Source organism: Lynx rufus, unplaced genomic scaffold (genome assembly GCF_022079265.1).
Source record: "Lynx rufus isolate CCGP_SWC_20201006 ecotype Redwood Valley unplaced genomic scaffold, mLynRuf1.p SCAF_14, whole genome shotgun sequence".
Classification (NCBI taxonomy): Eukaryota; Metazoa; Chordata; class Mammalia; order Carnivora; family Felidae; genus Lynx; species Lynx rufus.
In genome coordinates, this window is record NW_025814828.1 from 41,234,608 (window position 1) to 41,306,696 (window position 72,089).

Here is a 72,089-nt window from a genome sequence, read left to right on the forward strand (position 1 = left end):
ACAGTTCATGAGTTCGAGCCCTGCATCGGACTTGCTGCTGTCAGCGCAGAGCCTGCTTCGGATTCTCTGTTGTCCTCACTCTCTGCACCTCCCCTGTTCTCTCTCTCAAAGAAATAAACATTAAACAAAGAAAAAAAAATCCATAGGGCTATGCCCTGCATGGGCATCCCTTTAACAGGCCACGTTTCAGTAAAAACTCAAACACACAAGCTTTTTACCGCTGTTCAATTCTTCCATCACTGCTAGCAAAAGAGCCTGCGGTTGCGACCACTGAGGTGATTTGTTTTTATCTTAATCAGAACGCTGGCCTTCCAAATAGGATGCTGTCCACTCATAGTGGGACTACCGTCCATAAACCAAGCAGCTCTTTTTTGGTCAGTTGAGAGCTGTGCCTAGGGCGTTGTCCAAAGTGCCGATAGGATCCGGAAGTTCCTCACCCAGTTTCAGAGTCAATCCTAGGAAAAAGGGACTCCCTGCTCTTGAGTATCTTCTCCTTGCATTGTGTAGGCAACATGATCCTGTATAACCCATTTGCATTTTATTATGGAATTCTTCTGGGCAGTCCCATACCCTTAGGGTATTTCTCCAACATCATCCTAGACACTGTGGGTATTCATGTTTTTTTAAAATTATTATTTAATAAAGATTTCTTTTTTAAAACATACAGTTGGTAGGCTCTGTTCATACATCTTCACCAGCATCTGGGGCATCTCCACCCTTGGTGTTTCTGGTGTAAATTATTTGAGCTCCGTGTCTTGTTTTGTTTTGTTTAACTCCGGTATAGTTAACATACAGTGTCATGTCAGTTTCAGGTGATTCAACACTTCCATACATCACTCGGTGCTCATCACAAGCGCCCTCTCTAATCCCCATCACCTACTTCACCTATCCCCCACCCACCTCCCCTCTGATAACCATTAGTTTCTTCTCTATAGTTAAGAGTCTGTTTCTTGGTTTGTCTCTCTCTCTCTCTCTTTTTTATCTTTGCTCATTAGTTTTGTTTGTTAAATTCCACATAGGAGTGAAATCATACAGTATTTGTCTTTCTCTGATTTATTTCACTTAGCATTATACCCTCTGCCTCTATCCATATCGTTGCAAATGGCAAGATGTCATTCTTTTTGTGGCTGAATAATATCCCATTGTAGATATACACCACTTCTTTTCTAAAAATAATTTATTTTTAGTTTTTTTAATGTTTATTTTTTGAGAGAGAGAGAGAGAGATAGCGAGCATGAGTGGGGGAGGGGCAGAGAGAGAGGGAGAGGGAGAATCCCAAGCAGGCTCCATGCTCAGTGTGGAGCCCAACACAGGCCAACCATGAGATCATGACCTGAACCAAATTCAAAGTCAGATGCTTAAACGACTGAGCCATCCAGGTGCCCCTATATCATCTCTTTCAGTTCATTTATCTACCAATAGACACTTGGGCTGCTTCCATAATTTAGCTACTACAAATAATGCTGCTAGAAACATATGGGTGCATGTATCCCTTCAATTAGTTTTGCATTTTTTGGGGTAAATACCCAGTAGTGTGGTTGCTGGATCATACAGTAGTTTTCTTTTTAACTTCTTGAGGAACCTCCATATTGTTTTCCAGAGTGGCTGTGCCAGTTTGCATTCCCACCAACAGCGCACGAGGGTTCCTTTTTCTCCACATCCTTGCCAACACCTATTGTTCCTTGTGTTTTTTATTTTAGCCGTTCTGACAGGTGTGAAATGATATCTCTTGGTAGTTTTGATTTGCATTTCCCTGAAGAAGGATGACGAGCATCTTTTCATGTGTCTGTTGGCCATCTGTATGTCTTCTTTGGAGAAATATCTGTTCATTTCTTCTGCCCATTTTTTAAAATAATTTTTTTAATGTTTATTTATTTTTGAGAGTGACAGAGAGAGAATGCGAGTGGGTTGGGGCAGAGAGAGGGAGGCACAGAATCTGAAGCAGGCTCCAGGCTCCAAGCTGTCAGCACAGAGCCTGACGCAGGGCTCAGTCTCACGAGCTGTGAGATCATGACCTGAGCCGAAGTCGGACGCTCAACTGACTGAGCCACCAAGGCGCCCCTCTTCTGCCCATTTTTAAGTTGGATTATTTGTGTTTTGGGGGGTGTTGATTTGTATATGTTCTTTATATATTTGGAGACTAACCCTTTATCAGATATCTCATTTGCAAATATCTTCTCCCATTCTGTAGGATGCCTTTTAGTTTTGTTCATTGTCTCCATCACTGTGCAGAAGCTTCTTGTTTTGATGTAGTCCCAATAGTTCATTTTTCCTTTATTTCCCTTGCCTCAGGAGTCTGTCTAGAAATATGTTGCTATGGCCGATGTCAGAGACATTACTGCCTGAGCTCTCTTCTAGGTTTCACAGGGTTTTATGATTTTAGGTCTTTAATCTATTTTGAATTTGTTTTTGTGTATGGTGTAAGAAAGTGGTCCAGTTTCATCCTTTTGCATGTAGCTGTCCAGTTTTCCCAACACCATTTGTTGAAAAGACTGTCTTTTCCCCATTGGATATTCTTTCTTGGCTTGTCGAAGATTAATTGACATATCATTGTGGGTCTATTTTTGGGTTTTCTCTTCTGTTCATTGATCTGTGTGTCTATTTTTGTGCCAGTACCATACCGTTTTGATTACTACAGCTTTGTAATATAACTTGAAGCCTGGAATTATGATTCTTCCAGCTTTGCTTTTCTTTTTCTAACTTGCTTTGTATCTTTGGGGTCTTTTGTGGTTCCATACAAATGTTATAAGTTTTGGTTTCTAGTTTGTGAAAAATGCTGGTGGTATTTTAAGAAGCATTGCATTAAATGTGTAGCTTGCTTTGGGTAGTGTAGACATTTTAACAATATTTTTTCTTCTAATCCATGAACATAGAATGTCTTTCCATTTGTGCTGTCTTTCATCAGTGTTTTATAGTTTTTAGAGCAATGGGGCTTTCACCTTTTTGGTCAGGTTTATTCCTAGGTATCTTGTTATTTTTGGTGCTATTGTAAGTGGGATTATTTTCTTAATTTCTCTTTCTGCTGCTTCATTATTAGTGTATAGAAATGCAGCAGATTTCTGGACATTGCTTTTGTATCCTGTGACTTTACTGAATTCATTTGTCAGTTCTAGTGTTTTTGGATGGAATCTTTTGGGTTTTCTCTATATAGTACCATGCCATCTGCAAATAGTGAAAGTTTTACTTCTTCCTTACCAATTTGGATACATTTTATTTCTTTTTCTTGTCTAAATTCTGAGGCTAAGACTTTCAGTACGATGTTGAATAAAAGTGGTGAGAATGGACATCTTTGTCTTATTCCTGACCTTAGGGGAAAGCTCTCAGGTTTTCCCTATTGATTATGATATTTGTTGTGAATTTTTCATATATGGCCCTTACTATGTTGAGGTATGTTCCCTCTAAACCTACTTTGTTGAGAGCTTTCATCATGAATAGATGTTGTCCTCTGTCAAATGATTTTCTGCATCTATTGAAATGATCATGTGGTTTTTTAATCTTTCTCTTATTGATGAGATGCATCACATTGATTGATTTGCAAATATTGAACCATACCTGCATTCTGGGAATAAATCCCACTGGATTGTGGTGAATGATTTTTTAAAAACATATTGTTGGACTTGGTTTGCTAGTATTCACTGAGGATTTTTTGCATCCGTGTTCATCTGAGATATTGTCCTATAGTTCTCTCTTTTTGTGCCGTTTTTATCCAGTTTTGGGATCAGGGTGGTATTAGCCTCATAAAATGAATTGGCAAGTTTTCCATCTTTTTTGATTTTTTGGAATAGTTTGAGAAGAATAGGCATTAACTTTTCTTTAAATGTTTGGTAGAATTTGGGGTGCCTGGGTGGCTCAGTCGGTTAAGCATCCAATTTCTGCTCAGGGCATGATCTTGCCGTTCCTGAGTTCGAGCCCCACGTCCGGCTCTGTGCTGACAGCTGAGAGCCTGGAGCCTGCTTCGGATTCTGTCTCCCTCTCTCTCTGCCCTTCCCCGGCTCACGTTCTGTTTCTCTGTGTCTCTCAAAAATAGATAAACATTAAAGAAATTCCAAATGTTTGGTAGAATTTGCCTCTGATCTGTCTGCTTCTGGATTAAAAAATTTTTTTTAATGTTTTTATTTATTTTTGAGACAGACAGAGACAGAGCATGAGCAAGGGAGGGGAAGAGAGAGAGGGAGACACAGAATCTGAAGCAGGCTCCAGGCTCTGAGCTCGAACTCACGGACTGTGAGATCATGACCTGAGCTGAAGTCAGACGCCCAACTGACTGAACCACCCAGGTGCTCCTGTCTGCTTCTGGATTTTTGGTTGCTGCAATTTTTTTTTTTTTTTTGGATTACAGATTCAATCTCCTTGCTAGTAATTGGTCTGTTCAATTTTCTCTGTCTTCCTGCTTCCGTATTTTAAAAATGTATATTTATTTATTTTGAGAGAGAGAGAGGGCATGCAAGCAGGGGAGGGGCAGAGAGACAGGGAAGGGGAGAATCCCAAGTAGGCTCTGTACTGTCATTGCAGAACCCCATGTGGGGCTCCATCCCACAAACCATGAGATCATGTCCTGAGCCAAAATCAAGAACCAGACACTCAACTGACTGAGCCACCCAGGTGCCTCCCTGCTTCAGTTTTGATAGGGTGTATGTTTCTAGGAATTTATCCATTTCTTCTGGGTTGTCCATTTGTTGGCATAGTATTCTTTTACAATTGTATTTTGTGGTGTTCATCGCTCTTCTTTCCTTTGTGGTTTTGTATATTCTTTTTTTTTTCTTTGATGAGTCTTGGCTAGAAGTTTATCAGTTTTGCTGATCTTTTCAAGGAACCAGATCCTGGTTTCATTGATCTCTTCTATTGTTTTTTTTTTTTTTTCATTTTCTGCTGATAATTTTCTGCTGATAATAAAATACCATTTATTTCTGCTCTAATCTTTATTATTTCCTTCCTTTTGCTGGTTTGGGGTTTTGTTTGTCATTCTTTTTCTAGCTTCTTTAGGTGAAAGGTTAGGTTGTTTATTTGAGATTTTTCTTGCTTCTTGAGGAAGGCCTTTGTTGCTGTAAACTTCCCTCTTAAACTGCTTTTGCTGCATCCCAAAGGTTTTAGAACGTTGTGTTTTCATTTTTGTCTGTTTCTGTGTACTTTTTGATTTCTTCTTTGATTTCTTGGTTGACCCATTCATTGTTTAGTAGCATGTTATTTAACCTTAATGTATTTGTGGTCTTTCCAGATTTTGTCTTGTTGATTTCTAGTTTCATAGCAAGTGGTCAGAAAGATGCAGGGTATGACTCTGATCTTTTTGAATTTGTTGAGACTTGTTTTGTGACCTAATATGTGATCTGTTCTGGAGAACGTTCCATGTGCACTTGAAAAGAATGTGTATGCTACTGTTTTAGGATGGAATGCTTTGACTATATCTGTGAAATCCATCTGGTCCAGTGTGTTATTCAAAGCCAATGTTTCCTTGTTGATTTTCTGTTTGGATGATTTATCCATCTATGTAAGTGGTGTGTTAAAGCCCTGTACTATTGTATTACTATAGATTAATATCTTTATGTTTGTTATGAACTATTTTATATATATGGGTGGTCTCGTGCTGGGTGCATAAATATTTACAATTGTCATATCTTCTCATTTGATTTTCCCCTTTATTGTTATATAGTGTCCTTCTTTGTCTCTTGTTACAGTCTTTGTTTAAAAGTCTATTTTGTCCAAAATAAGTAATGCTACTCTGGCTTTCTTCTGACATCCATTTGTACGATAGATGTTTTTCCATCTCATCACTCTCCATCTGTAGGTGTCTTTAGGTCTAAAATCAGTCTCTTGTAAGCAGCATATAGATAGGTCTTGTTTTTTTTTTTTTTAACCCATTCTGATACCCTACGTTTTTTGATTGGAGCATTTAGTCCATTTACATTCAGAGTAATTATTGATAGATATGTATTTATTATATTTTGTACTTGTTTTGTGGTTGTTTTTCTCTGATCCTTTCTTCTCATTCTCTTTTTCATGGTTTGCTAGTTTTCTTTAGCGACACACTTGGATGCCTTTCTTTTCATTCTTTGTATATCTATTAGTGATTTTTGATTTGTGGTTACCATTAGGTTTATATATAACCTCTGTCTATAGCAGTCTATATTAAGTTGATGGTTGCTTACATTTGAGCTCTATGTGTTGAAATCAGTTTAATAAGTCCTTTAATAAGGAGCCCCTGAAAGCCTGCCCTGGCCTAGGAATCTTGAATCTTCAGTCTCTCAGAGACAGTAGCTGGGGTTATAACCTTATAGTTGGGAACTGTTTTTTTTTTATAGATTTCATTTTATTTTATTTTTGTTTAATGTTTATTTATTTATTTTGAGAGAGAATAAGAGCAGGAGAGGGGCATAGAGAGGGGGAGAGAGAGAATCCAAAGCAGGCTTCTGTGCTGTCAACATGGAGCCCGACGTGGGACTCAATCTCAGATCATGACTTGAGCCAAAATCAAGAGTTAGATGCTTAACCAACTGAGCCACCCAGGCATCTAAAGATTTTATTTGAAGTGATCTCTACACCCAATGTGAGGCCCAGACTCATAACCCTGAGGTCAAGAATCACACACCCCACCAACTGAGCCAGCCAGGCATCCTCTAGTTGTGAACTATTTTATGGAGTTTGTCATATGTCGTTTGCCAAACAAGACTAGGTTATGAGCTTATTCCGAACTTTGCCTTTGGACTACTTTTTGGCTCAGATTTTTTCACTGGGTCTTTGTCTTGGCCGACTTTTTCCACAGGAAGATCACTTTACATCCTTTGGTCATAGAGGTAGCTTCAATTAATAATGTCTAATAGCAAAGCATTAAGTGCCCTTCAAATGGAAATTCTCTAGTTCACAGTCCTTGTAGTAGTCCCTGGGAGGCATTCACAAGTTTTTGCCATAAGGCTCAATCTAAGCTCCATGTGGGCTATTGCATAATTTGTCCCTATCAACACTTGTTGACTAAGAAAGAATTCACTGAAAGGTTGCCTGGGTGGTTCAGTCCGTGTTGACTTCGGCTCAGGTCATGATCTCATGGTTCGTGAGTTCAAGCCCCGTGTCGGGCTGTGTGCTGACAGCTCAGAGCCTGGAGCCTACTTCGGATTCTGTGTCTCCCTCTCTCTGCCCCCTCCTGCTTGCACTCTGTGTCTCTCTCTCCCTCTCAAAAATAAATAAACATTAAAAAAAAGAATTCACTGAACATTTAAACAAAGAGGCATTGACTTGGGCAATTTGAATTGCAATTTATGAGATCCAAATTCAGGTGGAAACCTAAATTATTGATGGGGTTTTGGAGTGATGGGGGTTTAGAACTGATGGCCAAGAAAGAATTCTCGAGATGTCTTTGGTGCAAAAAGGTGATTTTATTAAGGTATACAGACAGGATCTGTGGGCAGGAAGAGCTGCGTTAATAGTGTGAAGGATGACTGATTGTATACTATGGAGTTGGCGGAGGTAAAGGTAAAAAGGAAAATTTCCAAAAGGATTTCCATATGCTAAAGAGGACTCTTAAAATACTGGAGGCCTGGCTATTGTCAAGTTAAGGTTGTTTTACTTCTAGTAAGGCATTAACATTATGACAGGAGGGGATTTCCGGAGAAATGTTATATTCTGTATTTGCCTCAAGTAGTTCTCAATGGGCTGCAGGTTATAAAGAAATTTAATTTTACTTGCTATTTCCTTCTTGCCTTTGTTCCCTACATCACTATGGAGGGGAGGGTGATATGAAGGGCTCCAGAAAACTGAGTCTATAGGCTTCTGGAGATTAGGCTATTGATAAGATTGCCTTCTTCTTGTAATTTACTAAGATACTTATAAACTGATGGAGACTCCTGATCTCTATCAGTTAACCATTTGTTTTCTTTCCTTTCCTTTGTTTTTGGGCAGCCAGGAATATCCCGCATATCCCACGGAGGGGGCAGGAGGCGGGGGTGGGGGGAGTGGGGGAGTGGGGGAGTGGGGAATGGGGGGTTGGGGGGGTAGGGTTTTCGTAGTGTCAGCTTGCCTTATGCTTCCTTATCATTATGTTCTGAGGAAAACAAAGACAGGGCAGATTTATATAGGCGTTTATATAGACAAAAGCCTATAGTGTCCTTCTCATTCAGGTCCTCTACACAAAACAGGGATTGAAACTAGGTTAACTGGGATTGGTTGCGTTAATATGCAAATAAGGGATTGAAACTTGTCAAATCGCCTTGTCTCCTTTCAAAGTGAAATTGGGAATGGTTTGGGTGTCCTGGTGAGGAGAAGCTAAGTCCAGGTGGAGGGCTTGGAGCTGCCTGAAATCTTTCACAGGCTCAAGCAACTGTTCTGCACTGAGGGCTCAGGCACTCTTACTGATTCCCATTTAGCGTGTCCAATTAAGATTGCTTTGAAGGGTGGATTTACATGCCTTCTGGGTTACAGTGTTGGGCAGGGAAAACATTCCCCGGTCACATACAATGTCCATCCCCATCATACAATTAGATTAATGTTTATTTATTTTTGGGAGAGACAGAGACAGAGCTTGAGCGGGGGAGGGGCAGAGAGACAGGGAGACACAGAATCCATCCGAAGCAGGTTCCAGGCTCTGAGCTGTCAGCACAGAGCCTGACGCGGGGCTCAAACTCACGGACCGTGAGATCATGACCTGAGCCGAAGTCGGAAGCCCAACCGACTGAGCCACCCAGGTGCCCCCACAATTAGATTAAAAAGTTGCAATCACTTCACATGAAGCCTGTTCAGACATACCAATTCTTCTACAAACTTTTACCTTAATTTTATCAGCCCTTATGTAGGGGAAGAAAAGTTTTCTTTTCTTCCCTTCTAGCTTCTTCGGCTGGTCTAATATTTAAATTAATATAAGACAGATCAAGAGGAGAAAAACACAATTTAATCACATGTATACCTCCTGTGTACATGGGAGACACCCAGGAAAACTGTAATTCTCCCAAAAAGGTCAAAGCCATCCCTTAAATGCCACCTTCAGCTAAAGACAAAAGAAGTAAAGTACAGTAAACAGGGGTAGGGTTCCTATGCAGACTTAAGTCACTGTCTTCTCCATGGATAAGAGTTTCTAGAGATTGAGTCACCCTGGTACAACAAGGAAGACACTTTTATAAGTGGAGATTTCCTTTATGCATGTAAATGTCTCTTACCAAATGGTAACTTCTACTCAATTTTCAGAGTTTCACCTGTGTCTGCTCTTTCTTGAAAATAAGCGGCTTAAATAATTCCCCTGCCAAAGAAGAACCTTTTGGGGTGGTAAAGTGTGCTCCCCTTAACTTACATTTCTAACTGTAGCCTCCATTAAGATTTCATCAACAGGTTTTGGTACCACAGTTCATGGGGCTCCTATATCAAGGAGTCCTGGAAACTTCTCCACCCCCTGACCATTTTACCTACTCTGCTACAATAAGCTTTTGGGTCTTCAGTGAGGGATCAAGCCAAGGGACTATGATCCTTTTGTCAATTTTTAAAAAATATTTTATTTTTAAATGCTTATTTATTTTTGAGAGAGAGAGAGAACGCGTGCGTGAGAGAGAGTGGGGGAGGAACAGAGCTAGAGGGAGACACAGAATTGGAAGCAGACTCCAGGCTCTGAACTGTCAGCACAGAGCCAGACTCAGGGCTTCAACTCACGAACCGTGAGATCACGATTTCAGCCCAAGTTGGACACTTAACCGACGGAGCCACCCAGGCGCCTCTCTAAGATGTTAAGTCATCTCTACACCCAACGTAGGGCTCAAACTCACAGATCAAGAATTGTACGCTCCACTGAATCGGCCAGGGGCCCCCTTTTGTCAACTTTTGACTTGATTAATCTGCCTAAGCATTGTCCCATGGAATTGCTTTAAACTGGGGTAAATAAAGCAGAATTGTTTGGGGCTCTTTAATATTGGGGCACCTGCGGGGGGGGGTCCCTTTGGCCCACCCAACCTTTGGTGGTGCTGTAATAAAACCTTTGTTTTATTCCCATCAATGTCTGTTTTATTCATTCCATTTCTTAATAACCATCAAAACAGGTCTATCTTGCTGGGATGAGAGTCCTGTGACTCTCCCCTTTCTGTTTCCTCTTTGTTTTGCTTTTGTAATTTTTGCTTTATTCACCTGACTTTTAAATAACTGTTGAAAAAAATTTCCACCTGGTCGGGATGAGTCCTCAGAATCCCCCCCTCTGAGTCTCCCCATTCACTTGTTAATTAACCTGATGTTTCTATTAGCATCTTTAAGATCCGGGAGGAGAAACTGAGACTACAAATTCGCTAAGGCTTCCGGAATTGTTTTTCAGTTTTGCAACAATAAGGTTGTATGGGGTATACCCTGTGAGGGGCCCCGCTTGAATCACAGCATTTCCCTTGACGTGGGTAGTGAGCTCTGAGTCCTGTATGAACCCAAACTTGCTTTTCCACTCTGTGGCACTCAAAAACCCAAGACCCAGCTCCTAAGTAAGTTATTTGCATAATCCGTTTGGTAAAGGCTCCTTGGGAAGCTAAGGGTACCGATCTACAAAATGAAACAACTCCTTCCCACTGATACCCCCACCCCCCCAATTTCAATAGTTTCTTGGCTTTGCCCTCCCCCCATCTTGATTTTTACCTTGGGGCTGGAGGCCCCGCTTTGAGGCTAGTGGCTGAGGCTCACTGAAATCTGAGCTTGGACTAGCCTCAAAGTCTGACCCAGCGTTCTCTTCTTACTTTTTGTTTGTTTGTTTCGCTATTGTAAATTACAATAACCAAGGGATTGAATATTTTGCCTTTTTCTTATGTGCTTGCTTGTTAGTTTCTCATTGCTTCCTTATGCGTTCAGTGAACAACTGCTTGGGAGTTGGATCCATTTCTAAATTTCATTGGTAATTTTTATCTTTAGTAACTGTGCATAGCACAGCTGCTCTTCCAAACCTTAGGTGACCACGTGACCACCGAGGAATCAAAGGTTCCTCCCCCACCCGCCCTTTCATCCTTCTCTTTCCAAACCACTTGTTTCCAGCCGGGGCCATTCTTAGCAAATCTCACTTGTCTGACACCAACAACGTTTGGTTCCTGGACCCAACGTGTGTGTGGGGGTGTGGGGGTGTGGGGGTGGGGGGAGGGGATTCTGACACAACACCAAGCCATTCTGATCCTATTTACCCGGAGATAGCACCGGATTCTACAGATTAAGGGTTCAGTCCTATAAGACTCCCCCTCCCCCCCTTCAGATGGCAGTCACAAGCTCAGGTTACCTGTACTTATGACCAACTGGCTATAAACCAGAGGTTCCCACGACCCCTCCTAAGGCTCAGTCAATTTTCTAGCTCGCATAACTCACATAATTAGCAGCTCACATAACTCAGAGGGACGTTTTACTTACTAGATTACCGGTGTTAAAAAGAAAACCACTGGCCCAAAGTTAAATCACTTAGGGTTGAGGCCCTGAGTCAGGAAACCAAGACTTAATACCTAACCTAACTGCAGTTTCAACCCCCTGGTAATGTCACCTTTAACCAGTCAACATGGGAATTTCCTGGGCAGCACTAGGAAATGTACTGATAGACCCCTTCCGTTCCCCCTTAGGAGGGTGACCTTGCCTAAAACAACAGATTCTTTGCTAATATTTTCCTTTTTCCTACTCCCTCTCTACCTTTAAAAACCTTTCCCTTTCTGTAGCCCTTTGGAGCTCCCCTCTTCTTGGTAGACCAGATGCTACTCAATTCATGAATCAATTCATAAAGCCCATTAGATCTTTAAACTTTAGTCCATTAAAAAAAAGGAAATAAAATTTACACGGTTGAATTTTTGTTACTGTTTTAAAATTTATTTATTTATTTATTTTGAGAGAGAGAGAGAGAGAGAGAGAGAGTGCGAGCAAGCATGAGCAGGGGAGGGGCAGAGAGAGAGGGAGAGACAGAGAGAGACACCGAGAGAATCCCAAGCAGGCTCTGCTCTGTCAGTGCGGAGCCCTACTTGGGGCTCGAACTCATGAACCATGAGATCATGATCTGAGCCGATATCAAGAGTCAGATGCTTAACCGACTGAGCCACCCAGGGGCCCCTTTTTTTGTTGTTTTTAAATTTTTGTTAGTTAACACCGGTTTATTACAGCCAGACGGAAGAGATGCATAGGGCAAATTATGTGGGAAGGGACAGAGTTTCCATGCCCTCTCTAGGAGTGCCATTCTCCCTGAATCTCCATGTGTTCACCAACCCGGAAGCTTTTTATTTCCTCTTCTTAGCTGAGGATAGTTTCACCAGATACAGAATTTGTAGTTGACAATTCTTTTCTCTCAGCACTTTGAAAAATGTTATGCCTCTTCCTTCTGGTCTCCACATGAGAAATATACTGTCATTTTTATTGAAAAATTGTTTTTCATTAAAAAAATGGGGATATAGGGGCACCTGGGTGGCTCAGTCAGTTGGGTGGCCGACTTCGGCTCAGGTCATGATCTCACCATCCGTGAGTTCAAGCCCCACATCGGGCTCTGTGCTGACAGCGCAGAGCCTGGAGCTTGCTTCAGATTCTGTGTCTCCTTCTGTCTCTGCCCCTTTCCCCACTAGCACTCTGTCTCTCTTTGTCTCAAAAATAAAATAAAAACATTAAAAAAAAATTTAAAAACGGGGATATAATTGACATATAACATTGTGTGTGCTCAAGGGGTATAAATGTATTGATACATTTATGCATTGCTGTATGATCACCACCATAGCATTAGCTAATACCTTCATTCTGTCACATAGTTACCATTCCTTTTTTGTGGTGAGAACATTTAAGATCTACTCTCTTAGCAATATTAAGGATATGATATAGTATCATTAGCTATATTCATTATGCTGTGCATTAGATCTCCAGAACTTATTTATTAGTTGCAAGTTTGTACCCTTAAACAACATCTCCCTAATTGTCTCACCCAATCTGCTGTCATTTATTTGTTTGTTTGTTTATTTAAAATTTTTTTAAGGTTTGTTTATTTTTGAGGGAGAGAGAGACAGAGCATGAGTGGGGGAGAGGCAGAGAGAGAGAGGGAGACACAGAATCCAAAGCAGGCTCCAGGCTCTGAGCTGTCAGCACAGAGCCAAACACGGGGCTCGAACCCATGAACCTTGAGGTCATGACCTGAATCGAAGTTGGACACTTAACTGACTGAGCCAGTCAGGCACCCCTATTTATTTATTTTTTTAAGTAGGCTTTATGACCAGCATGGAGCCTAAAATGAGACTTGAACTCATGACCCTGTGATCAAGACCTGAGCTGCGACCCAGACCGAGTCAGATGCTTAACCATCTGAACCACCCAGGCATCTCCAATCTGCTGTCATTTAAATTGGTGTTCCCTTAAAGGCAATGCTTTGTCTCTGGTTGCTTTCAAGATATTTTCATTGTCTTTAGTTTTCAAAAGTTTAGTTATGATATATATTGACGTGAACTTTTTTGGGGGTTTATCCTGTTGAGATTGCCTCGGCTTCGTGGATCTGTAGGTTTGTGTCTTTTGCCAAATTTGGAACATTTCATTACTTCATATACTCCTTTGGGGGCTCAGTTGAAAGAGCGCGTGACTCTTGATCTTGGGGTTCTGAGTTCGGGCCCCACGTTGGGTGTAGAGATTACGCAAAAATAAAATCTTAAAACAAACAAACAAACAAACAAACACCCAAATACTATTTTGGCCTCACTGTCTTTCATAGTTCTGGGACTTCCATGGTAATGAATGCTACGTCTTTTGTTATTGTCTCATAGTTCAATATTTTCCGTCAATTTCCTCTCTGTTGTTATGATTGGATTGATTCTCTTGATCAGCTTTCAAATGTATTGATACTATCTTCTGTCATCTCCACTCCACTCCTAAGGCTATGAAAAAAAGGACAACAGGCCCCAAATGGAGTCATTTGTGCTAAACCCACATCACCAAATGGAGACTTAATAGCTAACCTAATTGTAGTTTCAGTCTTTCCCTGGGATGTAATCTAAACCAGTCAGTCTGGAATTTCCTGGTCAGCACTAGTGAGGTAATTGCTCGTAGACCCCCAAAGGAAGGTGACCTTGCCTGAAACAATTTGCTCTCTAGTAACTTCCTTGTCCTGCCTCCTAATACTTATAAAAAATCTTCTAGTTTGTGCAGGTCCTTTGTATTTGCTGGATGGAACGTTGCTAGATTCAGGAATCATTGAATAAAGCCGATGAGAGCTTTAAATTTACTCAGATGGATTTTGTTTTTTGCAAAGCCCATCCAGTGAGTTTTTCATCTCTTTTATTGTATTTTTCAGTGCTGTAATTTCCATTGGGTGTTTAAAAAACAACTTCTGTTTCTTTGCTGAGGTTTTTCTTGTTTTGTATGTGTTCTAAGAGAGTTTGTGGAATGTAGAATTGATTGTTGAAACATCTGATGATGGCTGCTTTAAAGTCCTGGTCTGATAATCTGAAATTCTGAGTCATCTCACTGCTGGCGTCAGTTGATTGTCTTTCCTCATTCAAGTTGTGATTTTCTTGGTCCTTGGAATGATGGATAATTTTCCATTGTATCCTGGGCATTTGTCTATGATGTTAGGAGACTCTGGGTCCTATTAAAATCTTTTATTTCAGCGGCCCGTTACCCGGTTTAGCATGAAGGTTTTGACCCAGTTTTTGTGTCATAGTTCCAATGGAAGTGTGTTTTTCTTTCTTTCTTTTAAGTTTATTTATTTATTTTGAGAGAGAGAGGGAGCACAAGTGGGGGAGGGGCACAGAGAGAGAGAGAGAGAGAGAGAGAGAGAAAGGGAGACTCCCAAGCAGGTTCCATGCTGTCAGCACAGAGCCCAACGCGGGGCTCAAACTCATGACTCGTGAGATCATGACCTGAGCCAAAGTGGGACACTTAACCGGCTGAGCCATCCAGGCGCCCTGGAAGTTTATTTTTCAGAAAATTTGTGGTGTTATTTTCATCTGCTTGGTCTATCTGGTATCTCTGGGGGTTCCATTTATTTCTGCTGGTTTATGCCTGAGGGGGTGGAAAAGATTTCTACAAGCCAGACCTCCGGGTGTCCCCCTGTGGTAGAGGGATATGATGGGCTCCTGTGACCAGTGCTTTATGGTTGCTGAAGGGGAATCGTAGGCTTGCAAGGTCAAAGTGGCATCGGGGCCAGGATGCTTGTTGTGGCTGAGTCCCTTTTGCTGGTTCCTCCTGCCTGCCCCATTATCTCCGGTCACATGACAGGTTTTCCAAGTCTGGCTGCCTGCTTGGATTCTTCGTGCTGATTTCACCCACTTGCCTTGTGCTTCCTGTTGGGAGAAGAAAATCTCAGGTCTGGGAGGCCTTCAAGGGAAAAGAAGTTTTCCTCCTGCTGTGGCTGCATCCGTCCTACAGCTTCCCCCTGCCTGTGGCAGTGCTGGTGGGAGAGGGCAGTCTCAGGCCCAGTAGAGAAGGAGAGAACTTCTCTCTTATTATAAACCGGCTCCCAATCCATCCCCTTGTGGTTACTGGGCTTGCCTCGTGTGGTCAGAGGGACTTCCATTTGATCCAGGGGAGAAATGAACCTACTTAAGCTGCCTCATGTTGCTCGGTTGGATGTCAGGAAATGCTGGGCCCAAGTTGCCTTCTGTTGGGTGGGTGATGATATGGGAAACAAAGGCAAAAGAAAAAATTAAATTGCCTTACTACTTACAGCCCACTGACAAGTCCTTGAAACAGGCAGAATGACCTGGGGGGCGCCTGGGGGCCTCAGTCAGTTAAGCATCTGACTCTTGATTTCAGCTCAGCTCATGATCTCACAGCTCATGAGTTCGAGTCCCACGTTGGGTTCTGTGCTGACAGTGCGGAGCCTGTTTGGGATTCTCCCCCACCCCTCTCTCTCCAATAAATGAATAAATAAAACTTAAAAAAGAAAAAATGACCTTCCTCTGTACCTCAGCTGCCTCGATGTTGATACTTTGCTAAGGGCAGAAGGCAATCTTAGCCCAATCCCCCAAGATCCTGTGAGTCTACTCTAAACATACAAATCCCTTTGGAAATTTCCTTTATCTTTATTCCAACAAGATGTATGTTGGCAATCATACTCCCAGCATATGGCTCACTGATTAACATCTGAAGGGTCTCATGACTGAGGTTTTACTAAACATTAATAAGTGACCTTTTCCTAACAATAGCTGGCCCCCTCAGGGCCTTGGAAACCTTGTTTCCAAAATACCTTGGAGATTTGTGCTGTCTCTAATCTCCTCTCAGCTTGAAAGTATATAATTGGCCACTCTTCACACCCTAATGCAGCTCTTTCTGCCCGTGGATTCTGTCCCCATGCTTTAATAAAACCACCTTTTTTTAAAAAAAATGTATTTATTTGAGAGAGAATGAGCACAAGCACGGTAGGAGCAGAGAGAAAGGGAGACAGAATCCCAAGCAGGCTCTATGACATCAGCACGCAGCCCGATGCAGGGCTCGAACTCACGAACCTGAGCCCAGATGAAGAGTCAGACACTTAACTGTGCCACCCAGGCACCCCAATAAAACCGCCTTTTTGCACCGAAGACATCTCAAGAATTCTTTCTTGGCCGTCAGCTCCGAACCCCAACATTTCCACATCAGGGGGAATATAAGATGCCCTTCAGTTGTGCTGTACCTCCATTCCTGGGATCCTAAATGAATTCACTTTTTTTTTTTTTTTTACCACCCTTCATCCCTTTTCTTTTGATGTTTTCTTCTTTTATTTCTAGGGTTGATAGTTGTACTTAGCAAGAGGGAACAGGGAGAAATGGGTCTATGCTATCTTGTTGGGACTGGAAACTTCTATTTTTTTAAATATTTATTTATTTTGGGGAGAGTGCAAGTGGGGGGAGGGGCATAAAGAGGGGTCAGAGGATCTGAAGCGGGCTCTGCGCTAACAGGCTGACAGCAGAGGGCCCGATGTGGGGCTTGAACTCACGAACCGCAAGATCACAACCTGAGCCAAAGTACGATGCTCAACAGACTGAGCCACCCAGGTGCCCCTGGAAACTTCTATTTTTTAACCATCCACACCTCAGGTCTGAACTCAAACCCAAGCTTCTGTTAACTCTTCCACCATTAGTGCTACTTTATTCTGTCCTTGAACGTGGACTTCTGTCCACAATCTTTTGTTGATCTTTTACAGATCTTCAACCCTGGTCTCTATGAGCTCTTCTACCGCCCATGCCTACGTGGTCTACAACTCAAAACCATGCCTGTTTAACTTGACCACCACCAGTGGCACATTGTCTAGAATTGTGCCACGTGATATGGCAGACACTAGCCACATGTGGTTATTCAGCACTTGAGATGAAGCAAGTGAGACTGAGAATTGAATTTTAAATTATATTTATTTTTATTAACTAAACATTTAAAATAGACAATTCAGTTATTGGAAAACTTAAAAAAATTTTTTTAACACTTATTCATTTTTGAGAGGCAGAGACAGAGCATGAGCAAAGGAGGGGCAGAGAGAGGGGGAGACACAGGGTCCGAAACAGGCTCCAGGCTCCTAGCTGTCAGCACAGAGCCCGACGCGGAGCTCGAACCCACAAACTGCGAGATCATGACCTGAGCCGAAGTCAGACGCTTAACCGACTGAGCCACCCAGGCGCCCCAATTATTGGAAAACATTTAACATATGTTGGGACCAATTTGTGAGTATTAATCTGTTTTCAAATGTAAATTTTATGAAATCTAAATACACATCAAATATTTCTGGTGAAAATTTAGTATTCTGTGACATGTTGCAAGTGCATCTGACTTCTCAGACTTATTACAACCAAAAGAATGCCAAATATCCCATTAGTAATTTTAAAAGTTGACTACAAGTTGAAATGATAATGTTTTGGCTTTGTAGTTTAAATAAAACCCATCATTACATTTCATTTGTTTCTTTTTCTTTTTAATGTGTCACCTGTCTGCAGCCCCTCATGCCAAGTTTCCTCCTCCTCCTCTTCCACTTGGGTTGAGGCTGCTGTTTTGCATCAAAGTGATTTAGATTCTCTAGGCAAGAGTGAGAGGCTTCATTCTTATTGGTGTCATTTGGAACAGCAGGGTTATTTCTGCGTACTAACACGGATGCTCACATTTTGCTGGCCATGGAAACCAAACCCTGCCTCTCACACGGAGTCATTGGCCAGCCGCACCCTCTGTCCAAAGCAATCTCAGGCCTTGCCCCCGCCCACTTCCACTTCCCTCCCATAGCATCATCTATCTATACCCCCTCAGACTATGCCCTGCCCCCTCCCTGCATTGGACAATGGAGACTTCTGCTGATTTACAGACCCAGCAGCCTTATTTGAGTCGGGAGGCCAGAGCCTGATTCTTCTGCTCAGCCATTCGTTAACTGCACCTTCTGTCTACAGCTTCTCAGGTGTCACTTTGGCCTCCTCATTTCACTTGGCATTGGGGGTTGCTACATGGTAACAGTTTACCATAGGCTGAGGAGGCTGAAAGTCCAACTTCTCCTGCAGTCATTGGCTAACTATTTGTCTGTAGCTAGTCAGGCTAGACCCTGACTCTCCTACTCGGCACATAGCAACAGGGGCTTCTCCCTAGTAACAGGCTTGCTGCTTCATCTCATTGGCCACTAGAAACGAGACCCCACCTCTCCTACACAGCCATTGGCCAGCTGTACCATTTATCTGCAACCCACGGACTGGGTCTGGACAAGAGAGCTCAAATTGCTGGTTTCCATTAACTCTTCCACGACCGCTGTTCATCCGGTTGGCACTTGAACTGGTCATTTGTTATCTAATCCAGCTTCATTGATGACTCTGGTCAAAATCTAAAATCCAAGCCCTTGTTGACATTTCTATCACCCCTGGACCAATTTCCAACCCTATCTACTATGGTTCCAGTCTGACTCAGAGCTCTGATAACTCTTCTACTATCAATGCTTTTCTGGCATGGTTTAGCATTCAGCCTTCAATTAATTATTTCTTAATCAATGCCCCTTTGATCTGGAGCTTCAACCCAGGTCTGTTAAATTAGGACTGATCTCAAACTTGACCTCGGTGAACCCTTCCAAACTTAATGACCTTGATAAAGCCTACCTGATAAAGACCACCAGGGTCACATCCATAGTTTGACCATAATGGGTTTATTAACTGGCTGCAGCAAGGGAGACCACACACCATGAGAACTGCGGGGGATCTCACCTAGGGTGGCCAACTTGTTCAGGTTTGCCTGTGACTTTCCTAGTTTTAGCAATGATTGTCCCTCGTCTCGGTAAATCCCTCAGTCTTGGGCCAACAGGGATGGTAGATCACCCTAGTCTTGGCAAACAAAGGGGGAAATGGGATCACTGCAGGATTTGGGGGAAGAGCTGAGTTTAGTTAAAATTCAAAAAGAAGCAGGGTTTTGATCAGCCCAAAGCAAAGCAAGTTGGTATGTAAAAGAGTCAATGTTCAGTCTGGACGGTGAAGTGGATTCAGGGGCCTTTTTATTTAGAAACACTAAAGTAAAAATAGATGTGACAGGTTGACTCCAGTTGCCCCTTATTTGAGCCTCTGAACATGGGCTGGAAAGTGAAGCTGTTCCTCTATGTTAAAGTGACTTGGATCCTCCAGGCACCAGGAGGATGTTTTATTCTTATTGATATAATTTCAAATAGCCAAGTTTCTGATAGTCTATGATTTTAGAGAAAAAGTTTTCCCAGCAGGTTTGGGACAAGGATGAGGCACTCACCTCAAAGTGCAAAATGTAAGGGAGTACCAGAAAACCTCAGTAATCGAGATAAATAACATTTTAGTGCAATGTTTTCAGAAGTCAAAATTAATGCAAAAATCCATGATGAACAAAATACCAAAACTTTAGATGCCTGTATTAGTTATCTATTGCTGTGTCTAATATCTCATTAGTAGATAATAGATATTAGTATGTAACCAATTACCCTGAAACATAGAAGCTTAAAGAAAACATTTATTATCTCACAGTGTCTGTGGGCTTAAGAACTTGGGAGTGGCTTGGCTTAGAGATCCTGCCTTAAGGTCTCTAACTGATGTTAGGGTCAGGTTATTGGCTGGGGCTATAGTCACCTGAGGCTGGAGGCTGGCTCATTCATATGGCTATAGGCTAGGAGACTCAGTTCCTCACTGGCTACTGGTAGGCGTGGTTGGCACATGGGCCTCTTTTCAAAGGCTGCCTGAGTGTCATTATGACATAGCAGCTGGCTTCTCCCTGCGTGAGTGATATGAGGGATGGAGCAAGAGAGAGAGAGGGAGAGAGAGAACAATATGGAAGCCTCAATCTTTTCTCATCTCATCTCTGAAGTGACAAACCATCACTTCTGACCTTGAACCTTGGGCCTCCATTAACTATTCCATGTCCATATCTTAGGAAAATATGAAATTTTCAGCATCATCAATCTCCCTGGTTTGATCTAAAAACATCTGTTAATGATTTTGCCAGAAATCCCCATCTTGTTTTACAGGCCGTTAGCCCAGTCTTGTCAGCAGCCTTCCACCGTGAATGAACCTCTACCTTCAATGGTCCTCAGGTCCAGTTCTTGAAATTGGGCCTCTGCTATCCTTCAAACACCATTTCCCCTCTGGTTTGAACTGGAACCCAGACCCTTGGCAACATATGTCTGTTTTGGAAGTCTAATCAAAAGGACATTGATGGTAGAAAAGTTAACCATGGTCCAATAGTTGAGACATGGATCAGAGAGGCATTGATAGTGGAAAATTAACATATGACTAGTCTCTTTGTCTATCAAAAAAGGGCACATATGATAAAAGAGCATCTTGGATTCATGGTCAGAATACAGGGACACAGATGATGAAATCATTAATAGAACACATGAATTTAGATCAGAAGAATGCAACATAGGTATTGGTAAAGAAAGGCCCAGGTTTGAGATCAGCCCAGGAGGCATTGATGGTGGAGGTTAGCGGAATCTAGGATTTGAGTTGTTGGCCAAAAGTCATGACAATAATAAGTTATGGAAATTTCTTTAGAAGTGTGTGTCTCACAGCAATGTTCTCACATTTGCTACTCTGTCTTCCAGTCAATTCACAAATTCTGAGAGGCTGACACTCTAACTCTCCAGATTGTTGCACTGAGGCCCAGAGAGAAGATCTGAATGTCCTTAGGACACACAGCAATCCACGCCCAAGCTAACTAGGCTTAGCACACAACACAAATCTGTTGTGTTTGAAATGCCTTCAGCAGGGAAAAGAGCCCTCCACCTCTTGTCAGAGAAGGCCTGCAGGATGGTTACATGTAGAAATAGGTTTTATTTTTTTTTAAGTTTACTTATTCATTTTTTGAGAGAGAGTGCGTGCGTGGGAAAGGGGCAGAGAGAGAGGGAGAGAGAATCCCAAGCAGGCGCCATGCTGTCAGCACAGAGCCCGGCGCTGGGCTCGAACTCACAAACCACAAGATCTTGAGCTGAGCGGAAATCAGGAGTTGGTCGCTTAACCAACTGAGCCACCCAGGTGCCCCAGGAGTAGGTTTCAAAGAATGTTTAAGATAAGGGTTCAGAGGTGAAGAACCCCTAGAATCCTCTCTTCTCTCCCAAGAGTAAGTAGTAACTCCTAAATTCCCATATAAGAGAGGCTAAGCGGCTGCAACCTGGTTGATAGGAGGAGTTGGGGGCGTGTCTTGGAGATGTAGTTTCAGCGAAAGTAAGCTTATAACGTTTTCTAAATATTCTTCTGTTAACAATTTGCTTAAAAATATTAGTTGTCCTCTCTAAAGAAGACATCCGGATGGCCAACAGGCACATGAAAAGATGCTCAGTGTCGCTCCTCATCAGGGAATTACAAATCAAAACCACACTCAGATATCACCTCACGCCTGTCAGAGTGGCCAAAATGAACAAATCAGGAGACTATAGATGCTGGAGAGGATGTGGAGAAACGGGAACCCTCTTGCACTGTTGGTGGGAATGCAAACTGCTGCAGCCGCTCTGGAAAACAGTGTGGAGGTTCCTCACAAAATTAAAAATAGACCTACCCTATGACCCAGCAGTAGCACTGCTAGGAATCTACCCAAGGGATACAGGAGTACTGATGCATAGGGGCACTTGTACCCCAATGTTTATAGCAGCACTCTCAACAATAGCCAAATTGTGGAAAGAGCCTAAATGTCCACCAACTGACGAATGGATAAAGACATTGTGGTTTATATACACAATGGAGTACTACGTGGCAATGAGAAAGAATGACATATGGCCCTTTGTAGCCACGTGGATGGAACTGGAGAGTGTGATGCTAAGTGAAATAAGCCATACAGAGAAAGACAGATACCATATGTTTTCACTCTTATGTGGATCCTGAGAAACTTAACAGGAACCCATGGGGGAGGGGAAGGAAAAAAAAAAAAAAAGACGTTAGAGTGGGAGAGAGCCAAAGCATAAGAGACTGTTAAAAACTGAGAACAAACTGAGAGTTGATGGGGGGTGGGAGGGAGGGGAGGGTGGGTGATGGGTATTGAGGAGGGCACCTTTTGGGACGAGCACTGGGTGTTGTATGGAAACCAATTTGGCAATAAATTTCATATATTGAAAAAAATATTAGTTGTCCATATCAAAGGCTATTGTTATTATTATTATTTATTTCTAGCTACTGTCATTTTAGTGGGGTAATGGAGGTAATGGAGGTTGAGGGGGATTCAATTCCCCTCGATACCAATTCCAGCACATCGTAACAATGTACCACCATGCCTCTCCCCACTCTTCTCCAGTGGTATCGCCCAGGAGGGGATCAACAATAACCTGAGTTTCCCCCCTCTTTCCAGTGGTATCTCCAAGGAGAGGACTATACCACCCCGACTCCTTCCCTTTCTTGCCCAGAGGTATCTGTCAGGAGGGGGACTGTACCATTTTAATTTCTCCTTTCCTCTGAGTGACATCTTCCAGGGGGGAACTAATCTTGACTTTTACCCCTCTCCTCAGTGGTATCTCCCTTGAAGATGAGGGCACATCTCCCCTGCCCCCGGCACCTCTGCTTCTGTCACGTTTGCACAGACCTATAGAACCCAGTTCCAAAGACCAGCTCTTCTGGAATGCTTGCCTTCAGAAGGTTTCTACCCCTGAACAACGCCCCCCCCGCCCCCGCCTTCGGTGGAACAGCCCACTGTACGGAATGGGCGCTAAGATGGCGGCCCCCATGGAGGAAAGCCTGGGCACAGCCATATTCCTCGCCCAACAACGCCACTCGTGGACAAAGTCTCTGCCGATCCCTAACTTCACCTTGCTCGGAGTGAGTAGACCACAGCATCACAGCCCTTACGATCGTGTGCGAGAACAACCACGCAGAAGGGGCACGGTCAGGGGTGAGGACAGGAAACGGAAGTGGCCCTCAGAGGACGTTTAAGTCCTGTTGGCGCGCGACGCTAAAGCGAGTGCACGAGGTTTTGTGGCGTGACAGTCCAGTGATTTTTGAGGTGATGGCTTTGTTGGCTTTTGGGAATGATGAATTGTCAGTTTGTGAGGTCCATTGGTGGGGAGTTAAGGAATCTGGTGAATAGGAATCTGTGCAGGTCAGGGATAGGGGATTCTGGGGTGGTCAGGTTTTTAGATAGCTTGCTGCTTCTTGTTGTCAAGTCTTAATAGAGTGTGTGTTTAGGTTTTTCCTTATCAGTCTCCCCAGAGATTTGCTAATCTTATTAGCCTTCACAAAGAACCAACTTTTGGCCTTGTTCATCCTCTCTGATGTACCTTTGTTTTCTATTAATTTCTACTCTTATCTGTACCATTTTCTCTGTAACTTTTTAAGTCGAGACGTTACTTCATGAATGTTCACCCTTTCTTCATTGTTAAAAACCATGTAGAACGTGAATTGCTCTTGAAGAATCTCTTTAGCTGCATTCCACACATTTTGTACACACCATCTTACTATTACTGAGTTTTGTGTTTCTTTTTTGTTTATTCTTTACATTACTTTAATATAATGCTTTTGGCAGGGTTGACATTTTTATTACATTTTCTTATCCAAGGATATGGTATATCTGTGTGACTATTTTATATTTGTCAATTTTTGTTTAAATCATACTCGTCCAACTCCTTAAGTATATTTTGTGTATTTCTTGCTATCATTATCAATGGATTTTTGTTTTCCCGTTTTCATTTGTTTGATTATTGTTGCCATTACAGAGGAAAAATTATCTGCTCTTATAATTTTATCTGGTATCCAGCCCCTTATCAAATTGCTCTGAACGCTAGTAGTGTCAGGTTTTCTTTGTGTAAAATCATATCACTGGCAAGGAAAGCCACATTTCTATTAACTTGCAACATTTATTCTCCTTGTTTCATCTCTCATAGAGCCAGCAAAACAATTTTGAGTCATGTCAGACATCCCTATCTTGTTCGTGATTTTAACGGCAATAGCGTCATCATTTTACTTTTTAGCATAATATTTCAGGGCTATGCTTGGTAGATGATTTTTTGTGATATTTAAGTGATTTACTTCTTCCCTAGTTTTAGTTGGAGTTTTATTAGTAATATCTGCAGAATGGTGTCAAATGCTTTTCTGGTGTAATTTAATAGCAGCATTCCCCCCCCCATGTATTGATTAATAAATAACATTAATGTTGAATCATCTTCTGGAAAGAAGAGGTTAAGAGCTTCCTGTAGAAGAATTTAAGAGGGATTTTTCACCCTATAAATGGCAAAATAATTAAAGAGGGCAGAAGAGAGACCTTTCATTCAGGTTTCCAGGTTTCCTGCCTCCTCGGTCACCCACTAGGTCCCCATGGACAAGTCCTTCCTCTGTCCACCTCATAGGGCTTTAGCACCATTTGTTGCCCCAGTTCTGCCCTCCCCACAAACCCCGATCTACCCTGAACCTGGAATTGAGGAGTAGGCTGGCTAGGTAAGGTGTGAAGCTCCCTAGGGAGCCACCCCAGAATCAAGGACTCTGAGGTCATCAGCGTGACTTCAGATATCATGATTGTTTTCATAATCCACCCTAACACTCAGATTGGGCGGTGCTGAATTTTGTGGTGTGAATGTAGAATGACACTGATGACATGGATACTGTCCTTTTAGGATTTCTTGGTGTCCCTGTGGAGCTGTTGAGTTTCCTCCTTACTGGAGGCTGCGGGATCTTCCATTCATTCTGACCGCAGCCCACATACAGACTCCCCTCCAGCTTTGGAAGGTGGGCTGAGACCCAGGGTGAACATGCCAGCTACTGGGAAATCACCCCAGAGGTTCCCTGCCCTGGTTCCAGGACAGCCTGGCAGATCCTTTGAGGTAAGGAGGAGGAGCCTACTTAACACATTTTTTCTTTTATTTTTTTAAGGTAAATTTTAATTTTGAGATCATTGTAGATTCAAATGCAATGTACCATTTACACACTTTTCTCCAATGGGAACATCATGCAAAACCTTGGTACAGTATCACAGCCAGGCTATTGACATATGGAACATTTCCATCACCACAAGGACCCCCTCATCTTGCCTTTTACATTTTTTTTAATGTTTATTTATCTTTTGAGAGAGAGAGACAGAGCGCAAGTGGGCGAGGGGCAGAGAGAGAAGGAGACACAGAATCCAAGGCAGGCTCCAGGCTCCGAGCTGTCAGCACAGAGCCCGACGCGGGGCTCAAAGTCACGGACCACGAGATCATGACCTGAGCGGAAGTCGGGCGCTTAACCCACTGAGCTGCCCAGGCCCCCTCATCTTGCCTTTTAGTAGCCACTTCCTTCCTCCCCCTACTCCCTCCTTGACTCCTGGCTGTCACTAATCTGTGCTCTCATTCTGTAATTTTGTCATATCAAGCATGACATAGGAATGGAATCATACACTATGTAACCTTTTGGGACTGGATTTTACTCAGCGTAATTCTCCGGAGATTCATGCAGATTGTTGCATTTACGAATAGCTTGTTCTTTTTTCTTGCTGAGCAGTATTCCATGGTATAAATGTACTGCAGTTTGTTTAACCAACCTCTAGTTGAAGGGAATCTGGGTTGTTTCCAGTTTTTGGCTATTATGAATAAAGATCCTGTGATCGTTTGTGTAAGGATTTTGTAGGAGATGAATGACAATTGCTGGATTGTATGCTAAGTGCATTTCAAACAATTAATGGACTTAATTTCTGTAGTACAGTTTTAGATTTGCAGAATAATTGAGAAAAGAGTACGTGCAGGTCCATTACCGCTCTGTATTCCCCTACAGTTTCCCCATTATTCTTTTAAATGTTTATTTATTTTTGAGAGAGAGAGAGAGAGAGAGTGAGCGAGCGCGAAGGGGAGATGCAGAGAGAGAGAGAGAGAGAGAGAGAGAGAGAGAATGAGAATCCCAAGCAGGCTCCGTGCTGTCAGCATAGAATCCAATGCGGGACTCAATCTCACGAACCATGAGATCATGACCTGAACCAACATCAAGATGGTGACCTGAGCCGAAATCAAGAGTCGGACCCATTTCCAACACTTAACCAACTGAGCCACCCAGGCACCCCTATAACTCATTTGTTTTTACCACTGAATAATATTCCATTGTATGAATGTGCCAGTTTGCCTGTCCATTCACCTATTGAAGGACATCTTAGCCGTTCCCAGTTCTTGGCAATTATGAGTAAAGCTGCTATCAACATTTATATTCAGGTTTTTATTTTATTTTAGTTCTAATTTTTTTTTTAGAGAGAGAGAGAGAGAGAGAGAGAGAGAGCATGTGTGTGCACGAGACGGGGAGAGGTAGAGGAGCCCAGTGCTGGGGTCTATCCCAAGACACTGGCATCGTGACCTGAGCTGAAATCAAGAGGCAGACGCTCAACCCAGCCGCCCCTATATGCAGGTTTTTGTGTCGACGTAAGTTTCCAGTTCACTTGGGTAAATAACTAGGAGTGCAACGATAGGTCGTATGGTAAGACTGGCTTTGTGAGAAACTGCCAAGCTGTCTTCCCAAGTTCTTCACCATTTTGCATTCTCACCAGCAATGGACGAGAGCATTCCTGTTGCCCCACATCCTTGTCAGCATTTGGTGTTGTTGGGTTTTTGGATTTTAACCATTCTAGTAGGTGTGTGATGGTATTTCCTTGTTTTGATTTGCAATTCCCTAATGAAAAATGACGGTGAACGTAGTTTGTACGTGCTCATATGCCATCTGTATATCTTCTTCAGTCAAGTGTCTACTCAGATCTTGTCCATTTTTTTTAATTGGATTGGTTGTTTCCTTAGTGTTGAGTTTTAAGAGTTGTTTGTATATTTAAAAAATTTTTTTTAACGTTTTATTTATTTTTGAGACAGAGAGAGACAGAGCATGAACAGGGGAGGGTGAGAGAGGGAGGGAGACACAGAATCTGAAACAGGCTCCAGGCTCTGAGCTGTCCGCACAGAGCCTGACACAGGGCTCGAACTCACGGACCGCGAGATCATGACCTGAGCCGAAGTCGGACGCTTAACCGACTGAGCCACCCAGGCGCCCCAAGTTGTTTGTATATTTTAAATATAAGGGACTTGTATTTAAACATGTCCTGCAAATACTTTTCTCTCATTCTTAGGCTTGTCTCTTTATTTTCTTAATGGTGTCCCTTTAAAAAAAAAAAAAGGTTATTTATTTATTTTGAGAGACAGAGAGAGCGAGCTGGGGAGGGGCAGAGAGAGACAGAGAGAGAGAATCCCAAGCAGGCTCCTACGCTTGTCAGCTTGGAATCCGACGTGGGGCTTGATCTCGCGAACCGTGAGATCATGACCTGAGCTGAAATCAAGAGTTGGATGCTTAACCAACTGAGCCTCCCAGGCAGGCACCCCACAGTGTCTTTCATAGAGCAGAATTTTAAAATCTTAATAAAGTCCAACTTGTCAATTTTCCTTTTATGAATCATGCTTTTGGTGTTGTATTTTAGAACATCTCCAGACCCGAGTCACTTAGTTTTTCCCTTGTTATCTTGTAGAAGTTTTATAGTTTTACATTTTGCATATATGTCTAATATCCATTTATTTTTTTTCTTTTATTTATTTATTTTTTATAAATTTTTTTTTAATGTTTTATTTATTTTTGAGAGACAGAGAGAGACAGCATGAGCAAGGGAGGGGCAGAGAAAGAGGGAGACACAGAACCTGAAGCAGGCTCCAGGCTCCAAGCTGTCAGCACAGAGCCTGACGTGGGGCTTGAACTCACGAACTGCGATATCATGTCCTGAGCCAAAGCCCGACGCTCAACTGACTGAGCCACCCAAGTGCCCTCTTTTCTTTTTTTTTTAAAGTTTATTTATTTATGAGAGGGCCAGCACGAGTGGGGGTGGGGCAGAGAGTGAGAGGGGAAGACACAGAATCCGAAGCAGCCTCCAGGCTCTGAGCTGTCAGCACAGAGCTCAACGTGGGGCTTGAACCCATGCAAGATCATGACCTGAGCTGAAGTCGACACTTAACCGACTGAAACACCCAGGCGCCCCGTTCTTTATCCATTTATTTATTGATCGACACTTAGGTTGTTTCCATAGTTTGACTATTATAAATAATAATGCAATAAGCATAGGGATATATATATCAGTCCTCAGTTTGTTCTCTATAGGTGTCTCTTTTTTTTTAAACTTTTTTTTTTTTAATGTTTGTTTATTTTCGACACAAGGACAGAGCGTGAGCAGGGGAGGGGCAGAGAGAGGGGAAGACACAGAATCAGAAGCAGGCTCCAGGCTCTGAGCGGTCAGCCAGAGCCCGATGTGGGGCTCGGACTCACGAACCTCGAGATCATGACCTGAGCCAAAGTCGGACGCTCAACTGACTGAGCCACCCAGGTGCCCCTACAGGTAAGTGTCTCTTATGGTTGGTTAAGCATCTGACTTCTGCTCAGGTCATGATCTGACATTCGTGAGTTGGAGCCAGCATCGGGCTCTCTGCTGTCAGCCCGGAGCCTGCTTCGGATCCTCTGTCCCCTCTCTCTGTGCTCCTCCTCCACTTGTGCTCTGTCTCTCTCAAAATAACGAACATTAAAAAAAGAATCTCTTGGGGCGCCTGGGTGGCTCAGTCGGTTAAGCGGCCGACTTCGGCTCAGGTCACGATCTCACGGTCCGTGAGTTCGAGCCCCGCGTCGGGCTCTGTGCTGACAGCTCGGAGCCTGGAGCCTGCTTCTGATTCTGTGTCTCCCTCTCTCTCTGCCCCTCCCCCGTTCATGCTCTGTCTCTCTGTGTCTCAAAAATAAATAAATGTTAAAAAAAAATTAAAAAAAAAAGAATCTCTTATGGTTTGCTTTCCTCTCTTTTTTTCCCCTTCCCCTATGTTCATCTGTTTTGTTTTTTAAATTCCACAGATCAGTGAAATCATGTGGTATTTGTCTTTCTGTGACTGACTTCTTTCGTTTCACATGTCATTACAAATGGCAAGATTCATTCTTTTTGAGGCTAATACTCCATTGTATATTTATACCACATCTTCTTTATCCATTCATCAGTCGGTGGACTCTTGGACTGTTTCCATAGTTTGGTTCCTGTTGATAATGCTGCTATAAACATCAGGGTGCATGTGCCCCTTCGAATCAGTATTTTTGTATCCTAAGATCCATTTAGAGTTAATTTTTGTGAAAAGTATAAGGACTATGTCTGGAGTTCTTTTTTTTTTTTTTTGCATATGGATGTCCAGTTTCCACCCTATTTGTTTTCTCCACTGAATTGCCTTTGCTCCTTTGTCAAAGATCAGTGGATTATATTTGTGAATCTATTTCCTTTCTTTTTGTTGCACTGATATATTTATCTCTTCTTTCACCAGTACCATGCTCTTTTTTTTATTGAGGTATAATTGACTTACAGCATTATATTAATGTACAACATAATCATTTGATATTTGTATGTTTTGCACAACGGCCACCACAATAAAGCCAGTTAACATCCATCACTGTACAGAGTTATAGAATTTTTTTTCTTGTGATGAGAACTTTGAAGATGTGCTCTCATAGCAACTTTTAAAAATTCAGTACAGTATAATTAACTCTGGTCGTCATGCTGTACGTCACATCTCCGTGAGTTATTTATTTGACCTTTGACTTCACCCATTTTGCCCACCTCCTACTCCCACATCTGGCAACTGCCAATCTGTTCTCTGTACTGAGAGCTTGTTTTTCTTTTAGATCCCACATGTGAGATCATACAGTGTTTATATCTTTCCCTGTCTTGACTTATTTCACTTAGCATAATGCCTTCACGGTCCATCCACATTCTTGCAAATGGCAAGATTTCCCCTTTCTTTTATGACTGAATAATACTCCATTGTGTGTGTGCGCACACACACACACACACCCCATATTTTCTTTATCTGTTCATCTGTTGATGGACAGGCACCTCGGTTGTTTCCATATCTTGGCTATTGTAAATAATGCTTTACTGCACATGGGGGTGCAGATATTTCTTTGTTAGTGTTTTTTTTCCTTTGGATAAATATTCAGAAGCGGAATTGCTGGATGATATGATGGTTCTATATTTAATTTTTTGAGGAACCTCCATACTGTTTTCCGTAGTGGCTGCACCGGTTTATGTTCCTACCAGTGGTGGGCAAGGATTCCCTTTTCTTCACATCCTCATCGACATTTGTTATTTCTTGCCTTTTTGACACTGCCTAGCAATTCTAACAGGTGTGGGGTGATATCTTACTGTGGTTTCGATTTGTATTTCTCCTATGAATAGTGATTCTTTTTAAAAGTAGGCTCCATGCCCAATGTGGGGTTCGAACTCACAGCCCTGAGATGAAGAGTCTCACGCTCTACCAAATGAGCCAGGCAGGTGCCCCTAGATTACTGACGTTGAGCATCTTTTCATGTACTTGTTGAGTATCTGCATGTCTTCTTTGGAAACTGTCTACTCAGATCCTCTGCCCATTTTTTTATAAAAATTTTTTTAATGTTATTTATTTAAAAAAAAATTTTTTTTAACGTTTATTTATTTTTGAGACAGAGAGAGACAGAGCATGAACAGGGGAGGGTCAGAGAGAGGGAGACACAGAATCTGAAACAGGCTCTAGGCTCTGAGCTGTCAGCACACAGCCCGACGCGGGGCTTGAACTCATGGACCGGGAGATCATGACCTGAGCCGAAGTCGGCCGATTAACCGACTGAGCCACCCAGGCGCCCCTAATGTTATTTATTTTTGAGAGAGAGAGAGAGAGAGAGAGCGCGCGCGCGCGCGCGCGCGCGCGCGCGCGAGTAGGGGGGAGGGGCAGAGAGAGAGGGAGACACAGAGTCCGAAGCGGGCTCCAGGCTCGGAGCCTGAGCTCAGAGCACAGAGCCGGAGGCGGGGCTCGAACTCACCAACCGTGAGATCGGTGACCTGAGCTCAAGTCGGACGCTTAACTGACTGAGCCACCCAGGCGCCCCTCCTCTGCTCATTTTTAAATCGGATTTTTTTTTATTTTGCCATTGAGTTGTGCGAGTTATTCATATATTTTGGATATGAACCCCTTATCAGATATACACTTTACAAATATTTTCTGCCGTTTGGTAGTTTGCCTTTTCATTTAGTTGATGGTTTCCTTTGCTGTGCAGAAGCTTTTTACTTTGGTGTGGTACCAGTAGTTTATTTTTACTTTTGTTGCCTTTGCTTTTGGTGTCAAATCCAAAAAATCTTTACCGTGGAGCTTAGTGCCTATGTTTTCTTGGAGTTTTATGGTTTCAGGCTTTAGGTTCAAGTCTTTAATTCATTTTGAGTTAATTTTTGTGCATGGTGAAACTTTGAAAAAAAGTTTCATTTTTTTTTGCATGTGGCTGTCCCAGTTTTTCCAACACCATTTATTGAAAAAACTGTCCTTTTTCTTCACTGACTATTCTTGGGTCCTCTGTCGTAAATTAATTGGCCATAAGTGTGTGGGTTTATTTCTGAGCTCTCTATTCTGTTCCATTGATCTGTGTGTCTGTTTTTATGCCAATACCACACTGTTTTGATTCCTATAGCTTTGTATTATAGTTTGAAATCAGAGAGCATGAGGCCCGTGGTGTTCTTTTTTCTCAGGATGGCCAGTCTGTTGTAGTTATTACAAGTTTTGTACATAGTTTGTTAGATTTATACGTAAGTATTTCATTTTTTTGAGTGATTATAAATGGTTTTATATATTTTTTTAATTTTGGAGTCCACATTTTCATTGCTAACATAGAAATACAGTTGATTTTTGTATTATATTTTGTTTCCTGTGACTTTGATGAATTCAATTATTAGTCCTAGGAGTTTTATTTTTTGTAGATTTTTTTGTGATTTAAAAAAAAAGTTTTGAGAAGAAGAGTACGTGTGTGCATGGGGGAGGGGCATAGGGAGAGAGAGAGAGAGAGAGAGAGAGAGAGAATCTTAAGCACACTCCATGCCCCATGGAACCTGATGTGAGGGCTCTACCTCACGACTGTGAGATCATGACCTGAGCCAAAATAAAGAGTTGGACGCTTAACGGACTGAGCTACCCAGGAGCCCCAAAGTTTTGTGATTTTTCTACATAGACAATAATATCACCTGTAAATAGGGACTTTTTCTTTCTTCTTTTTTATTCTGTACGCCTTCCATTTCCATTTTTTGCCTTATTGCACAGGTTAGAACTTCTAGCACTATGTTGAATAAGAATAGTGAGAATGGACGTTCTTGCCTTGCTGGTTAATCTTGCCTTTCACCATTAAGTGTAATGTTAGCTGCGGTTTTGTTTTAGATGCTCTTTATCAGGTTTAAGAAGTTCCTGTCTCTTCCTGTTTCTATTCATATTTTTTTTGTAGGAATGAATATTGAATTTTGTCAAATGCTGTTTTTTACATGCGTTGATATGATCATGTGATTTTAAAAATCCTCTTAATATGGTGGATTACATGGATTGATTTTTGAATATTGAACCTGCCTTGCATTCCTAGAATAAACCCCAGTGGGATATGGTGTATAATTCTTTTTTTTTTTTTTTTTTTTTGAGAGAGAGGGCACAAGTGAGTGAGGGGCAGATAGAGAGAGAGAGAGAGAGAGAGGGAGAGAAGCGAGGCTCACCCGAAGCGGGGCTTGAACTCACCTGATATGGGACTTGTGGGACTCGCCCTCACCCAGTGTGGGACTCGAACTCACGAACCATGTGATCATGACCTGAGCCAAAGTCAGATTCTTAACGACTGAACCACCCAGGCGCCCTATAATTCTTTTAATATATTGCTGAGTTATATTTGCTAATATTTTGTCAAGAATTTTTGCCTACATATTCATGAGTGATATTGGGGTGTGGTTTTCTTTTTTATACTGTGTTTGTCTGACTTTGTAATCAGGGAATGTGATCAGCCACCACACACTTGGTGGCTTAAAATGACAGAAATTTGTTCTCTCGCAGTTCCGGAGGCCTTAAGTCCAAAATAAGTATCACTGGGCCCAAATCAAGGTTTTGGCAGGGTTGTACTCCCTGCAGAACCCTCCTTGCCTCTTTTAGCTTCTGGGGGCTGCCCCTGTTCCTTGGCCTTCCTCATTCCATTCTTCTGGCCACCAGCATCTTCGAATCTGTCTCTGTTCTGGCTTCACATCACTGCCCTCTGTGTGTGTGGCAAATTTTCTTCTACGTTCCTCTCGTTAGGGTACATGTGACTGCGTCTGGGACCCACCTGGATAATTCAGGATACGCCTCTCATCTTGAGATCCTTAATCACACCTGCAAAGACCCTTTTACTCTTGCCATTTTTTAGAGCTGATATCCACAGGCTGTCAGGATTAGGATGCGGATATATTTGGGGGCCCCCTTTTAAGCTTATCACAGGTAAATAACTAGCTTTGTGGAATGAGTTAGGAAGACTTACTTCCTCTTCTTTTTCCTGTAAGAGGTTTTGCAATTGGTGTTAATTCTTTAAAAGAATTTGACAGAATTCTCCAGGAAAACTGTGTGGGCCAGTGATTGATTTCTTTCTTTCTTTCTTTCTTTCTTTCTTTCTTTCTTTCTTTCTTTTTCTTCCTTCCTTCCTTCCTTCCTTCCTTTCCTTTCCTTTCCTTTCCTTTCCTTTCTTCCTTCTTTCCTTCCTTCCTCTCTCTCTCTCTCTCCCTCCCTCCCTTTCTTTTTTCCTTCTTTTCTCTTCTTTTAAATTATGGATTAAATTTCCTTAGTAGTACTAGGGCTATTCAAATTATTTCATTTCAGGCAATTTGTGATAGTTTGTGGGGTTTTTTTAGGAAGTAGTTCATTTTATGTAAGTTATCAAATGTGTATATGAAGAATTATTTATAATTTTATTATCCTTTTGATGTCTGCAAGGTCTGTAGTGATAGTCTTTGTTTCATTCCTGATTTTGGTAACTTGTGTCCTCTCTGTTTTTCAGTCTTGCCAAATATTTGTCAATTTTATTGATCTTTTCTTTTTTTTTAATTTATTTATTTAAAAAAAATTTTTTTTCAACGTTTATTTATTTTTGGGACAGAGAGAGACAGAGCATGAACGGGGGAGGGGCAGAGAGAGAGGGAGACACAGAATCGGAAACAGGCTCCAGGCTCTGAGCCATCAGCCCAGAGCCTGACACGGGGCTCGAACTCACGGACCGCGAGATCGTGACCTGGCTGAAGTCGGACGCTTAACCGACTGCGCCACCCAGGCGCCCCTTTATTGATCTTTTCAAAGATTTATTTCACTGATTTTTATCTATTATTTTTCTGTTTTCAACTTCACTAATTTTTGCTCTTTTCTTTAAAAAAATTTTTTTTTAATGTTTATTTTTGAGAGACAGAGAGAGAGAAAGAGACGGAGCATGAATGGGGGAGGGGCAGAGAGGGAGACACAGAATCTGAAGCAGGCTCCAGGCTCTGAACTATCATTACAGAGCCCGATGAGGGGCGCGAAATCGCAAACCATGAGACCATGATCTGAATCAAAGTCGGACGCTTAACGTACTGAGCCTTCCAGGTGCCCCTATTTTTTTCTCTTTTCTATTTCTTTCCTTCTGCTTGCTCTGGGTTTATTTTAGTCCTATTGTTTTTCTTTTTTAAAAATTAAAGTATTGATATATAACATTGTGTAAGTTTAAGGTATACATGTGTTTGATACATTTATATATTGCAATATGACTACTGTAAGTTTGCTAACATCTCAATCACATCACATAATTATCATTTCTTTTTTGTGGTGGGAACAATTTAAGTCTAGTTTCTTAACAACTTTGAGGTTTATAATATTGTTTCCTATAATCACTTGCTGTTCCAAGTTTGTACCCTTAAACAGCATAACCTCAATATGGTTTCTTTTTCTAGGTTTTTGAAATGGACCTTAGGTTTTTATTTTTGTTTATTTTTTTATTAAAAAATGTTTAATGTTTATTTGTTTATTTATTTATTTATTTTTTTTGAGAGAGAGGGAGAGAGAAATGTCAAGCCCCGACTCACAAACCGTGAGATCATGACCTGAGCTGAAAACAGGAGTCAGACGTTTAACCGACTGAGCCACCCAGGTGCCCCGGGACCTTAGATTTTTGGTTTGAGACTTTCCTCTTTCAAATGTATGCATTTAGTGCTATACTTCCCTCTCAGCACTGCTTTAGATGTGTTCCACGAATTGTAAATGTATGTTCATTTTCATTTAGTTTATTGTATTTTTAAAATTTCCTTTGAGACTTTCTCCTTGTACCATAGATTAGAAATGTGTCATTTGGCTTCCAAGTGTTTGGAGATTGTTTTGTTGTCTTTCTTTTTTTAAATGTTTGTTTATTCTTGTGTGTGAGAGAGAGAGAGAGAGAGAGAGAGAGAGAGAGAGAGAGAGAGAAGGGGCAGAGAGAGAGGGACAGAGGATCCAAAGTGGGCTCTGCCGTGACAGCAGAAAGCCTGATGCGGGGCTCGAACTCAGGAGCCAAGCTGTGAGATGGTGACCTGAGCTGAACCAACTCAACCAACTGAGCCACCCAGGTGCCCCTCTCTTGTTAGCTTTCTGCTCTCTTGTGAGCTTTCCATTATTGATTTCTAGTTTCATTCCAGTGTGGTCAGGGAAAATTGCTCATTTTCTTTTCTTTTTTAAAAATTTCTATTAGAGAGAGAGAGCATGCAAGCGGGGTAGCGGGGTAGAGGGGCAGAGGGAGAAACACTCTTTTTTTAATGTTTATTTATTTTTGAGAGAGAGAGAGAGAGAGAGAGAGAGAGAGAGGGAGGGAAGTGGAGGGGCAGAGGATCTGAGGCAGGCTCCCCGCTGACAGCAGAAAGCCCAATGTGGGGCTTGAACTCACAAACCACGCGATCATGACCTGAACTGAAGTCGGATGCTTAAGAGACTGAGCCACCCCGGCGCCCCAGAGAGAGAAAGAATCTTAAGCAGGCTCCACGCTCAGCGCAGAGCCCAATGCGGGGCTCTGTCCCACGACCCTGGGATCACGACCTGAGCTGAGGACGCTCAACCAGCTGAGCCACCAGGCGCCCCCAAATTGCCCATTTTCTGGTTTTTTTCCGGTTTCATTAGCTTTTGCTTTTGTTTTCTACATTTAGGATTGATTTGTCTCTTTGGATGAATTGGCGTTTTTATCATTAGATGTCTTCTCTCTGTCTCTGGTAATTTTTTTCTCTGAAGTCTACTTTGTCTGATATTAGTATAGCTACTTCTGCTTTCTTTTTTCAACTTTATTGAGGTATAATTCACATTATTTCTGCTTTCTTTTGATGAATGTTTGCATGATACATCTCTTTTCATACTTTTACTTTCAACCTGCCTATATTGCTATATTTGAAGTGACCTTCTTTCAGATCCCATATACTTGGGTCCTGTGTGTAATTTTTTTTTCCAATTTCTGTCTTTTAATTGGTGCAGTTAGACCATTGACATTCAATGTGAGTAATGATAAGTTAGGTCTTATTTTATTTTTTCTTCTGTGTTTGTTCTGTTTCATTTTCTGTTTTATTTTTCCCCAGTCAGTCATGGAAACATTTTTTAGAATTCCATTTTGATTTACTTAGAGCGTTTTTGAGTGTATCTCTTTGTATAGCTTTTTATTTATTTTTTATTTTTATTTTTTTGTTAAATAAAGTCTACCCCCCATGTGGGTCTCAAACTCATGACCCTGAGATCAAGAGTCACACACTCTGATGACTGAGCCAGCCAGGTGCCCCTGTATAGCTTATTATTATTATTGTTATTATTAATGTTTATTTTTGAGAGAGAGAGAAAGAGAAAGAGAGAGCAAGTGAAGGAGGGACAGAGAGAGAGGGAGACTCAGAATCCAAAGTAGGCTCCAGGCCCCGTGATGTCAGCACAGAGCCCAACATGGGGCTCGAACCCACAAACCGTGAGATCATGACCTGAGCCGAAGTCATGACCTGAGCCACCCAGGTGCCCCTATTTATCCATATTTTTGTTTCCTGCATCTGTTCTTTCTTTGTGGTGTTCCAAGATTCCTTCTGTTATCTTTCATTTTCTGTTTAGGGGACTTCCTTTAGCCATTCTTTTTAAGGTAGATCTGGTCGGGACAAATTGTATTAGGATTTTTTTTTTTCCGCCTGAGAATGTCTTTATTTCTCCTTCATTCCTGAAGGATATTTTCATTGTTGATAGTTCTTTTCTTTCAGCTGAAAAATGATGTGCTACGTCCTATGGCCTCTATGGTTTCTGATGTGAAATCTGCCGTCATTCAAATTGTTTCTGTAGGTAAGGTGTCATTTCTCTCTCATGGCTTTCAATATGTATTTTTTTAAATCTCTGGTTTTCAAAAGTTTAACGATAATATATCTTAGTGTGGATTTCTTTGGTTTTATCCTGTTTGGGATTTGTTCTGGTTCTTCAGTCTGTAAATGTATTTGTTTTGCCAAATTGGGACATTTTTATTTGTTATTTCTTCATGTACTTTTAAAGCCTCACCTCTTTCTCTTCTCCTTCCTGATTTCTGATGGCAAGATGTTGGTTCTTTTGTTATAGAGCTTTGGGGCACATCCCCCCCCCCACCAGTCTATTTAGTCTGTGCTATTCAGACTGGGTAATTTCTGTTCTGTGTTTCACTTCATTCATTCTTTCCTCTGTTTCCTCTGTTCTGCTGTTGAGGCCATCCATTGAGTTTTTTATTTTAGTTATTGTATTTTTCAGGTCTAACATCTCCATTTGCGTCTTCCTGGTATCTTCTCGTGTTTTCCTGAGACACGCTCATTGAAGTGTTTTTGTGATGGCTGATTCAAAGTCTTCATCGGACAGTTTTCTCTGTTACCTCAGTCTTGATAGCAGTTGATTTTTTTTCATTCATTTTGAGATTTTTCTGGTTCTTTTTAGTTTTTAAATGTTTATTTTACAGGGGGGTGGGCAGAGAGAGAGGGAGACACAGAATCCGAAGCAGGCTCCAGGTTCCGAGCTGCCGGCCCAGAGCCCGACACGGGGCTTGAACTCACAAGCTTGTGAGATCATGACCTGAGCCGAAGTCGGACGTTTAACTGACTGAGCCACCCGGGCACCCCTTTTCTGGTTCTTGATATGAGTGATTATCCATCGAAACTGTTAGACATTTTTGATATGATGTTACGAGATTCTGGTTCTTATTTAAACTGGTTTTAGCTGGCTTCCTCTAACTTCATTGCAGCTGGGGAAGAAAGGATGACATGTCACCACTACCAGGCAGCAGAATAAGCCCAGGTTTCCCAGTTGGCTTCCCTTGAACCCGAGGTAGAGAGCTCTCGTTACTTCTGGGCAGGCGTCGGGTTCCAGCTTTCCATTGTATCTTTCCAGACACCTCTCCTGACTCTCCGCTAGACCTCTGATACCACTACTCGGTAGGACGGGGGAAGGATGCCTCATTACTGCTGATTTGCGATGGACGTCCAGGCTCCCCCTGGTTTCTTCACTGACGGCACTGAGTGAGGAGGCTCCTTGCTGCCCAGAAGGGATGAGCCTCAGCTCCCTGCTTTGTCTTTTGTGATACCACTCCAGTGTTGTAGGGGGTATAGCACTTTGTCAAAGCCACAAAGAAGTGGAAGTATATGCTCCCCACTTGGCTTTTGCTGACGGGATGGAGCCGGGACCCATAGGTTTTCGTGCTTTTCTCCCACGATGCTTGGCTGGAATAAGTTGGTTATTATTTCAAAGTTTTCTGGGGGCGCCTGGGTGGCTCCGTCGCTTAAGCATCCTACTCTTGATTTCACCTCAGGTCGTGATCTCACGGTTCGTGAGATCGAGCCTCGTGTCAGGCTCCATGCTGACATGGAACATGCTTGGCATTCTGTCTCCCCCCCCCCGCCCCCCCCGCTCATGCTCTCTCTCTCTCTCTTTATCTCTCAAAATAGATAAATAATTGTTTAAAAAAATTTTTTTAAAGTGTATTTATTTTTGAGAGAGACAGAGCATGAGTGGGGAGGGGCAGAGAGAGAGGGGGACACAGAATCCGAAGCGGGCTCCAGGCTCCGGGCTGTCCGCACAGAGCCCGACACGGGGCTCGAACTCACAAACCGTGAGATCAGGACCCGAGCCAAAGTCAGACGCTTAACCGACTGGGCCACCCAGGCGCCCCAATAAATAAATATTTTTAAAAAATGCTTTCTTGCTAGGTTGTCCTTTTCCTGGTCCTTTGACCAGATAAAGCAGACTTTCTTAGTCCATTGGAATTTTTGGGTTGCCTGTGTCTCCAGCACCTACTGTGGGATATATGTGGTATAAAGAAAACTCAGGGGAATCACTGCTATGTTGTTCCTGGAGTTTTAAGTCCCCCACTGATCTGCCTCATCTCCAAGTGGCACAGTCTTCTTCATTTTATTTTCTTTTTAAAATTAAATATATTTTATTATGACCCAGACAGGAAGCACCACAGGTAGCAAGGAATTATTATTATTTTTGACTACTGAAATATATCTTATTTATTTCTTAAACTTTTTAATTTGAGTATAGGTGACACCTGGTGTTACATTAGTTTCAGGTGTACCCCATAGTGAATCAGCGGGTTTATACATTAAGCTGTGCTCACCGCCAGCCTAGCCTCCTTTTTTTGCCATACGGAGCTATCGCGGTAGCGTTCATTGACTATATTCCTTATGCCGTGCCTTTTTTAATGTGGGTATGGTTGACACACAGAGTTACACTAATTAGTTTTACGTGTTCAGCATAGCAGTTTGACACGTTTATACATTATTCTCTGCCCACCACAAGTGTAGATACCATTATGCTGTGCCTGTCACTCCCGTGACTTCATCGTTTCATAACCCGAAGCCTGTGTCTCCCACTCGCCTTCACCCATTTTGCCCATTCTCCCACCCCCTCCCTTTGGCAACCACCAGTTTGTTTGCTGTATTCATAGGTGTGATTCTGCTTTTTGTTCGTTTATTCATTTGGGGTTTTGTTTGGATTCCACATGTGAATGCAGTCCTCTGACGTTTGTCTTTCTCGGTCTTATTTCACTTAACCTAATACCGTCTAGGTCCACCCATGTCACAAATGGTTCGATATCATCCTTTTCTATGACTGTGTAATACGCCATTGTGTATGCACCACATCTTCCTCATCCATTCATCTGTTAGTGATCACTTGGGTTGCTTCCGTATCTTGGTTAGTGTAAATAAGGCTGCAGTACGCATGGGGGTGCGTGTATCTTTTCAAATTAGTGTTTTCATTTGCCTTTTCTTCATTTTCACTTCATTCCTGTAGTAGAATTACTGGGTCATATCGTATTTCGATTTGAAATCTCTTTTTCAGTAGGCTCCACACCCAACACGGGTCTTGAACTCATGACCCTGAGCTCAAGAGTCACATGTTCTACCAACTGAGCCGGCCGGGTGTCCCTCAGATTTTTTGAGGTACCTCCATACTGTTTTCCACAGTGGCTGTACCAGTTTACATTCCCACCAATGGTGTGTGAGGGTTGAGAGCTTTTCCTCTAAGATCAGGAAGAAGACAAGGATGTCTGCTCTTGCCACTTTCATTTAACACAGTACTGGAAGTCCGAGCGACAGCAGTCCTACAAGAAAAGGAGATAAGAGGCATCCATATTGGTAAAGAAGAAGTTAAACTGTCATTTGCAGATGACATGATGCTGTACATAGAAAATTCTCTTCTTTGTTTTATATATAGTGTCCAGGGTTCTTAGATGTACTTAGCAGGAGGACTAGGGAAGAGTACATTTACATGTATTTTCCTGGAAGCAGAACTCAGCGTACTTTTTCTTAAGAGAATGAAAAGTACAGAATTCATTTTCAATTCAGATTAAAATTACGGAACTTTACTTCTTTTGCTTATTTATTAAAAATTTTTTTAAGTTTATTTATTTATTTTGAGAGAGAGCGTGAGCTCAAGCTGGGGAGGGGGAGAGAGAGAATCCCACACGCAGGCTCCACATTGCCAGCATGGAGACTGACGTGGGGCTCGAACCCACGAACCGTGAGATCATGACCTGAGCCGAAACCAAGAGTTGGACGCTTAACTGACTGAGCCGCTCAGGCGCCCCTATTTATTTATTTGAAATGCTTATTTATTTTTGAGAGAGAGAGCGCGAGTGGGGGAGAGGCAAGGAGAAGAGGGGGACAGAGGATCCCAAGTGGGCTCTCCGCTGACAGCACTGAGCGTGATGTGGGGCTTGAACCCACGAACTACGAGATCATGACCTGAGCCAAAGTTGGACGCTCAACCGACTGAGCCACCGAGGCGCTCCCCGCAAAAAAGAGTTTTAGAGTAACATACTTCCAAGCAAAGCATGCCATCTGAGAGGAGAATAGTGATATTGGGTGTATGAAATGCTACATAAGGAAGCTGATGGAGGTTACTGGTGTCACGCCTTTCGACTCTTTAGGCTTCTGACAGCTGGTTACTTTATGCAGGGAGTTTGCAACCAGTTAGTTGTTTATCTTTTGACTCTTCCCAGTTAGAGTGGGTTTTTCTTCCCCCCAGGGGAATATGTAGATTGTAGATGATAGGTTATAGAATTATAGGTTATAGAATAATTTACTTTTAAATTAAAACTTCGTCAACATACACCATTATGTTAGTTTCAGGTGTAAAACGTATTGATTCAGCAGTTCTACACATTACTATCTGTCACCATACATTATTGCAGTATTAACTATATTCCCTATGCCGTACTTTGTATCTGTGTGATGTATTTATTTTGTAATTGGAGGTTTCTAACTCTTAATCCCCTTTATCTGTTTTGCTCATTTCCCCATCCACCTATACTCAGGCAACTACCAGTTTCTTCTCTGTATTTACAAGTCTGTTTGTTTTGTTTTCTAGGTTCCATATAGAAGTGGAATCATACGGTACTTGTCTTTCTCTGTCCGACTTATTTCGCTTAGCATAATACCTTCCAGACCCATCCATGTGATTGCAGATGGCAAGATCTCATTCTTTTTTATGGCTGAGCAGTATTCTAGTATGTATGTAGATATACGTATAGATCTACCTCGTTTTCTTTATCCATTCATCTACGGGTGAGCGCTTGGGCTGCTTCTATATCTTGGCTTGTGTAAATAATGCTGCAATAAACATAGGGGTGCGTATATCTTTTCAAAATAGTGTTTTCATTTTCTTTGTGTAGATACGCAGTAGTGGAATTACTGGATCGTATGGTAATTCTATTTTTAATTTTTTGAGTAATTAAATTACTGTCTTCCAAAGTGGTAGTAAATTTTTGGAGCACCACCATACTGTTTTCCACAGTGATTGGACCAATTTACATTCCCACTAATGGTGCACCAGGATTTCTTTTTCTCCACACCCTTGTTATTTCTTTTCTTTTGGGTACTAGCCATTCTGACTGCCGTAAAGTGATATCTCATTGTGGTTTTGATTTGCACTTCTCTGACGATGAGGGATGTCGAGCATCTTTTCATGTGTTTGTTGGCCCTTTGTCTGTCTTCTTTGGAAAAATATCTATTTGGATCCTCTGCCCATTTTTAATTTTTTGAATAATTTTTTAATGTTTATTTGTTTTATAGAGGGAGACAGAATGTGAGTGGGGGAGGGGCAGAGAAAGAGGGAGACACAGAATCCGAAGCAGGCTCCGGGCTCCGAGCTGTCAGCACAGAGCCTGACACGGGGCTCGAACTCGCGAACTGCGAGATCACGACCTGAGCCAAGGTCGGATGCTTAACTGACTGAGCCACCCAGGTGTCCCATTCTGTCCATGTTTTAATCGGGGATTTTTTTGGTATTAGTCGTTTAAGTTCTTTATGTATTTATGTATTTTGGATATGACATCTCATTTACAAATATCTTCTCCCATTCAATAGGTTGCCTTTTCATTTTGTTGATGGTTTTCTGTTCCATTGCTTCACACCCAGTAAACAGGATTAAAGAAATATTTTAAAATAGAGATTAGCTGGGGGCACGTGGGTGGCTCGGTAGGTTCAGCATCTAACTTTGGCTCAGGTCATGATCTCATGGTTTGTGGGTTCGAGCTCTGCATCAGGCTCCATACTGACAGTGTGGAACCTGCTTGGGATTCTCTCTCTCTGCCCCTCCCTGACTTGTGCTTTCTCTCTCTCTCAAAATAAATAAATAAACTTAGATTAGTTGGAAAACATAAAGCAGTCCTGTTTCCCCAACACAATATTTTTATGTTTTTAAATTCCAGTTAGTTAACATACAGTGTAATATTATTTTTTTTAAGTTTATTTATTTTGAGAGAGAGAGAGAGAGAGAGTGTGTGTGTGTGTGTGTGTGTGTGGTGGGGACAGAGAGAGGGGGAGAGACAGAGAGAATCCAAGCAGGCTGAGATCATGACCTGAGCCGAAACCAAGAGTTGGAGGCGTAACCGACTGAGCCACCCACGTGCCCCCGAGTATACTCTCTAATACCCCCAGTAGAATTTTGGTTGAATTAAATCATGAGACAAACAATGATTAGTGCGTATATTGTAGTCTTACTACATCACCACCTCTGTTGAGTAGAATTTGCATTCCATGTGTTTTCCTCTTCACCATCATCTTGAGTCCTTAATCTGTTGCCCTGCCTTTCTGAGGTCTTAACCCATGCTTTTCTGACAGTCTGTCCTGGCTGGTTCTTTTTTAGTTTTTTCCCGGGTTACCAGATGGTGCACGACTTGAGTGTCCTGACAATGCTCTCAAATAAGTCTGTGCAGGAGGAACACTACTAAGTTGGAAATTGCTAACCAATATCCAGATGACAAGTCATGGGTAAAGTACTGCCCCCCGTGGTGTCCAAATGTCTCCATTGGACGAGTGTCCCATGAATGTAGCTGGTCTTTCTGCCTGTGCAGCAAACTGCCGTGCTTTTTCTCGATCAGAGTTGGGAGGGAGCTGTTCTATAAAGGAAGAACCATCGGAAGACAGAATTGAGTGAGTGCAGTAGTGTTTCTTTCTCTTGCATCAGACTCTTTCTCGATCTTCTGGACCTGTGGCAACACTTCCAGCCTCTGCACTGCCTACAGTGGCTCCATTGGCCTCTCCCTCTGGACCTACACTTCCGTTCTGACTGTGCCTTTTAAGTCATTCTTCCTTTTTTCTTGCAGGGTGGCAAACATTTACAGTCAGCCAGCTCCTTCAGCCAGTTTCCTGCCTATAAAATTTTGGAAGTCTGACATCCTTGTCTCAGTTTTTTAAATGTTTACCAGTTTATTAAAGGATATGATAAACGAGCCAACAGCCAGATTAAGAGACACATAAGGCGAGGTATGGGGAAGGGATATAGAGCTTCCATGCCCTCTCTAGGCACACCGTCTCCCCACCTTTCTACGTGTCCACCAGCCCGGAAGCTCCCAGCCTTCTCTCATTTTGTCCTGTATCCATGCCTTTCAGTTCGAGCTGTCAGTGTTTCTGAACGTATAACGTTCACAAAAGCCTCGTGACTCCCTCGTGTGTGTCCTCATTAGACAGAAGGGCCCCCAAAGATCTTTACTGGATAGTCTCATCTCTATTCCTGGATTTGGCTGAGATGGTTCAGTGGATCCATGAGTCACACACCTAATCTCTTCAGGAGGAGATTGTCTGGCCACACCCTTGGCTTTCCACAGCTCTAGTTCCCAACAATGAATTTTCCGAGTTTAGCATTCATTACGAGATGGGTAGGCTGAGAATATACCGGATCATTCACTGTCGGTTCTTTTTTTGCTTAACAGTTCCTTACTCAATATGTTCCTTTTGTCTTACCTTTTACTATGAGCAGCAAGACAAAAACAGGCTACACCTTCAATGGTTCACTGGAAAATCTCTCAGCTAAGTTATCCAGGGTCATTCGTTACAAGTTTTAGTTCCCACAGAACTATAGAACACAATTCTACCAAGTTTTCCTCTACTGTATAACAAGGATAGTCTTTCCTTCCGTTTCCAATAACGTGTTCCTCATTTTCATCTGAAGCCTCACCAGAAGCACCTTTAATGTTTCTGTGTCTGTTACCATTCTGTTCGTGATGCGTGTATTCTCTAAGATGATAGAAATTTCCCTTGCCATCTTCTTTTTTAATTTTTTAGTGTTTATTTACCTCTGAGAGAGAGAGAGAGAGAGAGAGAGAGAGAGAGCATGGTGGGTGGGGGCGGCAGAGAGAGAGGAAGACACAGAATCCGAAGCAGGCTCCGGGCTCCGAGCTGTCAGCACAGAGCCTGATGTGGGGCTCGAACTCGTGAAATGCCTTCCAGATCATGACCTGAGCTGAAGTCGGATGCCCAACCGACTGAGCCACCCAGGCGCCCCTCCCTTGCCATCTTTTTCACCTCCTTCTGAGCCCTCTCCAGCAGTGCCTTTCACGTCTGTATTTCTTCCAACAGTCTCTTCAGGGCAGTCTAGGCTTTTTCTCTTGCTTGCCTCCTTCTTCCAGCTCCTTATGGTTATGGGTATTCCTTGGTTTGTGGCTGTATCACTATAATTTCTGCCTCTGTCTTTACACGACCCTCTCCTTTGTGTCTGCCTTCTCTTTGTATATTATAAGGATTGCTTGTCAATGGATTAAAGGCCCAACTGGGTACCCTGTATCAGTCATAGTTCTACCAGAGAAAACAGAGCCACTAGGGGATATATATGTACATTAACAGATTTATTGCAATGGGGCACCTGGGGTGCTTCAGTCGGTTAAGCGCCCGACTTCGGCTCAGGTCATGATCTCATTGTTCGTGAATTTGAGCCCCACGTCGGGCTCTGTGCTGACAGCTCGGAGCCTGGAGCCCGCTTCGGATTCTGTGTCTCCCTCTCTCTCTGCCCCTCCCCAACTCGCACTATCTCACTCTCTCAAAAATAAATAAACATTAAAAAATTTTTAAAAAGAGATTTATTGCAAGAAATTGGATTAAGTGATTGTGTGAGTTGGCTAATCAAGTCCCAAATCCATAGAGTGAGCCAGCAGGAAGGGCAAAGTGGAAGCTGGCAGGAGCCAGACATTGCCATCCACAGGTAGAGTTTCTTCTTCAGGGAGACTCCAGTTTTGCTCGTAAGGCCTTTCCACTGATTGGATAAATCCACTCCAGATTATCAAGGATAATCTTCTGTACTAAAATCAACTCATGGTAGATGTTAAATACATCTACAAACTAACTTCACAGCAACGTCCAGATTAGTGTTTGATTGAGTACCTGGGGATGATAGCTAGCCCACTTGACACATAAAACTGACCATCACAGTCCAGCCCTTGTCAACTTGGCACCCACACACGTCACCCTAAGCCATACCCAGTCCCCAAATAAAGACAATAACAAGATCATCCTTCTGCCTAACATGATGCAACCATCCTGGTATTTATAAATACATTCTTCTATCCATCCCATATTCCCGTTGCCCTCAGCAGGCACCTCGCTGGGTCACTCTTCTTTACTTAGTACGGTGACCTAAACCTTCATTCCTTCAGGGTCCATCTATTAATAGTTGCCTGAATTGGGTTGTATAGTTGTCCACTGACTTTAATCACACAGCAGGATAGTATGCCTCAGGGGGCCCTCTATATTTCGGGCATATCCCTCCATACCTCCGTGGTGTATCAGCAGACTCCGTCTCCCTAGCCAACATGGGAATTCCCTTCCTTGCCTGTTGCTTCAGAGGCATGAGAAGCCCAAAGCTTCTGGGTGGCGGTCTTAGGTTCCAGTGAAACGGAATCACTCTTATGTTTTTTAAAATTTATTTTATTTATTTTGAGGGGGAGAGAGAGACTCCCAAGCAGGCTCTGCGATGTCAGCGCGGAGCCCAACGTGGGGCTCGAACTCACCAATCGTGAGATCATGACCTGAGCCCAAACCAAGCGTCGAGCCACCCAGGCGCCCCAAGCATTCATCCCTTTGGAACTGAGATCTCTATACCAGCAGAGCATAAAGGTCACACGGATGAGCAGGAACATTTTTGCTCACTGATCATTATGGGCAATAGTCAGTGATATGCCGTTCCCATTTCCCCCCTCTGAATTCTGGATCCGTGACTCCCGTCTCTGGGAGAAACAGTACCATATATTAGATGCTGATTCCGAGGCTGTACAGCCTCCTGGTGGATATCGTCTCAGCTCTGCAAGGTATTATCACCTAGTTAGAACTGCAGCTGAGCCTTCAAAAGGCCATTCTCCCATGCTGTCTTTATCAGATAGGTAATTTGCAAATCCTTTCCCCAGTCTTGGATTGTGTTTTCATTCTCTTCATGGAGTTTTGCCAAAAAACAAGACATTAATTTTGATGGAGCCTGATTTACTATTTTTTTTTTCTTTTACGGGTCTTGCTTTTAAGCGCTGTATTTGGGAAACGTTCACCTAACCCAAGATCACAAAAATTTTCACCGTGTGGACGCGGCCCAGTGTAATCCACCTGCCACCAGGCAGCTGGCTGATAACCCCAGAGTGTGGGGCCATGTCAGAGACTCAGTGTTGGTCTCTGCTGCTGGCACCTTGGCCACTGTGCTGTCGCTGTGGCCAGGTCAGCCTTGGTGAGAGTCTGTGTCGCTGGTTCCATATATAGCCTCCATCCCTGTCACCATGGTCATTTGGTTCATGAGCCTACTGGGCTCCTGTCTCCATTAGTACAAGTTGCATACGCTTTCAAAATCATGTCTGAGTGTGGATCATAATGGCCAAAGGCATCAAGAGAGCTACGGTTCCCTTTTGCGAAGGTGGCACCAAAGGCGAGGAAGGAGGCTCCACCCCCTCCCAAAGCTGAAGCCAAAGCAAAGGCTTTGAAGGCCAAGAAAGCAGTGCTGAAAGGCGTCCAGTCGCACAAAGACCCACACGCCACCTCCCTTCCGACGGCTCAAGACACTGCATCTCTGAAGGCAGCCCAAATACCCTCAAAAGAGAGCCCCCGGGAGAAACAAGCTTGGTCACTATGCCGTCATCAGGTTCCCCCTGACTACCGAGTCAGCCATGAAGAAAATAGAGGACAACACACTTGTGTTCATTGTGGATGTCAAGGCCAACAAGCCCCAGATCAAACAGGCTGTGAAGAAGCTCTGTGACATTGATGTGGCCAAAGTCAACACTCTGATCGGGCCCGATGGGGAAGAGAAGACATATATTCGACTGGCTCCTGACTATGATGCTTTGGGTGTTGCCAACAAAATTGGGATCATCTAAACGGAGTCCAGCTGGCTAAATCTAAATATAAGTTTTTTCACCATAAAAAAAAGAGCTACTGCTTTTTACGATTGAGACTGCTTACTTTTTTTCAGCATCTTATTCAAATATGACCTTCTTTTGGGTAATTTTGTAGATAGGAGCTTAGCAATACCTATAGATGTGGAGCACGCACCCTGCAAAATCCCAAGTAATCTGATCAGGTGCTGCGTTTTTTGTTTAGTACCAGGGGTTGACAACGATGGTGTTTTTTCTCAACGTCTTCACTTACTTTAATAACACTACATTTACCATGTTATCACCATGGGATGTGAATTTAGGTTAGACAAGAGAAATTTCACAAGTGCAGTAAAATTTCACAAGTGCAGTAAAATTTCACAAGTGCTGGAGTATACCAAAGTTTGTAATGTCTGACCAAAGCAGCTTGCTCATAAACCATTGGTCACTTCCGTTTTAGGTAATTTATTAGCATTTATGGTTCTTACAGGAAAAATAAACATACTTTGCATGTTTAAAAAGCGTTTTTCATTTGCCTTTGCATTAGCACTTAAAAGGTAGCTTTCTATTTCAAGAGGACTTTATTTTTAATAATGTATTTATTTAGTAAGCATGAAGTGCAACAGTGATTTCAGGAGTAGATTCTTTAATGCCCCTCCCCCATTTAGCCCATCCCCTCTCCCACAACCCCTCCAACAACCCTCCGTTCTCTATATTTAAGAGTCTCTTATGTTTTGTCCCCCTCCCTGTTTTTATATTTCTTTTTGCTTCCCTTCCCTTATGTTCATCTGTTTTGTATCAAGAGGACTTTAAAATTACTCTTTTCTTTAAAAAATTTTTTTTGTTTGCTTATTTATTTTGAGAGAGAGAGAGCAAGTGGGGGACAGGCAGAGAGAGAGGGAAAGAGAGAATCCCAAGCAGGCTTCGTGCTGCCAGCACAGAGCCCGTCGCAGAGCTCGAACTCAGGAAACCTCGAGATCATGACCTGAGCTGAAACCAAGAGTTGGACGCTTAACCAACTGAGCCGCCCAGGTGCCTGGCATTTAAAATTATTCTAATATAACAGCAGCATAAATATAATTCTGCACTCACAAACAGCTAAGCTAAGCTAAGATCCATAATTATTCCATGTTTGCAAGTATAATCCTGAAATAAATACTACTTCTAAGGAGCCCTTTTATCAGCTTTTTAGGTTTGGTTTAAACACATATACACACATTTTCAGTTGTGGGGAGGCTTATGATGTTATATTCCACGCACTGTTCTGAAAGGGGCTTCAATAGCCAACCCTTCAATAGCCCAAAAAACTGAAAATACTTCAGGAGTTGCATGTGGTCCTCTTTAGAACTGATTTCATCGGAAGAGTTGAAGAAGCTGAACATTTTACCACTATCAAGTGCATTTGAAAGGGACGTTTTTTTTGGTGCTAATTTGACTCCCCTGGGGAACTAGGCACTAATAATTTAGTCACCAGCCAAATCAAGCCTGTATAAAGGGAAGCCAATATTCAATTACCAGGTAATTGACCCATTCTAATGATTTTTCTTTTCTTTTTAAGTTTATTTATTTTTGAGAGAGAGAGAGAGAGAGAGTGTGTGTGTGTGTGTATGAGTGAGCAGGGGAGGGGGAGAGAGAGGGGGAGAGAGAATCTCAGGCAGGCTCTGCACTGTCAGCATAGAGCCCGATGCAGGGCTTGAACCAACCAACTGTGAGATCATGACCTGAGCCAGAATCGAGAGGCAGATGCTTGACCAACTGAGCTACCCAGGCACTAATGATTTATTTTGAACATGAACATACAACCTTCAAATGAGATGTCTAACCACCACCACCAAGACCAAAACAGTTGCTCTTACTTTTTTTAAAATTTTCTTTTAAAGTAGGCTCCACGCCTAATGTGGGGCTTGAACTCGTGACCCTGGGATCAAGATGGTCTACCGACTGGGGGCACCTGGGTGGCTCAGTTGAGCATCCGACTTCGGCTCAGGTCATGATCTCGCAGTTTGTGCGTTCGAGCCCCGCCTTGGGCTCGCTGCTGTCAGTGTAGGGCTAGAGCCCGCTTCGGATCCTCTGTCCCCATGCTTTCTGCCTGCCTCTCTCCCACTCGTGCTCTCTCTCCCTCCCCAAAATAAATAAACATTAAAAATAAAGATGCCCTGCCAACTGAACCAGCCAGGCGCCCTGACATTATCTCTTCTTCTAAGGTTTAGGCCTTGCCCAGAACTCCTCATATATGAATACCAAGAATCCTTGCTCCCACAGCAAAGCCTTGGGCTGCCACGCACATGTGGAACAGGTGAACAGACAACATTTAGCTGGGCCTCCTGGGTGGCTCAGTCGGTTGGGCATCTGACTTCGGCCCCGGTCACGATCTCGCAGTTCGTGGGTTCGAGCCCCGCATCGGGCTCTGTGCTGACAGCTCAGAGCCTGGAGCCTGCTTTGGATTCTGTGTCTCCCTCTTCTCTCTGCCCCTTCCCTACTCATACTCTGTCTCTCTCTGTCTCTCAAAAATAAATAAACATTGCACATTTAGTATTTGTCCTGCTCTTCAGGTTATATAATCCACACATAATGATTGCTGCAAAACCCGCCATTGCAATGGGAACAAATGGTGCCTCTCTAGCTTTTTGGGTAAGTTTAGATCCCCGATCCTCACAGTGATTACAGAATCCTCCTTTCAGGAAACAATGCAAATTCCATCACAGATGGTTTATACAGGGCCTGAGGCCTTCTTTCGTTCCGAGAATGACAAGACCTCTCTCAAGCTCCAGCCAGTTTCTGGCTCTTACCCACGCTCGCAGGCCAATGATAGTTCATTTTGTGTTGCCTGTGGCATGTCAGGGATAGCTTCTGCCCCGGGTATTCTTACAAATTACTCCATTTGAGTAGGCCCTTGGATTTTCGTCGCATCTATCAACTCTCCTCTGCTCCCCATATGTCACTATTGCATTTCAGCCAGTCCTGGCTTGATTTTCAGTTTCTGATACTATCATGATATCATCAATGTAGTGTCTTGTTATTTCTAGGACCTGCATCAAGTCCCAATCCCTTCTTTTTTTTTTTTTAATTTTAGAGAGAGAGAGCGAGCGAGCACACAAGTTGGGGAGAGGGGAGTGAGGGAAAGAGAGAATCTCAAGCAGGCTCCGTGCTTGGCACAGAGCCCAACAGGGGGTTTGATCCCACAACGCTCAGATCATGACCTGAGCTGAAAATCAAGAGTTGGATGCTCAGCTGACTGAATCACCTAGGTGCCCCCCCCTTCCTTTTTTTATATGAATTTTGGAATCAGCTTGTCAATTTCTAACTCTTAAATCTCTTTACTGATTGTGATTGGTGTTCATAATAGTTGTATTTTTTTAAAAAAAATTAACGTTTTATTTTTTGAGAGACAGAGAGTGATAGAGCATGAGCAGGGGAGGGGCAGAGAGAGAGAGAGACACACACACAGAATCCGAAGCAGGCTCCAGGCTCTGAGCTGTCAGCACACGGCCCGATGCGGGGCTGGAACCCATGAATGTAAGATCATGACCTGAATCGAAGTCGGATGCTCAAGCGACTGAGCCACCCAAGCGCCCCTGTTTATAATATTTCTATTTTAAGGAACCTACTGAGATTATCTTCTTTGTGCCCTACTACATGATCAATTTTTGTGAATGTTCCATGTGTGCTTGAGAGAAAGTATATTCTGTATGATTGGAGTGTAGTGTTTAATATGTATATATCCAAAAGTTTCACCTTATTATGTTGCTTGGGTCTTTTGTATCATTGCTTATTATTTTGTCCACGTAATCTGTCTTATTTTGTGAATGGTATGTTAAAAGTCTCCCATTAGAGGATGCTTCTTTTTCTTGTATTCTTGTAGTTTTTGGTTTATATAGGCTTTTGCGGTATCACTTTGTGCATAGGTATTTACACATATCTCTGTTGTTAGATCTTTATTTTGGACAGGGCTTTTAATATTACAAAGTATCTTCCTTTGTCTCATATAATTGCTTTTGGAATTCTATGTTGGCATCAGGATTTCAGTCCCTGCTTTTATATTGTTTTCATTTGGTAAATCTTTATCCACCTCTTTAATTTTACCTTTTTAAAAAAATGTTTATTTTTGAGAGGGAGGGAGTGTGAGCGGGGGAGGGGTAGAGAGAGAGGCAGACCCAGGATCCGAAGCGGGCTCTGGGCTGGCAACAGTGAACCTGATGTGGGGCTTGAACTCACAAACTGTGAGATCATGACCTGAGCCAAAGTCGGGCGTTCAACTGACAGCCATGCAGGTGCCCCAGTTTTAGCCTTCTTTTTTTTAATGTTTATTTATTTTTGAGACAGAGACAGAGCATGAACGGGGGAGGGGCAGAGAGAGAGGGAGACACAGCATCGGAAGCAGGCTCCAGGCTCCGAGCCATCAGCCTAGAGCCTGACGCGGGGCTCGAACTCACGGACCGCGATATCGTGACCTGAGCTGAAGTCGGACGCTTAACTGACTGAGCCACCCAGGCGCCCCTTAGCCTTTTTGAATGACTGTGTTTTAAACATACCTTTTGTGCATAGTATTATTGGGCTCTGCTTTACGAGGCAACATGAAAACATTTTTCAGTTCGTAGGTGACGTAAACCCATTTACACTTATTTATGTTACTGTTTGATGTCATAAACAATACAGATATGTTTGGTCTCAATTTTTTCACTTTATCTTCTGATGTAATCACTGTGAGATTGTTATATTTGCTGTTTCTTTCTCTATTTAGTGTTCCCTCTACATTTTTTTTTTTTTGGTTATTAGGAAGGTTGTATTTTCATGCTGATAATTCCCTTTGTGTTAATACTTCATATAGTACCCTTAGGCAGTCCTTGTTTCTTTCTTTTTGTTTACTTTATTTATGAAAGTTGTATATATTTGAGGTATACAACATGATGTACACATATACATATTGAAATGATTACTGCAGTCGAGTTAATTAACCTATCATCTCTCATAGTTACCATTTTTTGTGTGTGATGAGTATACCTGTAATTTACTTTCTTAGCATATTTCCATTGTTCAATATAGTATTACTTAAGTATAGTCATCATGCCTGTACATTAGATCTCTAGACTTTGTTTTTAAGATTTTATGTTTAAGTAATCTCCATACCCAACCTTGGGCTCAAACTCACAACCCTGAGATCAAGAGTCGCACACTCCGTGGATTGAGCCAGGCAGGCGCCCCATGCATCTCTAGACTTTATTCATTCTACATAGCTGACTTTGTCCTCTTTGACCAACATCGCCACATTTCTCCCATACCCCTCTTAATGTTCTACTCTGCTTCTGTGAGTTTGACTTTTTTTAAAAAAAGATTTCACATATAGATGAGATCATACAGTACAATATTTGCCTTTCTCTGTCGGAGTCATTTCACTTAGCACAATGCCCTCCAGTTTCATCCATGTTGTTGCAAATGGTAGGATTTCCTTCTTTCTCATGACTGAATGATGTTGAGTTGTGTGTGTGTGTGTGTGTGTGTGTGTATACACACCACATCTTTATCCATTCATCCATCGATGGACACTTAGTTTGTTTTCCATATCTTGAATAATTCTGCAATGACCATGAGAGTGCAGATATCTCTTTGGGAGAGTGATTTCATTTCCTTCAGATATATACCCAGAAGTGGGACCGCTGGATCATATAGTAGGTCTAGTTTTAATTTTTTGAGCAGCCTCCATACTGTTTCCTGTAACGCCTATACCAATTTACCTTGTTTTCAAAAAAGATTTTATTTTAAAGTAATCCCTACACCCAATGCGTGGCTTGAACTTCCAACCTCGAGATCAAGAGTTGCACGCTCTGCCGACAGGTGCCCCTACTTTTTTTTTCTTTATTAATCTTTTATAACATCTAATTTGTCTCTCACCTTTACCTACATGGCAGTCAATGATCTCATTCATCTTTTCTCTTTTTCTTTCTCTTCTTCCATTTTTTAGTTCTTTTTCTACTTTGTCGGGACAACTTAATATCTATACGTTATCCTTCAGCCCGTGACCCCAGCGTTGTGTTACTCTTAACTTTACAGTAGTATGTAAAATGCCCAGTGTCAGGCTTTTGCCAAAATTTCCCCATTCATCAGTTTTGGTCGGATGAAGCTCACCGTTTGGTGTAGTGCTGGTCAATAGAACCCCTTGCAGTGATGAGTACGTTCTGTGTCTTTGCTGTCCAGGGCTATAACTAGCCACGTGTGGCTACCAAATTGGACAGCGCAGCTCTGTTAAATTCCTGAGGAAGGGCACAAGTGTTTTTGAGAAATTGATGCCAGTTTAATTCTCTGGTCTTGTAAGTTATTTCATCTTTTTTGCCTGGAGGCCCTGAAGAGATATTTTCTTTGTCTTTAAATTCTAATTGTTTTGTTAAGTGCTATGTCAGAGTTGGTTTTCCGGGTCAATTTTCCTTGGTACCCAAGGGGCCTTTGATCGTGTTGAGATTTGCTCAATGATCCCGGGTATGTCCTAGCTTGGTGACTATTCCGTGTGTACTTGAAGAAACTTAATTTCTATATTTCTGAGTGGAATGCTTTGCAGAGTCCTTTGGTTGCTGGGTGGTGTTCAGTTTTCCTATATCCCCGTTGATTTTCTGTCTACTGGTTACTTTGATTACTAAGAGAAGTGTTGAAAGTCAGCGGTTCTAAGTGTGCATTTGCCCCTTCCTTCTTTCGGTTCTTTCAGATTTGCTTCATGTATTCTGAGGCTATTTTATTAGGGCAGTCTCCCCCACAGTCGTGCTCCCCCACACTCCCTCCCATGGTCTTTTGGCTGGACAGTTAGGGATTTAGTCTGTCCGCTTTGGCACTCACTTTCTGTAAGGAAGTTTGTCCTTGGGGCCAAGGGGTGGGAGGGTAGAAAAAAGGCAATGGGGATCCTTCCCACACTCTCCAGACCACTATTCTTGCCAAAGAAAAGGATTTCTCTTCCTTAGAGTTTGAGGTGTCTGCTGCTACAAGGTTACAGGTTTTTTTTTTGTGTTTTTTTGGTTTTTTTTAGCCCTGGGGCCTACTTTGGGGCAGGACTGCTTTAAAAAAAAAAACAGTATTTCTCCCATTTTCTGTGTCCCACAGGGCCCCCCCCTCAAGCTTCATGTACTTTTGGTATCCCTGCTGACTCTGTACCTGGTGCTTCTCTCAAGCTCTTTGTGTTTTCTTAGCCTTCCAGTTTATTCTGGTGGTTTCAGCTAGTACTGAAATGCTATTGCCTCCCAATCGTTGGCCTATCCTAGCCTTCTCTTCTGAGCTTCAGAATCCTATAGCCACCTGCCAGCTGGACGTCTATCAGTATGTGCCATAAACAACCCAGCTCAGGTCCAAGATCTATTTCAATTTCTCCTTCTGCCAACCCAGTATCTCTCTTGTTTTGCTCATCTCAATTTATGGCACCAGCCTCAACCCATCTGCTCGCGCCATTATCCTGGGAGTAATGATCTGTGCCTTTCTCCCACTTAACAGGACTTCTGTCTAATTTCGAAATATAAATATATTGTGGGAGGGTCAGAAAATATTCTGATGGTATAGGGAGTCAGGCATTTTAGAGACTGATGATCTGTAGGAAAAAAAAAAAAACAGTTGAAAATCCCTCCCCTCTCTGGCCCTGGAATGGCTCTGCAGCCCTTAAACTCATCATAGCCTGAAGTGCTGTTTTTCTCTCCTCCGGTTCTATATGTAGTTTCATAGCTCACCATGTGTGTTTCATGTTTTCCTGCCTTTTTTTATGCTGTTGTCCCATATTTTTGAGGGAAACTGTATTCTTGTTGAAGGATTCCATGCTCCGTCTCCCCAAGTGAAGTTGGATCTGATAACACAGCCCACTGCACCCTGTACGCATGCCTAACGCAGCTCCCGTAACACCTCATTGCAAGACTGTGTTCATACCTAAGCCTCTTCACTGGGTTTTGAGCTCTTTGAGAACAGGCACTCCATCTTATCCCTTTTTTGTTTTCCCAGCAACTGGGACAGGTCTGGGCACCTCGTGTTAACTCAGCAGTCAGCAGTCTTTTCTTCATGGATTGATATAGTAACACAATAGCAGGGCCGTTCTGGGTTCCCCCCGCCCAACAAAATATAATATCGAGCAAGACACAGGGTCAGGTGTCCAATGTAGCTTCTTCTAGTTAACTCTTACTGGTGCTCTGTGGAGAGAATTAGTTTCACACATCTGTTTTTTTTTTTTTTGAGATAGTATTTAACATTTTTTTTAATGTTTATTTTGAGAGAGAGTGTGTGAGCAGGTTGGGGAGGGGCAGAGAGAGAGGGAGAGAGACTCCCAAGCAGGCTCCGTGCCATCAGTGCGGAGCCCGACACAGGGCTCCATCCCACGAACCGTGAGATGATGACCTGAGCCGAACTCGAGAGTCGGGTGCGTAACCGACTGAGCCACTTAGGCGCCCCTCCGTGTGTCCCATTCTGATCATTGCAGCTTGTTGTTACAGGGATCTGTGTCATTTGAGGACGTGGCTGTGGATTTTACCCGACAGGAGTGGCACAGACTGGACCCTGCTCAGAGGACCATGCACAAGGATGTGATGTTAGAGAACTACAGCAACCTGGCATCCGTGGGTGAGGATTATTGTCCACGTAACTCCTGGTACCATAGGTTTCCTTTCTTGGTTACTGTAACGTGTATGGCCTTTGTAGACTTTAACAATACTTTAGGTTCTAGATTCAAGGGTCACAGATGCTTGATTAGGTTTGAGGCACCAGGAAGCGTGATGTGTGTTGTCACTTCCCCCAATGAAAGGTTTAAATGGGCCCCCTTCCTTGTGCAGCTCATGAAGATGCACCTTCCTCCTCCTCCATCAGAGGCCCTAGCGCTCAGACAACTTGGCCCATGTCCTCTGCCATTTCCCATTAACAGGCCTCTGCGTGGCCAAACCAGAGATGATCTTCAAGTTGGAGCGAGGAGAAGAGCTGTGGATTTTAGAGGAGGAATCCTCAGGCCAAGGTTTCCCAGGTGAGTGAGCAGAAACGGGAAGGAAGAGTGCAGAAATTCACGCTTGGGGCAGTGGTTTCCAGTAGGCTCTTTCTAGGGGCCCTTCCTCTTTGCAAATGACTGGAGGGCAGAAGGTTTACACACTTCAGGTACCTAAATCACACCTGCCCTCATTACGTTCACACTTAAGTGCTCTGGCCTGTTTTATCTTGAGGTTTTTTTTTTTTTTTTTTTTTTTTGGTAAGCTTATTTATTTATTTATTTATTAAAAAAAAATTTTTTTTTAATGTTTATTTTTGACAGAGACAGAATGCAAGTGGGTTAGGGGCAGAGAGAGAGGGAGACACAGAATCCGAAACAGGCTCCAGGCTCTGAGCTGTCAGCACAGAGCCCGACACGGGGCTCGAACTCACGAGCTGTGAGATCATGACCTGAGCCGAAGTCGGACGCTCAACCGACTGAGCCACCCAGGTGCCCCAAGCTTATTTATTTTTGAGAGAGACAGAGAGAGAGCACAAGCAGGGGAGGGGCAGAGAGAAAGGGGGACAGAGGAGCCGCAGCCGAAGTGTTGACAGCAGAGAGCGCGACGTGGGGCTCGAACCCAGGAACCACGAGATCGTGACCTGAGCTCAAGTCGGACGCTCAACCGACTGAGCCACCCGGGCGCCCCTCTTGAGTTTTGTGGTTATCTACCACTCTTACCTATCCCCGCCCACCTCGTCTTACACGTTCTCAGCTAGTCTGTCTCCCTTTAGTATTCTCAATTGCCTGCCCACCTTCCACTGCCTTGGATGCCGTTCGTTGTGGGGCATTCGTTTGTATGCGCCTCTGGTGTTCCACCACCTCTTAAATGAGTGTCAGCTATGATCTGGTCACGTTCTAGGCGTAGGGATCTAGCACCTGGGGAACTAATATCACTGTCCCGGAGCTGGCAGTCTGATACATCACGTTTGGTGGTGAGAAGAAAATCAATGCAAGATATGAAAGATAGACAACGATGTGTCGTGTGCCTGTGGAGGATATGTCCAGGGACGACTTTTTGGGGAGGTTAACATTGGTGCACCAACATCAGTGATGTGAGAGAGACAGAGCCACGTAGACTTTGAATATTCGGGGTGGAGAGAACAGTGTGTGTCAGGGTGATAGATCCTAAAAAGAGCAAAGAGACCAGTGTAGCTTAATGGTGGGTGGTGCGAGTGGCCGGGGGCCATATCAGAGAGTTAGCTGGGGGCCAAATTATGTTGAGTTTTTTAGGCGAGGTGAAGCACTTTTTAACAGGCTATGTTTTGTGGGCTTTGGTAAGCACTTTTATTCGGTACCGTGACGAGGGAAACCATTGTTGAGTTTTAAGTAAGTGATCCGATTTGTTTTTAAAGGATCTCTCTCACTGCTGTGTGGCAAGAGTTCTGTCGGGGGTGGTGCCCTCAGGCATGACAGTGACCTTCAGCGTCAGAAGATTCAACCTGTGGATCAAACTGTTGAGTATAATGGATATGGAAAAGTCTTCTACAAGAACACAGGCTTTGTTGGACATAAAAGAACACACGCAGGAGTAAAAAACTTTGGATGTCATGAATGTGGGAAAAGTTACTGCAGGAAATCAAACCTTATTGAACATCTGAGGATACACACAGGGGAGAGACCCTATAAGTGTGGTGAGTGTGCAAAAACCTTCAGTGCAAGGTCATACCTCATTGCTCACCAGAAAACTCACACGGGGGAGAAACCCTTTGAATGTAATGAATGTAGGAAGTCTTTTGGCAGGAAGTCACAACTCATTCTACACCAGAGAACACACACAGGAGAGAGGCCGTATGCGTGTGCCGAATGCGGGAAAACCTTTTCTGAGAAGGCAACCCTCATGATTCACCAGAGAACTCACACGGGGGAGAAGCCCTATGAATGTAGCGAATGTGGGAAAACATTTCGAGTCAAGATATCCCTTACCCAACACCAGAGAACCCACACAGGGGAGAAACCATATGAATGTGGTGACTGTGGGAAAAACTTCCGTGCAAAGAAATCCCTAAATCAACATCAGAGAATTCACACAGGTGAGAAACCCTATAAATGTGGCGAATGTGGGAAGTTCTTCAGAATGAAAATGACTCTCAATAATCATCAGAGAACTCACACAGGTGAAAAACCCTATCAGTGTCATGAATGTGGGAAATCCTTCAGGGTACACTCGTCTCTTGGGATACATCAGCGAATTCACACGGGAGAGAAACCTTACGAATGTAGCAAATGTGGCAATGCCTTCTATGTTAAAGCACGCCTCATTGAACATCAGAGAATGCATTCAGGAGAGAAACCCTATGAATGCAGCGAATGTGGAAAAATCTTCAGTATGAAGAAATCCCTTTGTCAACACCAGAGAACTCACACGGGAGAGAAGCCCTATGAATGTAGCGAGTGTGGAAACGCCTTCTACGTGAAAGTACGCCTCATTGAACATCAGCGGATTCACACGGGAGAGAGACCCTTTGAATGTCAAGAATGTGGCAAGGCCTTCTGCCGGAAAGCGCACCTCACGGAACATCAGAGAACTCACGTGGGCCGGCCCTTGCCTTTTACTGTGGAGAAAGCTTCTTTGTGAAGACTCCCATCACCGTCTGACCAAGCCCTCTGGGTCCTCTGGTCACCGGCACACAGAGCACATTAGGCTCGGACACTGGTGTGAAAATACATCCTGATTCCTGTTAGGGGATAGCTCGTTGTTTTCGTTTCATTTGGATTCCCCTAATTAATGGTGAGGTTGAATAACTTCTTACCTGTTGACTGGCCGTTAGGGTTCTTTTCTTCTGTGCTTTGACTGTTGTGTATCCTTTCCCCATTGTTTTCTGACGGGCTGCTTATCTTTTACATCCTGGCTTTACATGTTCTTGTTTTCGTTTTTCAGTATATGAGAATGTACAAACCTTTTTTCAGTCATGTGTACGGCAGATATCTTCTCCTGGACTGTGGCTGGTTATTTAATGTTGTTAACTCTTCCGTTGAGGTTTTATGTTTGAATATTATCAGTTTCAAGGTGGTCACAATTCTCCTACACTTTTCCTCTAAAGTTAAGGTTTTCCTTTCAACATTTAGAATGTTAATCTCCCCTGAGGTTGTGTGTGTGTGTATAGCGTGAATTGTACAATATATAATACTATATTCCTCTGAACACTTTCCATAAATGGTACCACCCTGTGTTGAAAGTTCTGCAGCTTGCTTTTTTCATGAAACGTTACCTGTCCTTGATCTATCCATGCTGATAAATATAGGTCTGGTGTATTCATTTCTCTCCCCCTAGCGCAAGACATTTGTGTTGTTTCTGTGTTTAGCGTCTGGATCTAAAAGTGGAACTGATGGGTCATAGAGTATAGGCAGTGGTTAAGTTACTAAGCTGTTGTGCCCCTAGCTCCAACACCCCCCTTCTACGCTGTTCTTTGCGATGCTGGGGCTGTGACTCTACAAAACATGTTTGTCTTGCCAGCTGCTTCCCGTGGGGCCTTGCCAATCGGAGTTAGTAACCGTGAACCGTGAGCGTGAGGAAGGAAGAAGGGCCTTGCTCCTTTTCTTTTCCTCCCTGTTGGCGCCCCGTTCATCTGAGTGTCAGCCCAGTATCACTCCCTCCCTTGCGCAGAAGTTCCTCATGGTGGCAGTTGTTTAATTCAGCACTCACAGAACAGCCAATGGTGCCCCGCCCCCTCAGAAACACTAGCGGGCAGCTGGCTCGTGCCACCCCCTTGGGAGTTACCAGTCCCACCCACGTGACACCACTCCCCAGCCTTCCAGTTTTTCAACCGACTGAGCCACCCAGGCACCCCAGCCAACCTTCCAGTTTTTAATAATTCCAGTTTCTTCCCTTGTTACCTTAGCCTAGCTGCTTCCTGCAGTTGCTGCCTCCATGATAATTTTAATGTTCTCTTTCTGTCCTTTTCAGTTACATGGTTAATAACTTTGTGACTAGTCAAATATTCTTTATAAGAAGTTCCTTTCATTAAAACAACTGGTATCGTTTCTGTCTCCTAGCTGGGTTCTTTTTTTCTTTTTTAATGTTTATTTATTTTTGAGACAGCATGAGGGTGGGCGTGAGCAGTGGAGGGGAAGAGAGAATGGGAGACACAGAATTCCAAGCAAGCTTGTGCCATCATCCAGAGCCCAGAGCGGGGCTCGAACCCATGAACTGTGAGACTATGACCTTAGCCAAAATCAAGAGTCAGAGGCTCCACTGACTGAGCCACCCCAGGCACCCCTCCTAGCTGGGTTCTGATTGCTACAGAAGTTTTGCAACTTCATTAAATAATTGAATTCCCCCCCCCTCCAAATTCTACTAATTTACACTCTCATGAGCAGTTTGAGACAAAGTTTACATTATCCCACATATACACCAGGACTTATCAGTCTTTCAAATTGTTGCCAGTCCGGAAGATGTAAAATGGCTTTAAGCCTTTCCATCCATGAATATGGTTTGTCTTTTTATTTTTTAACTCAACTTTTTTCGACTTCAATTGTATGTTATGGTTTTCTCCCATAAATTGTCTTTAATTAAAGTTAATTTCTAACAGAAATTTTGCTTGTACATGTATATACATATACATTTCAAAATATACTGATGTATTATGGGGTTTATATAAATATTTATGTGTAACACACACACATACACACAGAAGAGATACATACTTATATGTCCACAGAAAACTTTTTTCTTTCATACGTTCATTTCATTTTGCCCACATATTTGCCACCTTTCTGCATTCCATCCACAATCATTTTCTTCTTTGCCTGAACAATGCCCTTTAGTGGAAGTCTGCCAGTGACAAACCTCTGACCTTTGAGAATGTTTTCTTTTTTTAAAGCTTATCTTTTAATTTGTTCTTTAAGTAAGCTCTAGGCCCAGTGTAGGGCTTGAAATACTGACCCAAAGATCAAGAGTCACGTACTCTACTGACTGAGCCAGCCAGGTGCCCCGAGAATGTTCTCTAATGCAGCATTTTTGATGAGCAAAAGTGAACCCTTTACCTTTAGCATTTGGTAACGCTATGCCATAGAGAATTGATGCTACATTAAATACCTGGTTTTTTTTTTTTTGTTCCCTGGATATTCCATAATAAATATGATGACCCACGGTATTTGAATTAACCATCAGATGCCCCCAAATATAGCATACACTTGAGTGTATATATTACACTTTATGCATTTTTTCAACAGCATGCCCTCACCCTTATTTACTGAGTATTAATTAAATTCATCAAGATGTCATCTCAGTGATTCTTTTAATCTTCAGATCATCCATTAAAAAAATTCAATTTTATGTTTAAATTTTTTTAATGTTTATTTATTTTTGAGAGAGAGAGACAGAGGGTGAGTGGGGGAGGGGCAGAGAAAGAGGGAGACACAGAATCTGAAGCAGGCTCCAGGCCCTGAGGTGTCAGCACAGAGCCTGATGCGGGGCTCATACCTACGAACCGTGAGATCATGACCTGAGCTGAAGTCGGATGCTTAACCAACTGAGCTACCCAGGCGCCCCTCAAGTTTATGTTTCAGAATTATTATTCTGTTTTGGAAAATGTCAAACATAATAAAAGTCATCTATAATAACAGAAAGCAGATCAGCGGTTGCCTCTAGGAGGGGAATTAACTCCTGAAGGGTAGGAGGGAACTTCCTGGTTGATGGAACTATTCTATATCTTGATTGGGATGTGTATTAATAGTTATGAAATGAGTAAATTTAAGATTTTTGCACTTGCTTGCATGTAAATTATATCTCAAACTTTAAAAACAATAATAAAAAGTTCCCTGTTCCCATACCAGGAGCTGGATGTGGGCTGCCTGGGAGAAAAAGACACCGGCAATGGGAGACTTAGTCCCAGGGCTTTAGAAATGGCTTTGCTCCATGAAAATGACCTTCACTGAGGCCCCACGATGGGTTGTGCTGGCCTCGTGTTAGGGAACGTCATTTACGTGGTGATCCCTCACTGCCAGCACTGCCGTGCTATTTGACTCGCAACAGCTTAAGCACAGTCTCCTTTGATTCTCCATTGGCCACCACCACAGTAGTTTTTACCCCCAGAATATGTCCACATGGTGACTACCAACACCCCATTAACTTAACAGCACTTTTCACCCCCGCTAGTCTAGAGCACGTCTGTACAATGACCTACCATCAGCTCCAAATATCCCGTCTTATCACAACTTTTTGCTCCCACCAAGTCTACTGACCCCCCCCCCCAGTTTGTCGCATCACGTCTCGCCACCCCTCTCAGTTGCCATGACAATTTTTGCTGACCTGTTTGCTCATCGTGGAGTCTCTTCACGCCTTTAGCCCCAGCTTTGTGACTGATGATCCTCCATTAACTCAGTATCATGCTTTTTGTCTCTCTTTGGACTCAGCGTGGTGACTGCTGACCTCTCATTAGCTCACAGCAATGTGTCTTGTCACCTTCCTTTAGACCTAATGTAGTGTCTGTTGACCCATATCGGCAGTGTCTGTTGCCCCCCTACTGGCTACCATGCAATACATTCAACCCAGTGTGTTCTAATCACAGCGTCTGCTCTTCCTACTTTAGATCCTATCATTATGTTGATTTTTATTGGCCACCGAATGAACCCACAGCTCAGCACAGCACAGTTGCGCCAGTATCTATCTGCTGTTCCCCAGTTAGCCACCAGTGTGGTGACTTTGATCCTCCTGAGCCCCAGTAGACCATCTGCAGAACTTGGATGACCTTGTCACTCTGTCTTCGGAACCCCTATTTACGAACCTTCAAGTTTTTTAACCTTCAGACCCAGTGGTGTCTGCTTAAAATAGCCCCCATCACTGTGTCTTCTCACCCAACACTACAGCCTGTCAGGGTATGGGCTGACCATACACCAGTGCCTTTTTATTTTTAGCCACTAGCTGAGGATGAACTCCTTGAGGATGTATCACCATGGTTTTTGTCCTTATAGTAGTCAAATCATTGTGTCTGTTAAATCTCCTCCCTTTAACCACTAATATTGTGTCTTTGACCAGTTGAAGCCCCAGTAAAGTCTGGTGGCCCCACATTGGCCCCATCATGGTGTCCATTGATCCTCCATTAGCCAACAGTAGTTTCTTGGACACCCATGAGGCCCCAGCAATGTGTTTGCTGACCCTCCTTAGCTACCATCCCTCTGTCTGCTGATCCCCAATTAGCCGTAAGAGCAGAGACTAACTTCCACGAGCTTCCAGTACAGTATCTGCTGATTCCACATTAGCCCCATCTTGCCGATCACCCTTTAGCCACGAGTAGAATGTCTTTCACCCTCTGAAGTTCCAATCATGGTGTTTGTGACTGCATGAACCCTCATCACTCTGCTCCCTCATTAGCCACTAATACAGTGTCAGAATGCAACGATCCCCCAGCACAGTGCTCGTCACCCCATGTTAGCCTCAACACTGTGACTGCTCGCTAGTTCAGTCTTTGCCTCATGCTTCTCAGTCATGACATCTGCTGCTGACACCGGATTACTGCCATCCCTATGTCTACTAATACTGGTCACAAATACAGTGTTTTTGGTCGTAAAAAATCAGCCCAGTGTCTGCTGACCTCACGTTAGCCTTTCGTCATTCTGCTGATTAGCCATTAGCCATCACTAAAGTGATTTTGTCTCTATCTCAGCATCAGTTCATTTACCACCCGCATCCCTGTGGCTGCTGGTCCCTCATTATTCGCTAGTACGGAGTATTTGCCTCATGAGCCTCAGTATAATGCCTGGGACTCATTAGAGCCTTCCCTACATTAGAGCCCTTCATGGTTCGGATGATCCTGTATTAGTCACCAGTATAGTGTCTGACCCCCGTTAGTCCCCCTGGCTGTATCTGCTGGCACTATATTAGCTCCCATGACTGTGTCTGTTGAATTCCCACTAGTTATAAGTACAGTGTCCTTAATCTCTGTGATTACTCCCGTTTCTGATAAACCTATGTTAGGACCAGCCGCTGTTCCCTGATCTCTGTATCCCGGTTTATTGGCTGTTTCAATCCTTGTGATCAGTCTTTAGACTCTGGCGGTTCCCCAGTGCCTCAGACTATTTGATTTTTCTGTTCCTTGCGCTTCAGAGACTATCCCTTGGTCTTTTTTTGCTGTGGTCTCATCCTCAGGGTCTACCCCCTGTTCCTCTGGTTGTTTTGCAGTCCCTCTGATTGTCTTCCACATACAGGGACTATTTTGTGGTCTCTCCAGATATTTGTTGATCCTACTGTTCCTCGGGTCCAGACACTGTCTCCTTGTCCCTCCAGCTGTTTCTTTGTTTCTCTGGCTGTTCCCTCAGCCTGAGATTGTTCCCTTATCTCTCGGGGCTGTCTCCTAGGTATTTCTGGCTGTCACATGCCATTCAGGAATGGTTTCCTCTTCCATTTGGCTGTTCTAGAGTCTCTGTCCCTCTGGCTGTTTGATAGCCTCTTTGTTGCACATCACTGCGGTGACTGATCCCTTGCCCTAAAGCTGTTTTCTAGTGACCTGGAATGGTTCCTCAGCCCTGGCCTATTTGTCTGGAGCCACAGACTGTTCCTGCTGCTTCTGGGTGTCCCCCAATGCCTGGAATAATTTACCTTCCTCTCCCAGTTGTTCCCTCAATCCTGGGTGTGTTCGCACCTGCTTATTTTCTGGTGTATCCAACTGTTTCTCAGCACCAAGGACTGTTGCATACACAGGATGTGGCTGGGGGTGTTAAACAGCAAAGAGTGTCAGCCTGCAGAGGGAGCACCTTCCTTCCAGGTAGCTCCCTTTATTTATTTATTGTTTAATGTTTATTTTTGAGAAAGACAGAGACAGAGCGTGGGTGGGGGAGGGGCAGAGAGGGAGAGGGAGACACGGAATCTGAAACAGGCTCCAGGCTCTGAGCTGTCAGCACAGAGCCTGAAGCAGGGCTTGAACTCACAGATTGCTAGATCATGACCTGAGCCGAAGTCGGATGCTTAACCGACCGAGCCACCCAGGCACCTGCCTCCTTTAGTTGTGGCTGCCATGAAGAAGCATACCCTACAGACAAGCTTCCTACTTCACAGTCCTTGTGTGGCTCCTGGTAGGAGATCTGTAGTCCTGAGGTCACTCCATTTCCTCCCATTACCCTTCTAGAAAATCCGCTAACGTAAGGTCAATTACCCACACCCCCAAAGCCAGCATTCCACGTGTCTGGGTATGAATCTCTGCTTAGGAGAGAGACTGATGACTGAGAGGAAGCACGCGGAGGGGTGTCAGCCCTGTGACATGCGCAGCCTTGGGGGGGAGCGGTACAGCTCAGTGGGTAGCCTGGGGGCCAGCCTTTCCCTCACCTGAGCCTCAGTACTTCTCCCTAAAACATGGGCCTCACAGTACATGATCAGAATCCTGAGGTCTGTACTAGGGTTGGAGGATGATTAATGGGTATTTTTTTCAGGTCAAAACATGAAACTCATAATAATAACTTCCTGTGTACTATTAGTACCAGTGATGTAAGTTCTCAACAGGCAACGTAGTATGATGAAGAACATAGATACTGGAGCCAAATCTGTATTCCAATCCTATCCCTTAATGGTTTCTCAGATACAGCATCAAAAGCACACACTATAAAACAAAAAGGGAGATAGATAGGGTTTCATCAAAATTAGAGACACTTTTCCGCAAACGATACTGTCAAGACAGTGAAAACGCACAGAATGGGAGAGGGCACGTGAAAAGCTGCTCAACATCATTAGGCATCAGGGAAATGGAAATCAAAACCACAATGAAAAAAAACCCCACAATGAGATAACACCTAACGCTCATTAGCATGGCTAGAATAAGAAGGATAGGCGATAACAAGTGTTGGCAAGGAAGTGGAAAAATTGGACCCATCTTACATTGCTGGTAGGGCATAAAGTGGGGCAGCCACCCAAGAGAAATGAAAACATGTCCACATATAGAAACCTAAGACACAAATGTTCACAGCAGTATTATTCATAGTAGCCCCCAAGTGGAAACACAAATGTGCATTGACTGATGAATGGATAATCAAAATATGGTATATCCATACAATGGAATATTCTTTAGGAATAAAAAGGAATGATGTACTGCTACAACATGGACGAAGTTTGAAAATATTACTTGAAAGAAGCCAGTTACAAAAGACTACGTATTGTATGGTTCCATTTATAAGAAATGTCCAGAATAGGCCAAACTGTGGAGACAGAAAGTAGATTCAAAGTCCAAGTGAGTTGGGTGCCTGGGTGGCTCAGTCCTTAAGCATCTGACTTCGGCTCAGGTCATAATCTCATGGTTCGTGAATTCAAGTCCCACATCGGGTGAGCTGGAGCACTGCTTTGGGTAAGACAGGAGCCCTGGGTGACCCCCAACTTCTCTCTCTCTCTCTCTCTCTCTGCCCCTTGTGGGATTCTCTCTCTCCCTCGGCCCCTCGCCCTCTGTCTCTCTCTCAAAAAAAAATGTTACAAAACAAAACAAAACAAAGTCCAAGCGAGCTTAGCTGGATACTCTGCTTAATTAATGGTCTCACAAAACCGAAGCTGACCACACTGGACTCTTATGTGGAGGCTCGCAGGAAGAATCCATTTCCAACCTAATTCAGGTTATTGGCAGGATTTAGCTTCTTGCAGTTGTAGTACTGAGGTTCCCGTTTCTTTGCTGGCTGTCAGCCAGGGGTGGTTCTCTGCTTTTAGAGGCCAAATGCATGCCTCGCCACAGGGGCCTCTTTGCCTTCAAAGCCTATTAGGATGTGCCAAATGCTTCTCATGCTTCCAACTTCTCTGATGACCTCTTATGCCACCAGCAAGAGAAAATTGCATTTTTGAAGTCCTCCTGCACTTAATTAGATTCGGCTCACCTGGATAACCTCCCTATTTTACGACCAACTGATTAACCTTCTTTTCATTTGCAAGATCCCTTTTGCTACTTAATGTAATACAGTCATGGAGTTATCCGTCATCCTATTCACAAGTTCCACCCACATTTAAGGGGAGGAGCTTGTGTAAGTTCATTCATTAACCTCTTGGGGAAAAAAAATCACTCCATTCAAAAATACCCATTAAAATATTTTCCTTCATGACCCCTGTTGACAAGTCTCCCCCCTGAGAAATAAAAGCCATTGACATATCACCCATAGATGTCTGCCACTAAGAAATACTATTCATAAGCACCCATTGGCATAGTTTTTATTCAACACTCCTGTTTAAAAATCTCTGTTTCCTTATTTTTAAAATGTTTATTTTTTTTTTTTTTAAATTTTTTTTTTCAACGTTTATTTATTTTTGGGACAGAGAGAGACAGAGCATGAACGGGGGAGGGGCAGAGAGAGAGGGAGACACAGAATCGGAAGCAGGCTCCAGGCTCCGAGCCATCAGCCCAGAGCCTGACGCGGGGCTCGAACTCACGGAGTGCGAGATCGTGACCTGGCTGAAGTCGGACACTTAACCGACTGCGCCACCCAGGCGCCCCTAAAATGTTTATTTTTGAGAGAGAGAGAGAGAGAGTGTGTGTGAGAGCAGGGGTGGGGGAGGGGCAGAGAAAGAGGGAGACACAGAACTCTCTATCGATAGCCCTCATAATACATACTCCATTGTTGCTTGCCCTTTGAAAAAAAATCTATATTGTATAAAATATATATATTATAGAAAATATATAGAATATAAAAAATTCTATATAAAATCTGTATTAAATACCCACCTGATTGTATAACTTATTTATGACTTTTGATGACAGGTTGCCTTATTTTTTAAACACCGGCCTATTGGCAGCATGAACTGCAAGATCATGACCTGAGCCGAAGTTGGACACTTAACCGACTAGCCACCCAGGTGCCCCAAAAAGTTCTTTTTTTTAAAAAAATTTTTTTTCAAGTTTTATTTATTTTTGAGAGAGAGAGCATGAGTTGGGGAGAGGCAGAGAGAAGAGGGAGACAGAATCTGAAGCAGGCTCCAGGCTCTGAGCTGTCAGTACAGAGCCCGACGCAGGGCTCGAACTCACAGACCGTGAGATCATGACCTGAGCTGAAGTCAGATGCTCAACCGACTGAGCCACCCAGGCGCCCCCCAAAAGTTCTTAATAATAAGGTACAAATAGAGATGGACCAAAGGGGAAGAGTAATCGAATAAGCATGAAAACATGAAAATGTATATAATGGTCTTATGGGATGGATGTTTTACTGTTGCTGATGTCATATAAACGCTAAACGTAGATGCCCAAATATATTTTGCTGCGAAAGAGCCATGGCCAAAGGTCTGGGAGGTGGCCTGTATAGTAAATAATTTAACCTTACTCAAAGAGAAGCCTGGCCTTTGCCTTCAGCTTCTGGGAAATAATCTCTTAGGCCCTTGGAATGTCATGCCTGATAGGAATGTCTTTGTTTACGTGGGGTCTTTATGCCTTTCAGATCATAACTACGTGATTTAGGGTGAGGGCTCAGAGTCATATGAACAACATAATGAAGTGTGGGGGTTTTGGTTTGTGAAGCTCGGCCTCCTGAGGGTTGGAAACTGAAACCAGCCATGTGAGCAGTCATCCGATGCCTACACGATGGAGCCCCATTGAAGGCTGTGGTCGCCAAGGCTGGAGTGAGTTTCCCTGGTTGCCAGTGCTCCCTCCATGCCATTGTCACGTATCAATGCCGGGAGAGTAATGTCTTGATTCCATGGGGAGAGGAAAACTAGAAGCTGTTCTTTCCAACTGGAAGCTTATTTTCCTGGACTCTGTTCAATAGAACTTCTTCCCCTGACTGATTTCAATCTCTGTCCTCTAGCTGTAATAAATGTAACCGTGAGTTATAACAGCTTTCAGTAACTTCTTAGAGTCCATCTAGTGAATTATTGAAACTGAGGGTGGTCTTGGAGACTTTTGAATTTGCAGTTGCTGTCATAAGTGAGGACAGTCTTGTGTGGGGACTGTTTCCTCTAACTTCTGCACAAGAAAAACATAAACAGCAACTGACTTTCTATATACTGGTGATTAACAATAAAAATTTTAAATTAAAGGGGTGCGTCACTGGCTCAGTGAGTAGAGCATGAGACTCTTGAGCTCAGGGTCCTGAGTTCAAGCCCCACGTTGGGCATAGAGTTTACTTAAAAAAAAAAAGAAAGTTATTTATTTATTTACTTTAATGTTTTTACTTTATTTTGAAAGAGAGAGAGAGAGAGAAAGGAGAGACAGAGCGCAAGACGGGGAGAGGCAGAGAGAGAAGGGGACACAAAATCCAAAGCAGGCTCCAGGCTCCAAGCTGTCAGCACAGAGTCCGATGCGGGGCTCAAACTCACGGACCATGAGATCATGACCTGAGCCGGAGTCAGCTACTTAACCAACTGAGCCACCCAGGCGCCCCTATTTATTTTTTTTAATGTTTATTTATTTTTGAGAGAGAGACAGAGAGAGAGAGAGACAGACAGAGAGGGACCATGAGCGGGGGAGGGACAGAGAGAGAGGGATTCAAAGAATCTGAAGCAGGCTCCAGGCTCTGAGCTTTCAGCACAGAGCCTGATGCGGGGCTCGAAGTTGAGCTGAAGTTGGACGCTTAACCGACTGAGCCACCCAGGTGCCCAAGAAAGAAATTTAAATCGAAAACCAACACCACACAATAAAGTGGAAACAAGACAACACCAAGTAAAAAAGCATCAAAAATATGAGATGCTTGGGGAAGTTTGTCAGAAGATACAAAAGATGTATATGCTGAAAGCTGCAAATGTAATAAAATGTAACGACATTAAAGAATACTTAAAGCAACGGAGAGATAGACCTTATTTATGAGTCAGAAAACAATATTGTTAAGATTTCAGTTATCCCCAAATTGATCTACAAATTCAAAGTCATCCCAATAAAAACCACAGGGGCTTTTTTGTCGTTGTGGAAATGGACAAACCTATTCTACAATTCATATGGAAATGTAAAGGACCCAGAATAGGCAAAGCAACTCTGCAAAAGGAACAACTTTATTTTGGTATCATTTACATTCCGTATTTAAATTGTACAGGTCAATGACTTTTTTTTAAACAAGAGTTTCTTCTTCAATGTACAACAAGCTCCAAGACAACAGTTCATTGTAGCTATAGGCGGCAACAGATGTTATGGCAGGGGATCCAGGTGTTTAAAAAGGAATGGCATTAAGGATCGCCTCAGTGACCTTTATTAAACTTATACCTAGTGGGGCAACCGTCACCACGATCACGTTCTAGAACATTTCTCTGACCCCAATAAAAATCCTTGTACTAATTTATAATTCATGACCATTCCCATTTTCATCCCCAGACAACCACTAATCTACAGATCTCTATAGATTTTTTCTGGACATTTCATGTAAATACAATATACAAATACAATACTTGATCTTTTGTGTCTTGCTTCTTTCACTTATCATACTATTTTTGAGGTTCATCCATGTTGTAGTATTTATTAGCATTGGTTCCTTTTTATTGCTGACTACCACATTTGGTGTATCCGTTTGCCAGTTGATGGACATTTGGACTGTCTGTACTTTTTGCCTTACATAAATTATGCTATTATCAATAAGGGCAAGTTTGTGTGAGCACATGTTACATATCTTTTGGGTGGATACTAGGAGTGACATCGCTGGGTCCTATGGTAAATTTATGATCGACTTTTAAGGAAACTGCCCCTTTTCCAAAGTGGCTATACCACTTTCGTGCATGTACACCAGAAATGTATGAAAGTTCCTAATCCTCCGTATCTTTGCCGACATTTGTTAGGATGGTCTTTTTTAATTATAGCCATTTTAGCGCATGTAAAGTGGTTATTTCATTGGGGTTTTCATTAGAATTTCCCTAATGATGTTGGGCATCTCTTTATGTGCTTACTTGCATTATATCCTCTTTGATGAAATGTCTCTTCAAGTCTTTTGTCCATTTTTAAAATGGGTTGTTTGTCTTTTTATTGAGCTGTAAGTGTTCTTTATATATTCTGGATAGAAGTCCTTTATCAGATACAGGCCTTACAAATGTTTTCTCCCAGTCTGTGTTTTGTCTTTTTGTTTCC

The 72,089-nt window shown here is 42.9% G+C and overlaps 1 protein-coding gene and 1 pseudogene across 1 annotated transcript; both read left to right on the forward strand.

The window, feature by feature from the left end:
- Positions 1–24,936: 24,936 nt before the first annotated feature.
- ZNF157 (zinc finger protein 157) lies at positions 24,937–60,072 on the forward strand. Its single transcript, XM_047076405.1, has 4 exons — positions 24,937–25,108; positions 56,633–56,759; positions 57,058–57,153; positions 58,509–60,072. The coding sequence occupies exons 1-4, from the start codon at positions 25,037–25,039 to the stop codon at positions 59,729–59,731; spliced, it is 1,518 nt and encodes a 505-aa protein (XP_046932361.1). The 5' UTR covers positions 24,937–25,036; the 3' UTR covers positions 59,732–60,072.
- On the forward strand, positions 47,470–48,188 carry LOC124509603 (60S ribosomal protein L23a-like; annotated as a pseudogene).
- Positions 60,073–72,089: the final 12,017 nt, after the last annotated feature.

Bases quoted from the DNA above. Each gene is read 5' to 3' on its own strand.
- ZNF157 (XM_047076405.1), top strand. From the start codon at position 25,037: ATGCCAGCTACTGGGAAATCACCCCAGAGGTTCCCTGCCCTGGTTCCA. The intron at 25,109-56,632 runs GTAAGGAGGAGG...TTGTTGTTACAG, and splicing joins AGCCTGGCAGATCCTTTGAG to GGATCTGTGTCATTTGAGGA. The intron at 56,760-57,057 runs GTGAGGATTATT...TCCCATTAACAG, and splicing joins CAGCAACCTGGCATCCGTGG to GCCTCTGCGTGGCCAAACCA.